The sequence below is a fragment of the Gossypium arboreum genome, chromosome 1 (assembly GCF_025698485.1).
Source record: "Gossypium arboreum isolate Shixiya-1 chromosome 1, ASM2569848v2, whole genome shotgun sequence".
In the NCBI taxonomy this organism is placed as follows: Eukaryota; Viridiplantae; Streptophyta; class Magnoliopsida; order Malvales; family Malvaceae; genus Gossypium; species Gossypium arboreum.
Window position 1 is genome coordinate 16,847,404 of NC_069070.1, and position 72,089 is coordinate 16,919,492.

At 33.6% G+C, this 72,089-nt stretch overlaps 4 protein-coding genes and 1 non-coding gene across 8 annotated transcripts; all 5 read left to right on the forward strand.

The window, feature by feature from the left end:
* Positions 1-11,616: 11,616 nt before the first annotated feature.
* LOC128282193 (small nucleolar RNA R71) lies at positions 11,617-11,723 on the forward strand. The gene has a single exon (XR_008272420.1). It is a non-coding gene; the product is annotated as a small nucleolar RNA R71 (small nucleolar RNA).
* Positions 11,724-21,390: 9,667 nt separating this feature from the next.
* On the forward strand, positions 21,391-31,320 carry LOC108483083 (uncharacterized). Of its 3 annotated transcripts, none has more exons than XM_053027605.1 (16): positions 21,391-24,270; positions 24,356-24,484; positions 24,599-24,790; positions 24,889-24,941; positions 25,076-25,358; positions 25,498-25,603; positions 25,684-25,884; positions 26,464-26,577; positions 27,346-27,503; positions 27,617-27,832; positions 28,021-28,296; positions 28,387-28,534; positions 28,627-28,760; positions 28,917-29,003; positions 29,082-29,141; positions 31,009-31,320. In XM_053027605.1, exons 1-16 carry the CDS (start codon positions 21,694-21,696, stop codon positions 31,060-31,062), a joined length of 4,788 nt encoding a protein of 1,595 aa, XP_052883565.1. In that variant the 5' UTR covers positions 21,391-21,693; the 3' UTR covers positions 31,063-31,320. The 3 variants fall into 3 exon arrangements, with proteins under 3 accessions (XP_052883565.1, XP_052883566.1, XP_017641775.1); XM_053027606.1 differs by lacking the exon at positions 31,009-31,320 and adding an exon at positions 30,554-30,871; XM_017786286.2 differs by lacking the exon at positions 31,009-31,320 and having other exon boundaries at positions 21,392-24,270; positions 29,082-30,196.
* Positions 31,321-32,066: 746 nt separating this feature from the next.
* On the forward strand, positions 32,067-42,365 carry LOC108483180 (uncharacterized). 2 transcript variants are annotated; one of them, XM_017786440.2, is made up of 4 exons: positions 32,067-32,492; positions 39,944-40,268; positions 40,364-40,530; positions 41,331-42,365. In XM_017786440.2, exons 2-4 carry the CDS (start codon positions 40,233-40,235, stop codon positions 41,653-41,655), a joined length of 528 nt encoding a protein of 175 aa, XP_017641929.1. In that variant the 5' UTR covers positions 32,067-32,492; positions 39,944-40,232; the 3' UTR covers positions 41,656-42,365. The 2 variants fall into 2 exon arrangements, with proteins under 2 accessions (XP_017641929.1, XP_017641930.1); XM_017786441.2 differs by having other exon boundaries at positions 32,073-32,492; positions 40,014-40,268.
* Positions 42,366-44,491: 2,126 nt separating this feature from the next.
* Positions 44,492-45,616, forward strand: LOC108482860 (LOB domain-containing protein 27-like). Its single transcript, XM_017785946.2, has 2 exons — positions 44,492-45,408; positions 45,511-45,616. The coding sequence occupies exons 1-2, from the start codon at positions 44,630-44,632 to the stop codon at positions 45,614-45,616; spliced, it is 885 nt and encodes a 294-aa protein (XP_017641435.1). The 5' UTR covers positions 44,492-44,629.
* Positions 45,617-68,719: 23,103 nt separating this feature from the next.
* LOC108482843 (protein NUCLEAR FUSION DEFECTIVE 4) lies at positions 68,720-71,598 on the forward strand. Its single transcript, XM_017785928.2, has 2 exons — positions 68,720-69,354; positions 70,298-71,598. Exons 1-2 carry the CDS (start codon positions 68,842-68,844, stop codon positions 71,420-71,422), a joined length of 1,638 nt encoding a protein of 545 aa, XP_017641417.1. The 5' UTR covers positions 68,720-68,841; the 3' UTR covers positions 71,423-71,598.
* The last annotated feature ends 491 nt before the right edge of the window (positions 71,599-72,089 follow it).

The following is a 72,089-nucleotide window of genomic DNA, read 5'->3' on the forward strand; positions in this document are numbered from 1 at the left end:
CCCTGTGTCCACACGGACGTGTGACCCTGTTCATTAAAATTTCTCTAAGTTTTCCCAAAACTTTCTAAAGTTCTAGGTTTAGTCCCAAACCACCCCGATGTATGTTTTAGGCTTCGAAGGCTTGTATAAGGGACAAAATGCATGTGTTTGAAAAGTTTTAATTTTGTACGAAATTTTGTGACTCAGTTTTGCATGTTTGTGAATGTTAAGTTCGGTAATGCCTCGAACCCTGTCCTAACGTCAAATACGGGTAAGGGATGTTACATTTAGTGGTATCAGAGTTATGGTTGAATCGGTTCTCGGACTAACCTAGGTTGAATGAGAGTCTAGCTATACATGCCACCAAACTATGATAGTGTGATGTCTCCCGACGCGAATGAGAACCATCTTGTTTAGACAAAGGTATTCTCGAACTGAGCTACACCGACCATGTAAATGTGATGCAAAAGTATTTGAGTAAATTACAGTTATGATGAGCCTAAACTCAGAAAAGTATGAATAAAAGTTCATGATATGTACATGATAACATGTGAGATGAAAGTTCATATTGTGATGAGTACCTATGCTTGTTTGATATTCATATGATGTTGTGCACTTGATTTACTTGATTAAGAGAATGTGACAAATAGAAATTCATGAAGGTATGAATAAAACGTTCACAATAACATGATACGGATAAAATGTCATTGTCCCGATTGAACATTGAATGTTAATGGATTGCAATGATATCTTTAAATGAGATAAAGGAATACATTATGATAAGCTTATCTATGTTCAGTTGATAGTTCTATGATATATATGATCGATTTGCTCTAGCGAATGTATGTATTTAGGTAACTGACCAACCTTATTGATGGAACAAATGTTCATGTATACTTGTTTGGATAATTATAATGGGCAAACTCGTATAGTTTAAGTAAATGTGCTAAATTCATTGAATTGAGTCACATTATTGTAATGATATGTATATAATGATGTACAAGATGAAAGTTTAGATTGTGATATGCTTATTCATGTTTGTTTGGCACCCATGTGATGTCATGTGTATGACTTTTTTGAGTAAATGAAGATGATAAGTAAAGTTATTCAAAATCCATAGAATGCATGCATAAATGCACTGGTTTAAATAAGATAATTGGAAGGTTCGTGCCATACAGGTGTGAATAATAATTTGCCATAAGTGGATGATATGTTTGTGAAAATGTTACTATGATGATGAAATAGTGTTATATGTATATGTGTATGAGAGACAAGTTAGGGACCTTACGACCCCACCTCCTTTACCAGAGTGGTGTTTTGTAAAGGATTTTTTAAGATCAGTGTTGAATAAGCTCACAAGTATGAGACCAAAGAGTTCAGCTGTAGAGTGATTATAAATATGATCAGAGATTCAATTGGATTGATAAGTAAAGACAGAACTAGTAAAGTGCGATGTCGAGAAATCATTAACTGAATCTTCTTCAATGAGAATCATAATATGGGAGTTGTGATGGCAGAAATAGTTGGAGGAATAAATTTTGAAATGCAAGATATCTGAATATGGTAATTTTAGTGAGCAGGTTATGATTGTCTCTTTTCGGGTGCTCTATGAGTTTATTTGTTCTCAGAAGTGTTACTAAGGCTATCTATCTTCGGATAAATTATTACTACACGAGGATATTTTCTAATCTTGAAATTAGACGAAAGCATTGATAACCCAATTGGTTTATAATCGGTACTTCTCTATTTCTCTCTGGTATTCTGTTATATTCTGTCTGTTGGGATTTTATAAGAGTTATAATTCTATTTCTTCTAATTGGTGTTCTGTTTGATACATATATGGGAAGGTATATTATCCTTGTTGCATTTAATTTCATAAGTTTGAATGATGTATTCTTCTGAACTTCTTTTTCTGAGGAATTATCGAGATCTTTCATATTTTCTTAGAGTTCTGCTTTCGATCTATTGGTAGGTATTGCATATTGGATTTCTATATCTTGGATTTCTTCATCTTGGATTTTTCTGTCTTGGATTTCTTTATTTTGGTCTTCTTGTCATCTTTATTCATAAAATTATTAATCATGACTTGTATCTAAAGTGTATACTTTGGCCTATGATGACTATGTCAATTATGATTATGCCTCTGGGTTGATAGTAGTAACGTGATGATTCTAGTATTCAGATTTCTTTAAACTTTGTGTAAGGTTTTGACATCGGCAAAGGCATAAGTGGTGAAATTGCTAGTTACAATTTGCATGGTGGATTTCTTTTCTTAAGTAAGTTAATCGAAGTTGATGCCTTCAATTGAGATATCTTTGTTACTTGAGTTAATACATTTGAAAATGGTTTTTGATTAGCATGATAAATGAACTTTGAATGATTACATGTTCAATCATTCTATCGACTGGAAGAGAGGATTTCTTGAAATGTCATTTATTGATGATTGAGACCGACTTGGTTGTTCAATCGGTGTTAGTTATTATTTGAAAGATTAAATGAGATATTTATGTCTGGGAATAAAATTTCATTTCTTTATGGGTAAAAGACGGATAGTCAGAATGAAAAGTGTATATTTCCTAGCATACTTTGATATGATTTAAAGTTTCTATGAATGATAAAGTTATCGCCTTGTGAAAGTTGAACGGTCCATTGCATGTTAGTAAAGCTTAGAACAGACAAGAACATTGTTAATCAGAACATTAGACTTGGTTTACCCTACATCGGGCAAGAAATTCTTGATTTTTCTGTGATGTGTCGTTAAACGGATTGTGATATGTTTTAGGACAAAAAGGCAATGTGATAGATTAATGTATCTACTTTCATAAAAAGATTTGAGTTTGAGATAGCGTAGATGATCTGAAATTGTTGTTGTATGATCTTTGAGAAAAGGAAAATGTGGTTACAAGTGCTTGGGTAAAAAGTCCAGAGCTTATACAGAGAGTTTGCAAGGAAGCTCACGGAGTAATGTATTGGTGTTCAAGTTTGGAACTCGACATTTCTGATCTTTGTGTTTGATACATAAAATGTTATCAGGGTTAAAGTTGAATATCAGGTGATGTCAGAACGATTTTTTCCAGTGGTGGTAATTAAATGGAAATGAGAATGAGATTACTATAGATTTCATATCAGAATTATTCCTATTTTTGAAAGAGAAAGATGTCATGAGACTTGTTGTTAAGTAATTAATGAATCTATAAATCATGTCGGTAAGTACTGAATTTCCGCTCATCAAACTTATGGGATTAAGTATCTTTGAGGTTGTTGAATTTCTTAAAATGCTAGTTTTTGTTAATCTAATTGAGATCCGGGATTTATATCGTGAATTATTGAAAAAGCTAAATGAGTCTCTGAATTTTAATGACGACCAGAGGTTGAATTAGCAAACTATCAGGCTGTATAAAATGATAGAGAACTTAAGGCCATGATGATCGGGCTGGCTACGCCATTTGAATTTGAGAGGATTCAAGTATGATGTGTATATATGTTCTATGACGGTATGGATTCGACCCTTGTGTACATGAATTCTCTGATGGAGATCAAGATTCAGTTAATGTGTCGTATAGCGAAGAATTACTCATGACTTTAGTATGAGAAATTAAAGAGCTAAGTATTTAGCATAGCCTGAGTAAAATTTCTTTAGCAATGATTAGAGATAATGGAATTTATGTGAAAACCCGAACCACTCTTCTGGTAAGATTTTCGGGGACGAAAATCTCGAAAGGGGGGAAGAGTTGTAACATCCTGAATTAGGGCCTAGTCGGAACAATGGTTTCGGGACCACAAATTTGACACAATAATTTTTTTATTCTATTTTTATGGTCTAAAATTTAACGGGATGATTTCGAGAAAATTTCGTTCGAAAATTTTGACGTTTGGGCACTCAATTTGGTCAAAATGACTAAATTGTAAAAAGTGCAAAAGTTGAGTTCTACATCTTAGAGGTGTCTAATTGTTATGAAATTTTAAATTGGAGGCCCTTAAATTGTAACTAGACCATTGGTTAATTTTTTGGACAAAAATGGACATAAAATAGGTGAAATAGAATATTTTTAAGTTAGGGGCATTTTGGTCATTAGTAATTAAAAAGAATTAAAAATAAAATAAAAATTCAATTTTTGTCCATCTTCTACCCCATGGCCGAAACTTGCATGGAGAAGACATAACTAGGGTTTTTCAAGCTTCCAAGTTCGATTGTAAGTCCATTCTAGCCCTGTTTTTAATGACTTTTACGTTTTTTGAAATCCTCGTAACAAGATCTATCTATTTCTACCATTATTTTGAGCTAGGGTTCATGTTTAAAAATTTACCCATGAGTGATATGCATGTGTTTTGATGGCTAATGGTAGAAAATGAATGTTGGTTGTTAAATAAACGACTTTTGCTAAGTAATTTTCTGTGAAAATGCTTAAAAGGACTAGATTGTAAAAGTTATAAAATTTGTCATAAAAGTGTGTTTTAGTGGAAATTGGGGACTGCTATAGTTATGAAAATGATTTTTCTAGGATTAAAATGTAAGGAAATTGGATAAAAATCATTTTACGAGCCTTGGGGTAAAAGTGAAAATATGTGAAAGTTTAGGGGTCAAAATGCAAATTTATAAAAATATGTTTTTTGGACCCATATGAATAATGTGACTAATTATTAAGCTAAATGTGATATTATAGATCAAGGAAAATGATATTCAGGCATAGATTGGGAATGAATGATATTATGGACTAAATCGGAATAAAAAAGATGGATGGAGCATACATTAATCGAAACCCGTACTATGAGATAATCGATTTTTAGTAAAGAAAGGTCGAAGCTGTCAAGCAGCAGAATAGGGGTAACTTTAAAGAATAAACTGTACTTATTGGCTAGACCAAAAATTCTGGAAATTTTATGGTAAAAATATATATGAGTTTAGTTTTAGGAAAAATTTACAGATCTTAATTTGGAGTTCCGTAGCTCCAGATATAAATAATTTAGTAACTATGACTCAAGAAAACAGTATGACCAGAAAATAAGTAAAAGTGTAATTATGATTATACTTCTATAGAATCATTTGATAATTTGCCTATTATTTTCATATAGACTTACTAATCTTTAAGCTTACTCCTTCCTTTCCATTTCTTTAGTGTTGACAGGTTAGCTCAGGGTTTGAGATTGTCGGAGGCAACCTCACACTATCCAGCTACCTCCTTTGGAGTATTGATGAATCTTAATGTCTTCAAGTGAGTGGCATGTATAGGGACTTAGTTTAATGATAGATGTTGTTATGACTAGCCATATGTATTGGCTTATATTGATTCATTGTATATAGTCATGAGATGTGGCTTATAATGATTGTGGCTTGTAAGCCTAATTATCCATGATGAGTTCTAATGCTTGTGATACGATGATATGTTTATGCTTGTGGGATGTATATGGTTGGTATTATGACATATATGTACGATGGGTGCTTCTTGACCGATCGAAATAGTCATAGCCACGTGGTAAATGTATAATATGGAAATAAGTTGATAATGTTTGAACATGAATACTTGATGTTGATTGAAGCTACTTGATAAATTGATGGTTATGAGCGTTTGGTAAAAGTGGTCATCAAATGATAAGGTCAATGAATATAGAATTGTTGTGACTAGGTTTGATATTATATGAATACGTGTAATAAGTGAATGATAGCATGTTATAGTTAAGAATAAACCTTAGTGAAGTATGTTAAATCATTAAAATGATGCCATGATGTATATCATTGATATGTGTAAAGATGTAAGGGATGAATGGTAATAAAATGGGCTTGGAAAATAACTTAAGGACTAGCCACATGGGCAAAGACACGACCATGTGTCTCAACCGTGTGAGGACACAGCCTAGCACACGGGTGTATGGCCTGGCCATGTGGTTAAATTTGTTTTGTTGACGTCATAAACAGAGAGTTACACGGCTTGAGGACACGAGCGTGTTGGAGACACACGGGCGTGTCCCTGTGTCCACACAAGCATGTGACCCTATTTCATGAAAATTTCTCTAAGTGTTCCCAAAACTTTCTAAAGTTCTCGGTTTAGTTCCGAACCACCCCAATGCATGTTTTAGGCTTCGAAGGCCTGTATAAGGGAAAAAATGCATGTGTGAAAAGTTTTAATTTTGGACGAAATTTTGTGACTCGGTTTTGCATGTTTGTAAATGTTAAGTCCGGTAATACCTCGAACCCTATCCTGGCATCGGATACGAGTAAGGGGTGTTACAGTACTTAACAATTCGTTGTATGCTCCATCGTGAATATCAAGTCAAAGAATTTTGTGACATGCTAAATCCCTTAATAATAATAAAAATAATAATAATGGACTTTACTGTTTAAAAAAAATAGAAGAATTAATATATTAAAAATAACATATTTTGATATAGACTTAAAGCCAATGACTTCTATTTAGGTAACTGTAACACCCCTAACCTGAATCCAACACCGGACAGGGCTTAAGGCATTACCGAAACTTTACACTTTCAGTGTACTAACTCGGGTCACAAAATTTCATTTGAATTTAAAACCTTTCAATCATGAACATCTCGTCCCTTGTATAGGCCTTCGAGACCTATAACATATCGAAAGGCAATGCGGGACAAATTCGGACACGTTTGATAAACATTGGGCTTCTCGGAAGATTTTCTTTATCATGAAGTGTCACACGCCTGTGTAGGTGGGCCATGTAGACTCACAAGCCCGTGTATCTTGGGGCACGCCAATGCCCTTCAACCGTGGGCAACACTGACTTATCAACACGGCCATGGAACACACCCGTGCTGCTTGCCCGTGGACAACACTGTCATTTTAACACAGCCATGGCGCACGCCTGTATGGCTTACCCGTGTACGACTTTAAGCTAAAATTTTGAGTGCAGGAGACACACGACCATAGCACATGCCCATGGAAGAAAACCGTGTGTCACACACGGCCTAGACACACGCCCGTGTGTCCAACCATGTGGACTCTAATAGGCTATTTTCCAAGCCTTTAGTCACCCCTTTCTACTACTTGTGCCTAGTGGTTACCAAGTTTGAGAGAAAACATAATTTTACGCTTGTAAATAATCTTAATGAAGATAGTTGTTTGAAAACCTTATATCATTGGTTTTATACATAAATGGTTATTTCCTCTTTAGTGTCATGGGTTCCCATGTTACATTAATCCATCCGAAATTGGCTTATTCATGTAACTCATTGTCAATTGATAGCAACCCATCATTAGTAATTAAAACAATGCATAAAATTGTAGGTCATAGCCTACTTAAATTAAGCCAATTTTCATGGCCATATACAAAGAGATAAACATATTTCTACATGCCTTAACTTGGCAAATCAAATGACACGTATAAAAAATACTCAAAAATACTATACATGCCATTTAACAAAATAAACAGAGTCTTTATACCAAAGCTTGTTTAGTTGATAGTGTGTTGACTCTCCAATTTTCCTCCAATCCTTTTGAGTCCTCGAGCTCTATGAGACAGGGAAAAAGAGAGGGGTAACCATTTACATGCTTAGTAAGCTCGAATAACCAGAAACTTACCGAGTAATCAGCATACATCCATATCTAAATCATGAAATCATCCATTATGAAATGATTTCCTATCACAAGCACTCAATCAATGAGTTAGTCACATAACAAAGCATCATGTAATTTATATAGATGAGCTCATCATTCATCATCTTGTTAACATACCTCATATTATCCCGTTGAGTTTCTAGGAAATCTCGATGGAGTACCCATTATCCGTCAATTCTTATGAATGATCATTTCACATTTATGCACTCCCACGAACCTCACATCATATGGCGGGATTACCAGTCCAGGCTAAATCCCCCATTATATGAACTCGTAAGGTGATGTCAGGATTACCAGTCTAGGCTAAATCCTTTATAGCGACAAACACCCTTAATGAGTTCGGATCTAAATTACCAGTCCAGGCTAAATTCAGACCCAATTCAGATTACCCATCCGGGCTAAATCCAATGCACATATATTCTTCAGGAGGCTCGATCATTTAAGGAACACCCATCCGGGCTAGATTGCTTTCCATATTTGAGATCACGGATTACCCATCCAGGCTAAATCCTTATTGCAACACATGCAGGATCTCAATTCACATGTAAAACATGGTTTATCCATCGAATTCCCTTTTAAACCTCAATTGAGACAATTATCAACAAGTCATTACCAAATGTGCATTTCATGCATTTTCGTACCATCAATAAATGCAAATATCATGCATTCATAAATCATACAATTATGTATATTAGGGGTTTACTTTAAGTTATCCGAACTTACCTGGTATTTTTTTCGGAATTGTGTTTCGGTTATTCCAAAACCTTGCGTTTACCACGATTGACCTCCAAAATTTGTTCCTCGGGGTCTATAACAGCAAAATTAACTCATTAATACACTACATTATGCATTTCAAGTTTAATATCTACCCCTGGTCCAAATGACCGTTTTGCCCCTAACCTTTCACATTTTTATGATTTAGTCCCTAGGCTCGGATAATGAAACACATACACTTTCTATCTTAGCCAAGCCTAGCTGAACACTTTTCCTTCTTATGGTAGCCCACATTATCCATTATTTTCTCATTTCTACCACACATTTACATCTTTTGCAAAATGGTCCTTATAAGGGTTTCTCATGAAAATCAACTAGAAAAAGATGTTTAACGCACATTAATATTTCATATTCCTCCATAGTCCATCAAAAAACAATCAAATCATGCATGGATAAATTTTTAAGCATGAACCCTAGCATGAAATATGGGTAGAAATGGAGAGATCAAGCTACCGGGATTTCAAAAATACAAAGAACATGAAAAATGGGGCTTGGGAAAACTTACTATTGAGCTTGAAAATTGAAGAAACCCTAGGTATGGTGTCCTCCAAATTTCAACAGCTATGGGAAGAAGATGAGCATATTTTTGCTCCATTTTTCTCTTTTTATTTCATTAAAATGCTTAATGACCAAAATGCCTTTATCTTTAAAATTTCATCCATGCAAGCCTATTTTTGTCCAAAAATTTAGAATTTGGGAAAATTGCTCTCCAAGACCTTCTAATTCATAATCTAAAGTAATTTCATACAAATTTCTTCTAGAAACCAAGTTTTGCAATTTATTCAATTTAGTCCCTAATTTCCAATTAGACATCATATACTTAGAATTTCTTCATGAAACTTTAACAAATGCATATACTCATATTTTAGGCCTCATAATAACCATAAAATAAATATTTTGATGTCAGATTTGTGGTCCCAAAACCACTATTTTGACTAGGCCCTATTTCGGGATGTTACAGTAACAAATGAACTAAGTAAATAAAAAAGATATTTGCTATAGGACGAAAGAGAGAATGCCTGGGTACTTAGGAAATTTTGTTTTTAGAGAGAAATCTTTATACTACCTTTGCTAAACAAACCTTCGACAATTGAATCAATTTTAGGAAAGAGAATATGGCTGAAAATAGAGGTATAAATTGTTTTTCGAATAGCTAGGCAGTATAAGAAAGTATATTTTGCCAAGGTAAGATGGGTGCTTTCATGCATTTAGATGTGTTTTACTTTAGGAGAAGTAATAACTCAGGTTTAGGGGTGTGATAACATTTGAAAAGAGTTATATTTCATGCCTTTAGGCCTAGGTAATTGCTTGTACTTAAGCACATTTTGTTGCATTTTTTGGACATTTTAGTTAGCATTTTTAATATGGCATTAAGACTTGGACTGTGGTGGAATTAGGTGCTTTTAATCACTTGTGGTGGAGTTTTTTGTGTTGATGTGGCAGGAACATGTTTTGGAACGAGGAAATAAATGAGTGAAGTTTTTTTAGGGCAAAGTGCAGATAGTTTGCCAGCACGGATGTCGTCGCAATGCCGGGAAGACCAAATCAACATTTTTCGCACAACAGTCCCAATTTAGATTCAAATTCAAATTTGTACCAGATAAACCCCATAAAAGAGGAGAAAATAATCATGAGCTGTTAGTCAACCCTAGCCTAATCTATCTATAAAAACCAATTAAAGGGACCTCATAAATGACGAAGAAAAAGAGAGAGAGATCTTTAAGCGTGAATAAGGGTTCAACTGTGCAAAGGATAAGAAGTCTAAGGCAGTCCTTCTTAGCCATCATAGGATGCTGTGCTGTCGAAGTATGGACTGGGCAAGCGAAAGTTGCTTCCCAAAGTTCTTTTATTATTTCCATTAGTGTTCTTTTGAAAGATTGAATTGAAGTAGTTGAACGCAATGTCAGATAATATTTTGGTTTGGAATTTTATTTCCCAACCCATGAGCCAAATCTCTTAAGGTTGTGATTACTTTCTATGAAACCTTAATTTTTTTATAGATGTCGTATATATCTAATTTACTTTACTATTTCATTTGATTGTTCTTATTTCTTAAATAAAATGCAATGATCTCTACACATAGAAGGATATTCACATGCTATAATCTGATCCTAATTCTGAAACAGTTGGGTTGGTTGGATTAAAATTAAATGGAATGTGCAAGTATTCGATCGACACTTGTAGTCGACTTTAGACATAGAGTCACGATCATATAGGAGGAACCCATGCAAGATATCTAAAAAGCATCTAGACACAGGCAAGGTAACTTTAGGTTTTGTCCTCGTAAGAGGCAAACCATTTTAGATCTCTTATATGCAGTAAAGTAGATATTATTTTGCCAAGGCATTATTGAAAGTCGGGGTCGATTCTGGGTAATCCCAACCTTCCGAATCAACATCACTCTATCCTTAATCTTTGTTGTAGTATCTTTATCCCAACATATTTAGTTGTTTGTTTCTTTATTTACATTTTATTTGGATAATCACTCTCATTATTGCCATTACATTTATGCTTTCACTTTTGCCATAGCATTTTCAGTTATTCATTAATTCCACGTATTTCTTACATCATTACTCCACTAATTGCCACTACATATTTATCATTGATTTTTCCATAGCATTAATCGCATTTTATTATAATAACCTAACCACTTTTATGCCTCAATCTAATCCTCATGAGAATGATTCTCACTCATCACTTTATTACTTGAACTAACATGTATACTTGTACAAATCGTATATCATTTTACACGCAATAGTTGGGTTGGTCTAGGTTGTGCATTAGTGTTACTAGGTCCAGCCCCTTGGTTACTCCAACAAAAATTAGGGTGGTTTCGCCAAGATGGGTTATAAAAATTGGATTGCGATCACTGCCTACCCCAGTTTTGGTTATGGTTCTGGTTACCCATACAATAAACAGATTATGGGTTTAATGGACATTCTTCAAACAAGTGCCCTTCCCCACAATAAACATAGGCTACATTTTCAAATTGATTCGATGGCTAAGCTGTAAAATTATTAAACTCATTAGTGTAAAGTTTTTAAGCATTGAGGGTATTGAGGATACCTGAGATGCAAGTGAAGTGAGAGCATCCATTTCATGTACTCCAGCGGCTCATCTTCCTCGCACTGCTCAATTGGTTGGCCATTGATAATTATTGTTGGCAATCCTTTCGATGATTTCATAAGCCTTGTTATAAGACTTAGAAAGGAGTTCTACTACCATTCTCGTATGAGCATTGAAACCATTATAGAATGTCTCTAGTTGGGATGCAATGTAAGATTCCATGATGAGGGCACTTTCATAACAATTCTTTAAACCTTTCTCATGCTTCACACAAGGACTAGTCATCCATCTGTTGGAAGGTAGTGACCTCATTCCACAACTTAGCATTCTTTCTAGGTGGGAAATACTTTATAAGGAATCTTTCTTCTAACTCTTTTCATGTGGTAATGGAATCTAGTGACAATGAGTTCAATCAGGCTCGAGCTCTGTCTCTTAGTGAATATGGGAACAACTTTAATCGTAATGCATCTTTGGTTACCCCGGCTAACTTGAAGGAATCACTCACATCCATGAACAATCTTAGATGAAGGTGAGGATCTTCAGTAGGCATTCCACTGAATTGACCCACTGTTTGAAGCATATGGAACATGACTACCTTCAACTTGAATTGTTGTGCCTCGATTTTGGGTTATGTAATACTAAGATTAAGCTCATGAAACAATGGCACGACATACTGTCTTAAAGCTTTATCTCTATCATCAACAATAAGGATAGGATTTTGAGCATGATTTGCTTCGTTTCCTTGATTCTGATTTTCAAAGTTCATCTCTTTGGTCCTTCTCTAAACTGTTTCTCTTCTTCTTAGTCGAAATGTCCTTTCAATTTCATGATCTATAGGGAGTAAGTCGATAATTCGATCAATGCTCATAAACACCTTAAATAATCACAAAAAAAAATTAGATTAGAATTGAACAGAAAAATAAACCAAAATGCAAAATTAACAATTTCACAAATAGTGTTTTTTTAAAACAATCCCCAGCAACGCCACCAAAAACTTGGAACAACGGAAATGTGCAAGTGTACACAATCATATCAAGTAATAAAATGACAAGTAAATGTTGAGTTATTATACCCACAAGCATTGTGAAAGAAAAAAATATTTATGAAATGTAAATCAAACACTTTGGTGATTAAAAATATTTTGATTTTGAGGAAGTGATTAAAAACTAAAATTTAACTAAGTAAAATAAAATAAAAATAAAAATTTCAATGCACGATTTCAAAAGATGGTTTTAATTAAGATGACATAATTGTGTTAGATCAATTACATTCTTTAACATAGAATTACTAAACTCATGTTCATGTTGTTACGAATATTTTCACGACAACTTGGTAATTTGCTAACTATTGCTCATACGTACTTACTAAATTAACAAATCTCTAGAACATTTTTCAATGCTAATTCAAACAATTAATCAATTTCATAAGCAAGTATAAGATTAAGTGAAGTAACAACATAATCCTATATTAAAACAATTTAATCACAATAATCTTGCAAGTTATGCAAGGCTAATGTACCGTTTAATACCATCGCTAATTTAACCTTTAGCTACCTTAGAATATTAAACACGCATCAATTAAATACTTTGTCAATTAATTACAATTTCAATATGATTAATAATTAATTCATTTGTTACCTTACAATTATAATGCAAGTATAACATAGGCATGATTTTATTTAATTGAACAAACTACCAAGGCCTAATAACAACACAAACACAATTATAATAATTTAAGTGGACAAAATATAATCAATCTAAATTTAAGTCATTTTAATTAAATCAAGAATAACAACACAACAAATATCCATGTCCATGGTCACAACATAAACAAGAAAATTAAAGAGAAGGGAACTAGAAAGCAAATCTAGTATTTCTATGAAGCTAGACTAGTGCTCTCCTCTCCTTCTCTGCTTGTTCTATCGATTCAAGGTATTCACAAAAACTTGAATATTGCTACTCCAAGGTGGATGAAAGATATTTTTCAAGAGAGAAATTGGCAAGGGAATGAAACAAGAAAAATGGGAAAACAAATAAGGGAAAGGAAGAGAGAAAGTGAATGAGACAGAGAGATGTGTGGAAAGTTGTGGTGTGTGAAATGAGGTAGGGAAGAGGGGTATTTATAGATGGGAATTGCTGCTAAAAATAGCAAATAAATATCAACCACTCCCTCTCCCTTGGTCGGCCATGCATTGAGCAAGTTTGAGTGATTCAAACTTGCTATTTTTAGCTTGGGGTAAAAAGTAAAATGCATGAAAAGTGGAGGGGGTTGAATGGCATTTAAGAGAAGTTCGAGGGTTGTTTGGAAAGTGTAAAAATCAGCTAAAATCAACTGATTGGGTTAGCTATATGGACGATTTTGGACTGCCAATTTTGTTTGGTGGATCAATCTTCTTTACTTAGCACAATTAGGTCTCCTTTCTCCTTCAGACTTTATATTAATTTTTAACCCAGTTAATGTTGGATCAAAATTAAATATAAAGTATGTTTAATAAATATTTTTGGACCATCCGTTTCTGGTAAATTAATTATTCTTGCTCTTGATTCACTTGATGCATAAAATTACCCCCAACGGTTTAAGCCTTTAGAGGTGACTGCCGAGCCAATTTTCACTTTTTGTGCAAAACTGTCGAAAATAAACCAAATTTTTGAAATTTTACTATAAAAATAATTAAAATTAAATATGTTAATAATTTAAGTGCAAATTAATTATTTTATAATTAAAGTATGAATTTAGACAAAAATTACTACGAAATTGCATGAATTAGAGCTCAAAATGTGCTGAAAGTCTATATAATTTTGTGTTTCTAGTAAGTTACACAGCCATGCAGTTAAGTAGATTTTTAAATATTTACGGGTTAATTCTAACATGTGCTTAGAGTTAGGAAGAACTCAAAAGGGTTTAATCGAATATGTTGATTCTGATTATGCAAGAGACCTGGGTCGATGAAGGTCTCTCACAAGTTACTTTTTTGCTTTTGGGAATTGTGCCATTAGTTGGAAAGCAACAATTCAAGTTATAATGGCTTTGTAGACTACTGAAGTAGAACACATGGCAATTATAAAAGTAGTAAAATAACCAATTTGGTTAAAGGGGCAACTATCATATATTATGATAGTCAAAGTGCCATACATCTCACTAAAGATCAAATGCATCACGAGAGAACGAAGCATATAGACATTCGTTATCTTTTTTGTTTGAGAGGTGATCATTCAAGGGAATCTTCAAATTCCTAAAGTTGGCACAAAACACAATCCGACCGACATGTTGATAAAGAGCCTTCCAGTTTCAAAGTTTGAGGGTTGTTTAAAATTGGTAAGTATCCAACGAAGAATCAGTTAAGCCCGTAACAGGGCTCGACAAGGGAGTTGGTTCAAATACGAGTCAAGGTGGTGATTTGTGGGAGAATGTCTCTTATTTTGACTAAAGTTTATTTTGGCTTTTCTTCTCCCAATTAAACTCTATTTCTAGTTTTCCACTTAAACTTTGATTAACTAGAGTTTTTATAGTCATATATTCTATGAATTTCAGCCTGTAAATACGCATTAGTTACTTTTTGTAACACCTCTAACCCGTATCCATCGTCGGACTAGGGTTAAAGTCGTTACCGGAAAAATCAAAACATTTCACAAATAATTCACAAACACCATTCACACATAATCATAAATCATTACAGAGTCCCTTACATAGGTTAACGAGACCTTAAACATGCTTTAAAAAGGGGTCGGGACTAAACCGAACACATAAAAAATTTTTGAAACTTAAACAAACTTTCTAAGTTACAGAGGTCACATGCCTGTGTGAACAGGCCGTATGCCTCACACGGTATTAGACACGCCCGTGTATCTAGACCGTGTCAAATCAGGGCATACTGATAAACGGTAATTTATACATATTTTTATCCCATGCTTAGCACATTTATGGATTGTTTCTCCTTAGAATTGGTAAATTCGATGCTCCTAATCCTTTAATTTCATGTTTTATACTTAGGTGAGCATAGGAGAGTAAAAAGAGCGAGAAACGGGCCAAAAACGGAGAAAATAGACCCATATGGGAAATCAACACGGCCTAGACTTTCTCACACGGGCGTGTCACACTACGTGTCCCTTTGGCAGGATTGAAGCACGACTTACACGGGTATACTACACGCCCGTGCCTGTTCAACAGCCTTGACCACGGGCTGGAGTAATCGCACGCGGGCGTGTCACACGGGTGTGTCCCTACCGAGCCCAAGTATAACCGTATTCGGAAAAGGCCAATTTTGGGCACTCTTAGGCATTCTAAAGCCTATTTAAACACCGAAGAAGGCACTTAAGAGGGGGACGCAGAGTAGGAAGCAAGGAATTACTCAAGGAAAGCCGATTGATCCATCTCAGAAGCCGGATTCATCATCAAGACTAAAGATCTCCCTTCAAGTTCCTTCAGGAGTTTTAGGTTTTCTTATGTTTTGTTATCTTTATGCTTTTGAGATGTTTTCCTTCATAAGTATGAACTAAAACCCCTAAATACCTAAGGGGAATGAAACCTAAGATGGATCTTGTTATTATTATTTGAATTGTATGATAAATATTTGATTTGTTCTTAATTATGTGCTCTTAATTCTTGTTTTAATATTCCAGGATATTGATTCAAGTTAACGCTCTTATTCAGAGGAGGAATAGACCCTGTCTAAGAGTAAATTTTTCGTAATTAAGCAGAGTTGATTGCGCGCCTAAAGATAGGGTGACAAGATTTTGCCGGATTAGGGTGAACCTAATAAGGGAATCCATAGATCGAGTTAATGCAATTCTAGGGTGTTAATTAGAAAGAGATTTCAATTATTTAACCTAGAGTTAGACGTTATTAGTCTCGAGAGAGATAATAATATAACTTATGGATTTCTATGGATCAAGTCAAATGAATAAATCGCCTGATTCAGAGTCAAATAACAAGTGAAGTCTAGGTGGATTTTTCCTTAGGTATTGTCTTAATCAATCGAATTTTCTAAAAAGTATTTTTCCCAAATTTTCTTTCTGTGCATTCTTAGTTTAGTAATTGTTTAGATAACCAAACCTCTTGATTTTTAGGCTAGATAATAAAAAGGAAGTAAATACTAGTACTCGTGGTTCCTTTGGGTTCGACAATCCGGTCTTGCTGAACTATACTACTGTTCGATAGGTACACTTGCCTTAATCGTGATAATAAGTTAGTCTCAAGAACGATTCATTTATAAATTTTTAAAACCTTTCACGAATATCACGCATCACATACATACTGACTTAATCACACAACCACAAGAGTGCCTTGGCCATGGTCAAAACTGACTTGGGTCACACGGCTAGCCACATGCCCGTGAGCCTTGGTCGTGTTCAAGACTGACTTAAAATCATAGGGTACCCCAAGGGACACACGGACGTGTAACATGACCGTATGTCACACACGGCTGAGACATACGCCCGTGTCTTTGCTGTGTGGACAAAAATAGGCCATCTGAAAAGCCAATTTGCCACCCAATTTGGGTCAAACCTACAAGCATCAAACCAAACACATTTGCACTATAATTTTAGCCAATTTCAATACCAAAACATAAATCATTCATGCCATATTATTATCAACCAAATTCAAGCTTATAAACTATACTCAATCATATCAAATCATAAGCCAAAGTCATATTAAATCATATGTTTCATAACTTCAATTCACCTCATTCATTCACATGCCAAAACCTTACCAAATTGACCATTTCACTAGGCCATTAAAACACATCAAAACATACCATTTATGAACACAAGCATATACCAAATTCATTCATAATCTCATCCATAACCAAGCCATATTACATGGCTAGATATACACATCACAAAACATAATCAAAATCCTCTAGCCTATACATGTCATACTTCAATATATACATTTTCAAAAGATACCAAAATAGAGTTCGATAGTGTGGCGATGGTCATTGACAATCCCCGAGTTCTTAGTAGCTTCCATATCTATAAAACAGTTGAAAAACACATAAAGTAAGCTTTCAAAAGCTTAGTAAGCCATATACAAATAAACTTAACAAATAACATCAATTCATTCATATAATTTAAGGCAAAAATACATTCACTTAGCCATATATCTCTTTATTTCATTTGAACATAATTCACATATACATATCATAACTCATTCTCATAGCAACTCATACTTATATCATATATTCACCAAGGTACAGATACTTACTTCTCATTCTCAAACATGGTATACAATTCAAACATACCTGAGTCAGATACAAATTCACATAGTCATCTATTTTCTTGGAATACCCGTTGAATCGTTCAGAATTATAAGGATACGCGGATAGCTCGGAAAGCTCATACAATGCCAATGTCCCAGACATGGTCTTACATATAATCAAATATCGATGCCACTGTCCCAGACAGGGTCTTACACGAAATCAAATACAATGCCAATGTTGGTCTTACATGTAAATCATAAGTCGATGCCAACATCCCAGAAGTGGTCTTACACGATAACACATATCAGATCTTATGTCATGACATATGTATCCTAACTATTCCTAAAGTTCGTACTGGGCTTTTCGGACATCGGAACTTTGTCGATACTTTCTCGGATGTCTCATTTTTCTCAACTCATATATTCATTCATCATAGTACAATAGCATATAACCGATAAAAATTCAAATCAAAGCACATTTATTTGTATATAGACTTACCTTGTACGGATTCGGAAAGACGAAATCGGTTACTCGACGACTTTCGACTTTTCCTGATCTAATTCTATCTTCTTCAGTTCTTGATCTATATAAATTCAAATTTAACTCTTTTATTCACCAAATCATTCAAATCAATCGACAAACACATATTTAGGGCAATTTACAAATTAGCCCTCACATTTTTACATTTTTGCACTTTAGTCCCTAATCTCAAAAATCATAAAATATACAAATTTCCAAATACTCATGTTAGGCTGAATTCTCATAGTCTTCATATAAACCCATATGTTTCATTTATTTCACATTTTAGTCCCTCAAAATCTCATATTTACAATTTAGCCCATTTTACTCAAATTCATCAAAAATTCTAAGACAAAATATACTAACCCAACACATCTTTTATTTTCCAACAACTAACATCACAAATCTCACAATTTCATCAATGGCATATTTCAAAATCATCAAAAAAATTAGAAATTGAGACTTGGGCTTGATAGAACACTAAGCAACAATCACAAAAACGTAAAAATTATCAAAAACCGATCAGAAACATACCTTAATCAAAGATTAGAAGTGCTAAACCCTAAACAACTCTTTTTCTTTTCTTTTGTTTGATATAATTGGCCATAAGATGGATAATGAATCAAATTTTAAGCTTTTGTTTTATTTTAATCATCATATTAACTAAATAGTAATTTTACCCTTTGTTATAAAACCATTTAATCAATAAACATAAGGCCATTTATGTCCATCCATTAAGCTAATGGTTAAATAAAAATATAAGGACCCCACATTTAATAAAACATAGCAAATTAGCACTTTTTCAAATAGAAGGCCACTTTTACATTTTACGCGATTTCCTCCTTTTATCAAATTAAGCACACAAACAATTAAATTTTCATACGAAACTTTCACACATGCCAATTCACATATTATAATCACAGAAAATAATATTTAAATATTTTTTTGACTAGGATTTGTGGTCCCAAAACCACTATTCCGACTAGGGTCTAAACTGGACTGTTACACTTTTGGTTTTACACAACAAAAAATATTTAGATTGAGAGAATTTTGTTCTTTGTTTCGAAGGTTTTTTTTTTCTTATGGGGCTTCGAGTTTTTTCTTTTAATTCTCTCCATCTTTTGCACTCTCCTTTATTATAGTGAAATCTTATTTTGCTCGAGGCTTTTTATCATCTCTAGAGGAGTTTGTCCACGTAAAATTTGCATGTTTAATCTTTTCGATTCTTATTTTCTTCACTTTGTTCATTTTTAATCGGGTTTATCACCTACATTATCCAATATTTTAAGTAAAATTATAGTTATTTCATATAAGCAAGCCTATTACTTACAATTTGTTAAATAAAATGATCTTAATTAAAATATTATTTCATTAAAATGATTAAATTTCACATGAAAAAAATCTATTAATAATATTTTATTAAATGAAATAACATTTATTGCTACCTACAATTGATGTTTACTAAATAACACAACAATTAATGGAAGTGTTTGACTATAGTAGTCAATACGGGTTGGCACTACATAAAAATGTGTAAACATAAACACAAAGAAGACCAATGTTTGTTTATGCAGTTCAATTTCCTTGCATTTACGGAGTCTAGCTCAGTGAGTAATTCCACTATATTTAGTCCACAATACAACAAGTGAATCACACTTTATCACTTCTAAGTATAGAGATCTCACATTTGCTCCTAAAGACTAGAACACTCACCTCTAAATTCTCCTATTGAGGATTTAGGTAATAAACACTAAAAGTTTACAATTCGGTTTGCACTCTTACACAAAACAGTTCCTCAATGAACAAAATCAAGTGCTCTCAATATGCTCTCTTATATAACCTAGACAAACCTCTCTAACATATATCAATCTCAACTTGTTAACATAGAAACTAAATGAATAAACAATAATTCCTTAAAAAAATCTAGTACAATATAACCAATAAAAGCATAATCTGATGAAGATATGACCTTCCAAAATCAGCATCACAATCCCGACCGATTGTCTACAAAACAAGGGTTGTCTTAAATTCATTTGAATCCAATCTAATCTTCACTAGCCATGGATTGGTTCCTATAGATGTACCATAGTATCTTCAAAATATCATCACAATAACTCGTCCAAAGATTTAGTTTCATTATATTGCCAACTTAAATATGACAACTAACTCCACTATCTCAGTAGTAGACTATAGTGGGCACTGTCGAGTGCTAGTTAACTCAATACAACACACCTTGCCTCAATAATCTTCAATGAGTGGAGTTAAAGATATCAATTCAATATACTATTAAGTTCCATAATTGAATATTCTATTATGAATTTGGAATAACACAACCTTATAAATTGATTACTTGAATTAACAAATCATGATAAATTAATCAATTTGATTTGATAACTTATGTTGATTAATTGAACATGTTAGATATATGAACTTCATAATTAGTTATGTGAAAGAATGTAAACTAAAAGATGCATAAAAATAATAATGCATGCATCTGTTATACATCTTTTTAATTTTGTTGATTTGATTCTCACTTTGTTTCTTTTTTGAACATAATTCTCAATTTATTCAGTGGATGGGAATTCATAATATCAAACTTATGGTAGACTTATAACACTTCTTTATGTAACAGCATGATATTATAGGTGTATAACAACCATCTCTCTATAACAGATAAAATTTTGATAGACAAACAAGGCTGATACAACGAGGGTTGACTGTATATATAATAAGAAAGAAAGAAAGAAAAAACAAATATGTAAGAAAAAATAGTCAAATAATTACACTAGCATCGATAGAGTAAAGCCAAACTCGACATTCATAGATGTCGAGGTCCCTAAGTCAAACTTACCAAACTTGATACTCATCGGTATTGAGATACTCTAAAAAAAATTATTATGATCAAGGTTCGAGATTCGTAGTTTCCAACATAGTTTTTAAAGTTTAAATTTATTGTCTTTCTTTAAGAATGCAATGTATCTTATTATAGAATCCAACTTTGTGAAATTAAAATAATTGAACCTTAACAATGAGATGTGATGTGGTGGTTGTTAATCTCGTCCTTTAATTATGAGCTCAAAATTTTTATCTCCGCTAATGCAAATGGAACATATTTCATGAAAAATTATTTAATTTTTTTGAAAAATATAAATAATAATTGATATTCACCTATTCTATGAATACCCTCGACTCGAAACATAGTTATAAATAATAATAATAAAAATAATAAGGAATAGCAACAATCAAACACAAATGCACGTCCTAAATACCCCCAGCTATATAAGTACATCTAACTTTTAGATCCAAATTAAATTTCTCAAAAAAAAAAAAAAAAACCGAAAGAAAAAAAGCCTCAGCCTCTATTATTTATTTCACAAGCACCAAAGCAACAAGGAGCAGCAGAAGAAGACGAAGCGATTCTATTTTTCCCTTTAGTCCGTCATCAGAGTCTGATCGACGCTGGGATTTCGGCCGATCTTCTTCCCGTTTCTCCTCCATCACTCTATTCAAATCTCCAATTAATTTGCTGAAAAACAGAGATTTATGCATGTTAATGTGATTGAGATTAGAGTAGATGGGGCACAGGAAGAAAAACGTTGCTCCAAGATCAAAACAAGCGCCCGAGCTGACTCCCAATAATGCGAAGATCGATGTATTGGCGCTTCCACTTGAATCCGATTATGGTTCTCCCTCTTCCTCGCAGTCGTCCTATGCGGCGGTTAAGGGGGAGTGTGAACGAGCCCTAACGGCACTCCGACGTGGCAATCATACCAAAGCGCTTCGGTTGATGAAAGATTCGTGTACTCGTCATGAGAACTCGGTTCATGCGGCGCTAATCCACCGCGTTCAAGGCAGGGTCTGCGTGAAAGTGGCATCCATCATCGATGACTCTAACGCCAAGCAGCGGCATTTGAAGAACGCTATCGATTCGGCCAAAAAAGCTGTGGAATTGTCTCCGAACTCGATCGAATTTGCTCATTTTTATGCTAATTTACTGTACGAATTAGCCAACGATGCGAAAGAGTATGAAGTGGTGATTCAAGAATGTGAACGCGCATTGGCCATTGAGAATCCGGTGGATCCCGCCAAAGAAAGCTTGCAAGAAGAGAGTCAACAGAAAATATCAACCGCGGAGGCAAGAATTTTGCACGTGCAGAGTGAGCTGAAGTCATTGATACAGAAATCGAATATCGCTTCAATTTCTAATTGGATGAAGAATTTAGGGAGTGGAGAAGAGAAGTATAGGGTCATTCCGCTTAGGAGACTACCCGAGGATCCTATGGAGGTTAGGTTAGTACAAGCGAGAAGACCTAACGAGATTAAGAAAGCTACAAAGACGCCAGAAGAAAGAAGGAAAGAGATTGAGGTTAGAGTTGCTGCTGCTAGATTGTTGCAGCAGCAGAAATCTGACGCAGCCTCTTCTTCTCCAGTGTTGCAGGGTGAGGGAGAGAGGAACGGACTGGATTTTACTTCCGGAGGTGGACAAAGGGGAGGAGCAGATAGGAGGAGGAAGAATAGTTCTACAGCTGAAAGGAGAGATTGGGTTCGATCGTTTTGGAATTCAATGAGTGTTGATTCGAAGAAAGATTTGCTTAAGATTAGGGTTAGTGATCTCAAAGCATATTTTGGTTTGTTGAAAGATGGGTTGGCGAGCGAGGTCTTATCAGAGGCTTTAGCATTTGCTGAGGTTAATAAGACTTTTAAGTTTTGGGTTTGTTGTAGATGTAGTGAGAAGTTTGCGGATTCAGAGTCTCACATGCAGCATGTTGTTCAGGAACATATGGGGAACCTCATCCCTAAAATGCAGACTGTTCTGCCACAAAGTGTTGATAAAGAGTGGATAGAGATGCTCCTTAACTGTTCTTGGGATCCCCTGGATATTTCTGCTGCAGTTAAAATGATTGACAACCAGCCTAAATTTGGTGAGCCGGAGTTTTCTCATGATTTTTACTCACGGAACCGTAATGAAGATAGTGATGATTGCCTCAAAGATGTGAGTGATAAGGAAAATTTTAGGGATCCCTACAATTGTGGTAGTTTTAAGGGCAATGATTGTGACAAAGTTCATAACATTGAATGCAAAGAATGTGATGGAAACCAGGGTTCTGTAGCATATCCCCTTATGAATAGTTGGCCGACAGTGGATGATGCTGAGCGTGCCAAGCTGCTTGAAAGAATCCGTGCTACTTTTGAACTGCTTATTAGACATAACTACCTTGCTGCTGGCCATCTTAACAAGGTGATACAGTTCACAATGGATGAGTTGCAGAGTATGGTTTCTGGTTCTCAGCTTCTGAATTACGGTGTAGATCAGAGTCCCATGTGCATTCGTTTTTTAGGAGCTACACAACTTAGAAAAATCCTCAAATTATTGCAGGATATATCTCATTCTTGTGGTCTGGCTAGATATTCTGAGAAGACTGCTACTATGGATGATGTGAATGGTGCTGCTGAGGTTCTTGAGGTTAAAGAGAAGATTATTCTTAGTGCAGATGCTTCCTGTCTACTCCTGGATGAACATTTATTGCCTGATGCAGCAATAGAAGATGCTACTCAAGGCAATGTTAATGGTAGCAATGGAAATGGGGTTTTACAGGATGCTGATGCTCTGCTGTCCTGGATATTTGCAGGCCCCTCAAGTGGGGATCAATTGGCATCATGGATGCGCATGAAAGAAGAGAAAACGCAGCAAGGACTTGAAATGCTTCAGATGCTGGAGAAGGAATTTTATCACCTACAGAGCCTTTGTGAGAGAAAATGTGATCATATAAGCTATGAGGAAGCACTGCAGGCTGTGGAGGATCTCTGTCTTGAAGAAGGTAAGAAGAGAGAGACTTCCACTGAATTTATTCATAGAAGCTATGAATCTGTCCTTAGGAAGCGAAGAGAAGAACTTGTTGAGAATGAAAGTGATGTTATGTTCCTCAGCGGCAGATTTGAGTTGGATGCTATATCAAATATTTTAAAAGAAGCAGAAGCACTGAATGTCAATCAATTTGGCTACGGGGATACTTATGCTGGTTTGACTTCTCAGTTATGTGACTTGGAATCTGGTGAAGATGATGACTGGGGAGCTAAGGATTATCTGCATCAAGTGGACACCTGCATAGAGGTTGCCATTCAGAGACAGAAGGAACAATTATCAGTTGAGGTCGGTCTTTTACTTTATGTGCAACTTTCAATATAAAGAATTGATTCTTAAATTGCCATTCTTAACTGTTCCATTTTTTTTGCAGCTTAGCAAAATTGATGCACGAATTATGCGAAATGTTACTGGGATGCAGCAGTTGGAAGTCAAACTTGAGCCTGTGTCTGCGCATGATTACCAATCAGTGTTGTTGCCTTTAGTGAAATCATACTTGAGGGTATGTAATAAACCAGTAAAAGTTTTCATTTGATGTTCTGTCTCTTCTAGACAAAATGTATATATCTTGATATTGCTTTTACTTTATATGTTTTATTAATTATTTTTATATTAGGTACACTTGGAGGATCTGGCCGAGAAAGATGCCATTGAGAAGTCTGATGCTGCAAGAGAAGCTTTTTTAGCAGAGCTTGCGCGTGACTCTAAGAAGAGTATTCGAGGGGGAAATGATAATTCCAGACATTCACAGGATAAAAGCAAGGATAAGAAAAAGAACAAGGAGTTCCGAAAATCCAAGGACTCAAAGGTTACTTGTTTTTCCTTTTTTTGTTTTTGATAGTTCATCTGGTAGTTACCTAAGGTAATATTCTATTGTGCAGGTCTAATGTTTTCTTACTGTTTCAGGTTTCTGGTGGAAATGAGCTGCATATACTTACTGATGAGACTGCTGAGCAAGTGTATGTTTTCCTTCTGTTTGAATTTAGAGATTCTTGTTTATGACTTTGAAGTTTTCTGCCTTCACATAACTGTTATTAATACTTTTTGGCGTAGTCTACTACTAATGTGCATTTTCATGTGTGTTTTCTTGCAGTTCTTTGGCAGTTGCTTCTGATGGTGATCATCTAGATTCTGAAGTTGTTTCTGTGAATAGTGATGACTTGAAACAACAAGAAGAGGAATTGAGACGAAAAATTGAGCTTGAAGCAGAGGAAAGAAAGCTTGAAGAGACTTTGGAGTATCAAAGACGGATTGAGAATGAGGCTAAACAGAAGCACCTTGCCGAGCAAAATAAAAAAACCAATCAAGCATATGCAAAGAATGCACCAGATAGTTTGCGTGATGCTTACTTGGAAGTAGGTGATCTAGATATTCAGGTAAACACTCTTCCTTTAACATGATGAGATGGAAGTTGGTCAATGCTGTTATGTTGAGACGTGCTTTATGCTTTTCTTTTTAGAGGAACCATAATGAGAATATGAGATATTTAGAAAACCATATAAACTTTCTTTTCAGGAACATTTGGCACCAAGGAACGGGGTTGTAAACAATTGGAATAGCATACCAGTGAGCAATGCCAATGGTTCAGTTGTGCCAGTAACTCATAATAAATTTAAACAAGGTTGGCGATATAGTAAAGTTTGTGAATAGGCTAATTATCACCATCAAACCTGGGAGATCTCATCTTTTCATATTATGCAGGACTATCTAATGGTTCAGTCTCAGAGGATGGTCTTTTGCCTAGTGAAAGACGGACAGGAAGAAAGGGTAGACGACATAAGAGTTCCAACAAATTTCTTGATGGAAAGTCTCCAGTAGCATCTTCTGAAAAGGAAAGTATTCAAGTTGGAAGTTCTCATGTCCATGTAGAAGAGCAAGTTAGATATGTCGATGGTGTCCCCGGTAAAATTTACTTTGTGTTTTGTTGTGCTAGAATGTCATATTTTACATTGCTTAACTCTGTGCTGATGTTTACGCAGTTCCAAGTACTAGAATATTAAATTTACTTTGTGCTTTGTTGTGCTAGAAGAATGATGTTATATTTTACTTGTTAGAACTTGGGATGTATTAGACAAATGGTTCTATGATAATTGAAAGATGGTTTAGATTTAAACTGTGGCGGTGGTCAGTTGTGCTTCCTTTCTCACATCATTTATAGTGACAGGAAAAGGAGAGATTAATTGACTTCCTCCTATTTTACTGCCACATGGGTGTCTTCAAAATGGAAGCAGAACTGGATTTTCATGATATTTGTCTCGATGTTGATCTGCTCATGTTATTTAATGTGTTTATGTGTGCAATGCAATTCTATCTTTCAATAACATGACACTTTGAGTCTTGTCTAAATTAATGCTCATGAAAATTTTATTGGATATCACTATCGGGTCTTTCAATAGCATTATGTCCTTGTTATGGTAGGTTGTTTTTCAGATTTTGTCATATTATAGGAACTAAATTGACATTGGTACTTTGTGAAACCAGTTGTTTCCATCTCTGGAGAAGGCAATACAAAGACTTTAGGACAACTGCAAGCTCAGGAAGATGATGAAGAAAGGTTCCAAGCTGACCTTAAGAAGGCAGTTCGCCAAAGCCTTGGTAATGTTCTTACTGGGTTTACTTATACATGCTTCTTATGGTTGTGCTACACTTCCTAGCATTATGTGTGGCATTGGGTGTCTTGAAACAAGTCAGTTTTACTTCTTGAACATAAAAGAACTATTGTAGTGTATATCTGGATTTTTCTTGGGCAACCATCTTCTCGGTAGCATCTTATAAACAAACTTAAAATGATTTCACCTATGAATTTTTTAGCGGCAAAAAGAGATTTTGGCTTTATCTATTTAAGGAACATTTTGCGTCATTATGTATTGCTTTTCTGCAGTTTATGTTGTGACTGACTTGGGTGAGTTCTTTTTTCTGGGTATTTGTACGAAGGGTTAAGTATTGGAGTCCTCTATCTGATTGTCTAATGCACTATAACTTTTTACGATGAGTTCTGTTTAGTTATGCATCAGTATTTAACTAGGTTGTTTTGGCTCAACCCTTGTGAGTAATGTATAAATGTGTTTTCGGTAGTCTATCATGTAGTTGCCCATATATTTTCACATTGATGCTTCAGTACATATTGAAATAAGTTCCATTTATATGAATTGGACTTGTATTAGTTTTGCCTAAAGTTGCAATTTTGTTGCATATTGATTTCTGTAATTTCTATTCAGTTCTATAACGTTGTTCTTTATTTATTGCAGCTGGGCTGGGAAACTGGCAAACTGTTACTTGGTGTCAAGTTCCTAGTTTTCAGTTTCATTGAATATCTTGGCTAGTTCAGCAGCTTTATAACCTTGTATTTATCTTATTTTTCAGACACATACCAAGCGCAAAGAGTACCTTTGCAAGTAAACAATCATATTGTCTCACCAAATGATGTCTCCAATGAAGCTTTGAATGAAACTGTTGTGTTTGGTACTGGCCTCCAGAATGAAGTTGGTGAATATAATTGTTTTCTGAATGTTATAATACAGGTTGGTTTTTTCTCGTATGAGTGAAATGGTCTTTTTTGCCATACTGTTCTGAACTTCACTTTATATATAATCTTCTCTTGTTAAATTGCTTTCTGCCTTTTGCATAACATCAGTCTTTATGGCACTTGAGACGGTTTCGTGATGAATTCTTGCGGAGATCGACATCAGATCATGTTCATGTGGGAGATCCATGTGTTGTCTGTTCACTATATGAAATTTTCATTGCCCTGAACATTGCATCTACTGATGCACGGAAAGAACCTGTTGCCCCTACATCACTTAGAATAGCTCTTAGCAACTTGTATCCAGATAGTAACTTTTTCCAAGAGGTAGGTTCAGTTTTTTATCTTACGACTTGGCTTTCTGAATGAGGATATTCTTGAAACTCACACAGAAAAAGGGAAATGAGTTGGACAAAAAGTGAAGCTACTTAATTGTTATATATCTCTTACCGATAGTTATGATTTTAGATGGATCCCATGTTGGAAAGTTTTGACATGAATAGTAGCAATTACAGGCTCAGATGAATGATGCTTCTGAAGTATTGGCTGTAATATTTGATTGCCTTCATCGCTCTTTTACTTCTGGTTCGAGCGATTGTGATGCTGACTCTGGGGACAGCCACTGCACTGGCTCCTGGGATTGTGCAAACAATGATTGTATAGTGCATTCCCTTTTCGGGATGGATATATTTGAGCGAATGAACTGCTACAGTTGTGGTCTGGAGTCCAGACATTTGAAATACACTACTTTCTTTCATAATATAAATGCCAGTGCACTGCGAACAATGAAGGTATCATCCTTTAGAAAATAATTTAGTTCACAAATTCCTGAACAAGTTTATTTTTCTTGGTTCTTTGTAACAAGTTTTGGTTTCATTCAGGTTATGTGTGCAGAAAGTTCCTTTGATGAGCTTTTAAATCTTGTGGAGATGAACCATCAGTTAGCATGTGATGCAGAGGCTGGTGGCTGTGGGAAGCTCAACTATATCCACCACATTCTCTCAAATTCACCATCTGTTTTCGCGACAGGTTGTGCTTAGAGGTCTTAAGTGGATTTATACTTAGCCACTCATACTCGCTGATTTATACTTACAAAACCATTGTCATTTTTGTTCTTGCAGTTCTTGGATGGCAGAATACCTGTGAAAGTGCTGATGACATAGCAGCAACACTTGCTGCCTTAAACACTGAAATAGATATTAGTGTCCTTTATCGCGGTCTTGATCCGAAAAACAAGCATAATCTAGTCTCAGTGGTATGTTTGTGTATTCCCCCAACCCACCCAAAAAAAAAAAAAATCTATTTGAGTTTTACATTTAGTACAAATTTAATATGCAGAAAGAGGTGACCTTTGAACATTGTTTGTTAGGTCTGTTTGTTGCGTTTTTCATATATCTTCTGAAATTGTCAGGTTTGCTATTACGGGCAACACTATCACTGTTTTGCCTATAGTCATGATCGTGAAAGATGGATTATGTACGATGACAAAATTGTCAAGGTAATATTGTGGTATTTTATGATGTCATCCAGTGTATCCTGTTGTTTGTGGTGTTACAATCTGATATTTGATGTCCAGGTAATTGGTAGCTGGGCTGATGTCATTACAATGTGTGAGCGGGGGCACTTGCAACCTCAGGTTCTATTCTTTGAAGCTGTAAATTAAAAAAATGGTTGGATCTTGTTACGACATTTGATACACCAGATAGCCTTGAACTTCTTAACGAGGGTTTGGCATCTGATTGCTTTTGGTGGTAAGATGTTCATAGTCACATTGCAGCTTACACCAATGCTGTTTATACCGTATAAACATGCAAAATTGATATCAAAGAAAGTTTGAGAAGTTTTGGTTTGTTAAGAAAATCTTGAGATGTGATATAAAAGGAAGAGTTTCAGGATAAAATGTGTTTTTGTAGGAGAAAGTGGTGTTTTTGAGGGAAGAAATGATGTAACAAGTAGATATTCTTGGAAATTGAGGAAATTGGACAAACGGAAGAGCATGAAGTTAGTCTTGTCTTTTTTAGGTACTTATGCCCTTATGCCTCCAAATTCATTTTCTTTCCCAATAAGGTGGCTTTGGGTTCGGTTCAGTTAATACAATTGGGTGACGATGAATGGCATTGAAGGAGCAAATAGCATATAATAGTGCAAAGAGGAATGCCCAGTTTTTAGGAGGATACGTGAATTGTTGGGGGGGGGGGGTGAGTGGAAGTTATTAGATTCAAAAAAGAAAAGTGGTAGATTTAGATGGGTGGTTTGGGTTCCTTCCAAAGATTGTTTCCCCCAATAGTTGAAAGATGGTTTTGTATAGATCAGCATCAGGGCAATTAGGGTCTTTCATTCAACTATTGATGATATAGTCAAATTTTATTTTCATCCTGATGTTGATGAGGTTACATTACATTACATGGTGATTTTTATGAATTTTTGTTTTAATTACCCAATTAGTAGCTACCATCCCCTCCCTCTCAAATTCCGAATATATTTCGTGCTGTAGTCATTTTGCATTTATGTCTAAGCAGATTTATGTTAGTATTTGAAATATAAATCTGCAGTAATGGGTACAAATATATGGTGCATCAGAAATTACACTTGGACTTGTGTTGTGCTCATGTATTTCCATGTGTTATAATCATGTTTAAAGTTTTATATGCGTAATGCAAATATTGATATGTTAATAACTTGTTATATAAATTGACACATGCGTATTATATTTGTTTATGTTAGATATTTTTTCATGTCAAGTTTCGTGTCGTGTTCTGTATCATGTTTTAGTTATTATCTTTTGCTCTCATGTTCAACAAAGTTCCCAGCTTTAATTAGTAGAAAGTGTAGTCACATGACCCATTTGTCTATCAAATAAAAATGGTTGATTGATCTTGGGGTATGTTTGTTTGTTTGTGTATATGTTCATTTCAGAATTTTGATTATTTCATCGTTAGATGATGATACGAAATTTTATCAATTGTTTTAGGATTAAAACTTAGTTTTAGAATATCATACCAATATAATTGTGTTGTATGAGATTTGATAAACAATGATTGCCCCTAGGTAGAACTTTCCAGGTTCGACTTCGGCTCCTAGAATTTCGATATTTGTCCCCAACTGCTCGTATGCTTTGGAATCGGAAGATACCTCTAAAAACATCCTGTTTTCTATACGACCTCGCACTTACTTTACGCTAGATTTTCACAAATGCACCATATTCAAGAAAAAAATATATATATATTTTTTTTGTACTTAAAGTTTAGTAACAAGTGGTACTTAAATTATTTTTTTTCCCAAACCGTTATGCTTATTTTAAAAAGTACAATTCACAAATTAATACTTAAATTATATTAATTATTCTTTTGTTGCCCATTTTACATTAAAATGTTATATTTGTTAAAAGATTTTAGATGATAATAAATTGTTATAATGTTTGACAATGACCGAAATTTGTACTCTTGAGGTCAAGGTGTTGGCGATTGATTTTGTTTTCAAATGTTGCTTGTTTGACTTGACAGGATCGAAAAAGTTACTTTATCAATCAAAAATCAGTATTTTCAAAATTGGTTTAGTCGGTTGGACCTATTGGTTTGGGAATCAAGGTACTAATATGAAGATAGGGGTTGAATTGGTTGGCTCATACAGACCAATTGAACTAAGGTGAGGTAAAAAATTGATTGAATTGGTTTTATTTATTTTTAAAATATATATTTTTAATTTTTATGGATTTTTTATAGTGTATTTAATTGAATCAGACAAATAGGCCAAATATATAATTGGTGGCGTAATCGATTTGACCATCTATTCAATTTTACAAACTTTAATTAAAACATGAAGTTCAAATGCTTACATGTAGAAGAAACTCAATATGAAAGGAAGAAGAAAGAAAGAAAATATAAAAATAAAAAGATATATATAACATGAAATTTTTAATTGGTAAATTTTTTTAAAATATATAAACTTAATAATTTGAATAACTATTGAACTAATAGAGGTACCAACTAAAGATAAAAATAGTTTAGGTATTATTTGTGATAAAAAAATATAGATACTAAAATGAGAAAAAGAGCATAGTTTAGATACCAAGATTAAGATAACTATATTGACGAGTTTTCAAGAGTTAAATTGTTTTTTTTTCATGTATTATAAAATTAAAGAAAATACAAACACCTTTATACTTGTATGATAAATTGATCTGATTTGGTTTTGTTTTGGATAACACCAACCAAAATGCATCTAAGCTATGGATACCAATTATTAAGGTTATAAAACATGTTTAGTTCAAAGAATATCACAAGATTCTTGAATGACATTTTCATGTTTCGATTTCAAAAGTGTTAAAAATTCAAAATATGAGATGAAATTCTAATACCAAATCATCTTTAGATAAGGTAAAATTTCTGTAGAACATTATTTTTTGCATCAGTTTAACCCTTCAATTTTTATCCTTTTACCCTTAAACTATAGGATTTTCCCTGAATTAATCACTCTAAAATTGAATTTATCTTATTTTAATCACTTTAATATTTTTTTCTCAATTTAATCATAATTGTTAATATAATTACTCCAACTGATCACTCCTTTGTTTTCTCACTAATGGATTGTTAACTATGTAATACAAGTAATTAATTTTTTTCCACATAATTAAAGAATTACAAACTCAGTGTGTAATAACAATGCTTTAACAACCCCTAAAGATTAAACGGTAAAGCCAAATGAAGAAAGCGACAAAACCTATAAAATTAAACCCCCACTGCTATTGGGATCGAAATAATTTTTTTAATTTTATTGAATTGGTGAAAAAAATTACCCTAAACATTTCAATTTGGGAGAAGAGAAATTAGTTGCAAAAATAGTGATTTGGGAGGAAATTTTGAAGCGGAAAAGGAACTTTGGTGAAAACGAATTGAGAGAATAGTAAACAAAGATGTGGTGAGGGATACAACAAAGCATTATGGCGAGGAGACAGCTTCGTTTAAAGGTGCATAGGCTGTGAAATACGGTAATGGTGGTGTATTGCGTTGTTTATTTAATTTATTGATGAAATTTTCCTAAATTTATTTTGGGTTTTGTTCAAATGTCGGTTGTAACTAGTCTTGACCCATGCTTCGTGTGTTTTTTGTTTAGATTCTACTATTTTTGGGGTAACACGTTTTCAGTTTATGATTGTAAAATATGTTGGATTGTTGGGTTTGTGTTGTTGATTTATTCTATTCTATTGAGCCTTCATAACTGTTTGCATTGTTTGATTGAATTTTTTAGGGCTGATTATTTAAAGTATCTATGAAATAATTGTGGCACTGGTATTTGATGCATTGAAATTTAAAATGATATCTATAGATAGAACATAAGAGGACCTGAAAGTGTTGACTTTCTTATTGATGTCATTTTATGGTTAGCATGTTGGATTCTTTGTGCTTTTATCCATGATGAAAGATGGGAAATGTTAACTTTGTATAGCAGTATTGTTGAATAGAAAATTGTTAGGAATGTGGAGTATGTGTTGTCTGCTGGTGAAGCAAAAAAAGGGATAGCTGGAAAAGTTAATTCAATGTTTGCTCGTATGTTCGATGGTCATTGTGGGTCATAAGTTGGGATTCAAACAATTTTACTGGACCATGTGTTTGTAAATATGCCAAAGGTGTATCTGAATATTGATGCTTCCTGCAAGTTGATAATAATAAAATAAGGTGTAAACATGTGTCTGGTCACTAATGCTATGGTATGACTAGTGTATCTAAATATTTGGAGTACAAGGAAATTTAGATTTGTTACTGTTTCATGCATTTAAATTAAAAGAAAATTGTCAGATTTCAGTTTCCTAATTAAGGAATATTTGAGTGTATCAAATAGGATTCTGTAAATATTTTATCCCTAACTTTAAGGCTGTTTTTAGGTACAGCATCCCTGGAATTAGTATGTTTCCTAGTGTAAAGTTTCCTAAGTTAGGCTCACTATGTCTATAAATATTTTTGTAATTTCTTGTGAAAAATATAATTAAAATAGCCTGTTTTTAACATGGTATCGAGCTTTTTTAGCCCAATTTTTGGGATTTTTTTTTCTCTGTGTGGCGATTTTTTTCCTGATTCCAACCAGCCTTCAAGCCTGTAAAATTTGTTCAAATGAAACATGACTGAAATGTCAAGATCAAGAACACTGGGATGTCTCGAAGTTTCATGAACAACTCAAACCCAACAAGTGAGTTTCGAACATCCAAGTAGCCTCAGAGCTAAATGGGAAAAATTACTTGAAGTGGTCTCAACTGGTTCGTGACGTTCTTGAAGGGAAGAGGAAAACCGAGTCACTTACTCTGAATCGGACCTAAAGAAGGAGATCCTAAGTTTGATGCTTGGGATGAACAAGACTCTATGGTAATGTCTTGGTTATGGAACTCTATGATGCCGTAAATCGTTGATACATGCATGTTTCTTAACACATCCAAAGAAATATGGGAAGCGTGAAACAGACTTATTCTAAAGTTTGAGATGTCTGCTCAAATCTATGAAATCAAGACTAAGATTTCATCTACCAAGCAAGGAAGTCGATTAATCACGGAGTATTCCAATCTGTTGCAAAGTTTATGGCAAGAGATGGATCATTACCAAGGCATTCAGATGAAGTGCAAGTGAAGATGCAAAGACTCTGAAAAGGTTCGTTGAAAAGGATCGAATTTATGATTTTCTTGCTTGTACTAAATGTTGAGTTTGATGCAAGAAGAGTTCAATTACTTGGAAAAAGGAACTACCACCACTAAATGAGACAATTGCAATTGTTCGTCTTTGAGAAAGGAAGAAGAGGAGTTATGGTTGAGAACAGGTCAAGTGGATAGTTCAGCCTTGGTTACAAAAGCTGTAAGTGAGAGGAGATTTGGCTTGGAGCACCAAATAGTGAAGATAATAGACGAAAGAACGTACAAAGCCTATTAACAGGATTACAGATGGTGCATCTATTGTAAAAAGGCCCGTCACACTAAAGAAAGATGCTGGAAACTCCATGGGAAGCCGCAAACAACAAATAAAAATTTTTCGAAAAAGGTGGACAACCAAAGGGACAAGGATGAGCATATACTGAGCAGACAGTTGGATGGAAAAATAATTCTCGTGAATCACTGTTGAATTCAATAAAGAAGAAATTGAGAAGTTAAAAATTTCTTTGGGATCATTGGAACAAAATTCTTCAACAGTACTTGTAGTTTGGCTTTTTAGGTATATCCTCTTCTCAAGATTCTAAAGTCTCGATCAAATCACCAAAAGTTCTTGGGTCATTGACTCAGAGCTACGGACCACATGACCCATTCCTCACAAAAATTTGTTTCATATACACCTTGCCCTAGTAGTAGAAAAATAACAGATTGCCGATGGTTCTGTGATCACAGTGGTCTGGTCGTGGTGATATTGTTATAAACAAAACCCTTACTCTTAAAAATGTCCTTCATGTTCCAAAACTATTTATCAATCTTTTATCCATTCAATGAATTACCAAAGACTCTAACTGTAAAGTGGTTTTTATCACAATCGATGTCTTTTTCAGAATGAATACGAGGAGGATGATTGGACATGCTAAGGAAGTAAATGGCCTATACTATCTTGAAGAATCCAAAGGAGAAGTTAGTGCTCAATTCCTCACCTTCATCTTTCATATCCGAATCTATTAAAACCAATCAAGACCAAATTTGGCTCTATCACCTTCGCCTTGGTCATCCATCGTTTAGAGTCTTTAAAATTATGTTTCCTTCATTGTTCAAAGGATTGGCTGTTGAAAAATTTCATTGTGATATTTGTGAACTTGCAAAACATAAACGTACCTCTTTTCCAGTAAGAAATAAAAGAACTTTCACTCTTTTTACTCTTATTCATAGTGATGTTTGAGGGCCATCCACTATTTCAAATATTTCTCAGGCTCGGTGGTTTGTATCCTTTATTGATGATTGTACTCGTGTGTCTTGGATATTTCTTTTAAAACAAAAATCTGATGTAAGGTCTGTCTTTCCAACCTTTTACAACATGATCAAAACACAATTTGGAGTGAAATAAAAGGTTTAGGTCGACAATGCCAAGGATTATTTCAATCAATTTCTCTCAACATATTTCCGGAAAGAGACATTATACATGAGTCATCTTGTGTTAGTACACCCTAACAAAATGGTGTTCTTTGAAAGAAAAATAGTCACATTTTAGCTATTACAAGAGCCCTTTTGTTCCAAAAAATGTCCCTAAACAATATTGGGGAGGTCATTTCACTGCTACTCATTTGATAAATAGATTGCCTACAAAAGTCCTTAAATCTCAAAGTCCTATGCATGTTTTAGCAAAATTCTTTCCTGATTTCAATACTTCAAGTAACCTTACTCCCAAAATATTTGGCTGTGTTGCTTTTGTACATGTTCATTCTCAAAATAGAGGAAAATTTGATCCACAAGCTATCAAGTGTGTCTTTCTTGGTTATTCTTTCACTCAAAAGGGTACAAATGCTATTATCCACCACAAAAATTTTTTTGTAACAAAGAGATGTTACTTTTGCGAACAAGAGAATTTTTTACTCGTCCTTATCTTCAGGGGGAGATCTTATTCACAGAAGATAAGGAAAAAGAATTCCTTCTTCTTGACATTTCAGCTCCTGTCCAGCAACAAAACACCCACATTCCAGCTCCTGTCTAGCAGCAAAACACTCAAATTCCAGCTCTTGTCCAGCAACCAAACACTCCCACTCAATCCTTGCCTACTAACCAACCTGCCCGACTTGAAACAATGACCCCTGTACAACCTGAAACAGAGCCTAATACACCCAAATCACCAAGAGGAGTTCAGGACACTACTCGTCCTTTACTGGTTTACTCAAGGAAGAAGGCACCGGTGCAAGTTCAATCATCTTCTTCTTCTATACGATCCGAGGTAATTCTTGAACCTACTTTGAATTCTAAGACGCAAATTTAGATGATTTTCCCATTGTTATTAGAAAGGGACTAGAACTTGTACAAAACATCCCTTGTACCTATTCATGTCTTACAAAAACTTGTCCCATAACCACAAAACCTTTCTTACCAAATTAAATTCTATCTCCATTCCCAAAACTATATCCGAGGCATTAGAAGATGAGAATTGGAAAAATGACATGAAAGTTGAAATGGAAGCTCTTGAAAAAATAAGACATGGGACTTAGTGCAATTACTGAGAGGAAAGAAACCAAATGGGATGTCATTGGGTGTACATAGTGAAATATAAGTCGATGGTTCTTTGGAGAGGTACAAAGCAAGATTGGTTGCTAAAGGGTACACTCAAATGTATGGAATAGACTACCTTGAGACATTTGCCCTCAGAGCAAAGATGAACATCTGTAAGAATGTTGTTGTCACTAGCTGCCAACCGAGGCTGGAATTACAGCAATTTGACATCAAAAATGCCTTTTTACACAGTGATCTTGAGGAGGAAGTCTATATGGATGTTTCTCTAGGATTCGGTCCAAATACAGGACAGGTAGTTTGCAGACTAAAAATGGCTTTTTACGGACTAAAACAGTCCCCGAGGGTTTGGTTTGGAAGATTTACCAAAGTAATGCTCAAGTTGGGGTATAAACAGAGTTGAGGAGATCACACTCTATTTGTAAAACACTCATCTTCAGGGGGAGTGACTATTTTATTAGTCTATGTTGATGACATTATAGTGACTGGTGATGATCTAGAAGGAATGGAGAATTTAAAGAAATGCCTAGTAAAAGAATTTGAAGTCAAAGAGCTCGGTAAGTTAAAATATTTCCTTGGTATTGAAGTGGCACACTCTCGGGAAAAAATATTCATATCTCAGCAAAAATACATAGTTGATTTGTTGACAGAAACGGGCAAGTTGGGCTGTAAACCAGCAGAGACACCCATAGAGGTGAACCACAAACTTGGAAATGCACTAGAAGATGCAGAGATTGATAAAAGGTCATATCAAAGACTTGTGGGAAGCTCATTTACTTGTCTCATACTGACGGATATTGCCTATGCAAGAGGTGTTGTAAGTCGGTTTATGCACAATCCCAAAGAATCACATCTTAGAGCCAGATATCGATTCTACGGTGCTTAAAAGGGCACACCAGCAAAGGAATCCTATTTAAAAAGGGGCAGAATTTAACCCTTGAAGCCTATACTGATGCAGATTATGCAGGATCTATGGTTGATAGAAGATCAACCTCGGGCTATTGTACTTTCCTAGGAGGCAACCTTGTGACTTGGAGGAGTAAAAAACAAAATGTTGTGGCTAGATCTAGTGCAGAAGCTGAATTTAGGGCGATGGCTCTTGGAGTTCGTGAGTTGTTATGGCTAAAACTTATTTTGGAAGATTTGAAGATCGAGTGGGAAGGTCCAATGAAGTTGTATTGCGATAATAAGTCTGCTATCAATATTGCACATAATCCAGTTCAACATGATCGAACGAAGCATTGAGGTTGACAGACATTTTATAAAGGAAAAAACTGGACAGTGGCTTAATTTGCACTCCATTTGTGTCCACTGATGGTCAACTAGCAGACATACTTACCAAAGGATTGTCTGGGAAGTTGTTTCAGAAATTAGTAAGCAAGTTGACAATGGATGATATCCACTTCCCAGCTTGAAGGGGAATGTCAGATTTCAGTTTCCTAATTAAGGAATATTTGAGTGTATCAAATAGGATTCTGTAAATTTTTTATCCCTAACTTTAAGGCTGTTTTTAGGTACAGCATCCCTAGAATTAGTATGTTTCCTAGTGTAAAGTTTCCTAAGTTAGGCTCACTATGTCTATAAATATTTATATAATTCCTTGTGAAAAATATAATTGAAATAGCCTGTTTTTAAAAAAAATGTTACTGTTTTGGAGTACAAGAAGCAGTTTTATGCTTAATATTAGGGGTTTTTGAGAAATAGATTAGAAGTTAATGCTTTTTATAGAATCCAAATCGGACTATTTTACAATTTGTCGTGAATCATGATGGGCGCCTATTGAACTCTCTAACCATGAATTACAGAGGAATATCAATTGATTACTTTGACTATTGGCATGTAGAGGCTATGTCCATGATTGAAATGCATGGCATGATGTCTCGAATAAGCCTGAAGGAGGATATGGTTCATTTTTCTTGGTAAGAAGAAGGTGGTAAATGTTAGGCCACTGAAAATTGATAGTGATACAGTTAATACGGTACCTTGTATGCCTAGAAATCATTATCTCCATGTATATGTTGAAGATAAAACATATGCTAGTGTTGAAAGTCAATGAAAGACAGTAGGTGATGAAGGTAGGGAAGGTAAGGTAGCAAGTGAGGGTAGGGAAACAAAGAGTACAAAGTCTGATTCAAAAGATTCCAACTACCATGCTTATAAAACTAAAATAGATTTTTGTCTCTGACTTTGAAGATAATAACAATATTATCGTGAAGTTAATGAGAAGGTTTGTGAAGTTCATGTTGTTCAGGTTGTAGAAATGAACCTAATGGATTTATGAGGTGATGATAGGGGAAAATCAAGGATTAATGGTTGAGAGTGACACTAAAAGCGGGCAGTTAGAGTCATTATACAATGTTCACTCTTTTGACTCAGAGGGAAACAATTCCCCTAAATTCAACACTAGGAGAGATATGGGAAACCCTGACTTGAAGACTGGGATGGTATTTGCTAATAGGGAGATTCTGAAGGAAGCTATTGGGCAATATGGTAGCTTGAACAGATACAAAAGTGAGGTTTGACAAGAATGGCAAGAAGAGGGTAAAGGCAGTGTCTAGGTCAGCCTGTCCATGGTTTTTATGGGGTTTAAAGATGAATACAAAAGATCCCCAAGATAATACTTGGCAGATAAAGACAATGACATAGTTGCTTGAAAGTGACCAAGAATAGGAATATTTCTAGCTAACGGTTGGTACAACATTACCTGGAAAAGTTTCAGACTGATCCTACATATTCCATTCGTAACCTACAACTAGATGTGAAGAAAGACTTCCTAATTCATGTGCCCCATAGAAAATGTGGTAGGGCCAAGATTACGACACTAGAGATGGTTATAGGAAGCCACAACAAACAATATGGGTTGATATTAGTACCTAGGGGAACTTAGATACACAAACCCTAGGACCACAACCATATATGTAAGCTAGACAATAGGTTGTTCCAACGAATGTGCATCTGTTTAGCTGCTTGTAAGGAAGGGTTAAGAGATGGGTACAAGCCAATTACCAGCCTTGATGGCTGTTTCTTAAAGGGTTACTATGGAGGCCATCTGTTGTCTGCAGGTGGGATTGATGCAAATGATTGCATTTATCCCACCCCATTGCATATGCAGCAGTAGAGAGTGAAAACCAGTCATCATGGTTCTTGTTCCTTGAACTATTTGCAAATAACTTGGACATTCAGAACAACCATTAGACATTTATGACTGACAGACAAAAGATATTTGTATTACTTTACTATTAACTATTTTTTATTTGTTTATTCCTAACTGATAGTGGAAATGACATGTCTAAACACGTCCTTGTGGAATCCATTGCTGGGCTATTCCCTAATGCAAATCACAAGACATGTGTTAGACAATTGTACACTAACTTCAAGAATAGCCACAAGGGTAAGGCATTAAAAGATACCTTATAAAAAGCTACCAGATCAACATATGGAACAGAGCTTGTTGAAGTAATGATAGAAATGAAGAATTTGTTAAATGCAACATATCAATGGTTGGCTCAGAAACACCCAGCTTAGTGGTCAAACGCTCATTTCTCCACCAGATCTAAATCTAACATGTTGTCAAACAATCTATCAGAGTATTTTAGTAAGGTAAGTTGACTCCTAACCCCATTTTTTATGTCTTTTAAATTTATTTCTTCACTAATTTGCATACCACTAACAATTTTATTGTTTATGTCTACAAGTTTATTCTAGGTGCTAAGGATAAGCTCATCCTAACTTGCGTGGATACCATTATGACCAAAATTATACAAAGGATTGCTCAAAAGAAAGAAGAAGCTGAGAAAGTCATTGAACCATTGTGTCCAAAGATTCAGAAGAAGTTGGACACCATGACTGTGCTGTGCAATAGGTGAATCGTTCCAACTCATTTTAAGTTCTTAAATAAATACTGTTTGGCTAGTATTTTATAAGTGTTGTTTTGGTTAAGTTTTGGTTTGCGATATGTTCTTACTTATATAATGATTTGCTACTGTTTTTCATATGTTCTTAAATATCTAATGTTTTACTACTATTTTTAAGTGTAGTTTTGGTTATATGTTGGTTTTCCATATGCCCTTACTTATATAATGATTTGCTACCATTTTAAATATGTTTTAAAGTGTAACATATGCCAAAATTTTCACATGTTCTTAAATATCTAATATTTTGCTATTGTTTTTAAGTCTTGTTTTGATTAAGTGTTAGTTTGTCATATGTTCTTAAATATCTACTTTTTGGCTACTGTTTGTAAACTGTTGTTTTGGGTAAGTGTTGGTTTGCTATATGTTCTTACTTATATAATGATTTGCTACTGTTTTTAATATGTTTTAAAGTGTAACATATGTCAAAATTTTCTTATGTTCTCAAATATCTAATGTTTTGCTACTGTTTTTAAGTCTTGTTTTAGTTAAGTGTTGGTTTGCCATATGTTCTTAAATATCTAAGATTTTGCTACTGTTTTTAGGTGTAACATACTTTTGTTAATAGGTGTTGGCCAATGCATTTTGGTGGGCTTATGTACCATGTTGCATGTGGTCCATTCCACAACATGTGGTTAACTTGGATGACCGTACTTGTAAATAAATAAAATAGGATCTAACCAGTAATTTATGATGTTGAAACACATGTGGATAAACCATAATTTCTAACTAATTTTTTTTTCCTTGAAAGGAATTCCATTAATGTATTAACTATCATGATGATGTTGCAAGAGAGGCTAGAAAGTTGTGCGGACCCTCGTTACCCCAAGACCACATACATTTCAATTTACTCACATTTGATCAAACCAATCAGAGGTGCAAAACAGTGGAGTCAAGTTCAAAGTATAGAGCGAATACAACCTCTAGTGCTTAGAAGGCCACCAGGCAAACCCCGTAAAGCAAGGAAAAAGGCAGTAGATGAAGCTCAACTACTGGTGAAAGATGGTCGAGGAGGGCATGCAAATGAACAGCATGAAATGTGGTGGTCAATCAGGCCACAATGTCAGAACATGTAAGGGAAGGTTTGAGGTAACAACATGAAGAAAAAAAACTACGCATAAATCTCAGAGAAAGAAAAAAGTCAATTGGATTTCAAGCTGCAGGTGCTACACCTCAACCAGCAACTTCAACACCGCCAACTTACACTAAAACCTACAACCCGAGGACCTGTAACTGCACGTAATACTGCAAGGTTTAAGGAAAAACTTATTGTGTCCATTCAAACTAAATTGTCTAATTTCAATAACTCCAACTATCTACCAAGCTTATTTAATAATTAAAAAAATCATTGTTACTCGTATAGTTTAAGAGAGCTCCTACAAGAACTCTACAACACCCTCCAATCAACCAAATTCCAATTGTCACCGTTGTGAGAAGGGTGCCAAGGATAACTAATTCAGGAATAATGTTAATTTAGCTAACTCAAGAAAATGAAGAAAGCATTGTGGTCGATTTTTGTACAAAGGAGAAAGAGCCAACAAAAGGGCGAAGACTTTTGGAATATTGTTTTTTAATCAATGTTTGAATGTTTGGTTAATTACTTTTTTGGCAGATTACTAGAAGGTTTTATTTGGAGCCTATTTGACTTTGTTAACATTGTCTAGTCTCACCTAATTTTGTTGTTCATTTGGGTACATGGGTGAGTCACGGCTCGCAAATTAGACTAATGCACAGAACATTTTATGGAGGTTAATTGATTAGATGATGCTTATTCGATTCACTTGAATTGACTTGATTTGTGGAATATATGTAAAAATTTATTTACTTGCAGTTTTGGTGGCCTAGTGAAGCAATTTAAGGTTGACAAATATCATATACGGATATACTAAAGTATTTCAAAAAAATTATCATGTGTTATATTTTATTCCACAAACAACTTTAAAAAATTTCATGCATCTTTTTTTAAAATATTTATTACCCCATAAAACATTTGTCAACTTCTTCACTTTGCTTGTAGAGTTTAAAAACTCCCATTATAATTAAAAAAAAGAGTATTTACTATTTATTTTATTTATATTTTTGAAAAATAATTACCCACTAAAATAACGTTGCCACTTAAGAACTTAGGGCTAAACAGGGTTTGTTTAGCTTCAGGAAATAAGAGTCTGTTTTCATTTTCATTTATTAGAAAATGAAAATAATGAACTATTTGGTTAAAAATTTTGAAAATATTTTTGAAAAATGAAATGAAAATTTTAAAAGCGGAGCATAACAAAAAAAATGTTTTGTTTTTAATAATAATGTTTTTGAAAAATGAAAAGTTGAAAACAATGAATTTTTAAAGTTTCATTTTATGCTTTAAATTTACTTTATATGAAGTCCTTTTAGAAGTTACTTTTTATTTTTATAACCTTTAAACTTTTTTTTAATTTAATTGCATTTTATTTCACTATTGGAATAAGGATATTATTAGTTAAGTAAAAGTAAAAAATACTCTGTAAGCGGGCATGGGTTGATATAATTTATTTTAGGTATAAAATAATAATTAAACATTAGTTCAGAATTTGGTACATTTATAGTTTCCTTTTCTTTTCTTTATTTATTCCACAAGAAGACATGAAAATTTGACAAGTGTCACTTATTATTATTTTATTGTATCTTATAGGACACTTGTTAATCCCTAATTATATTTGTAGAGTCTAAAACTCTATTGATAGTACACCAAATAATTTTCAATAGATAATTAAAAAGATACTTGAAGTTATCTTAGACTCGTTTGTAGAATTTTTTTTATTTCACTGGCTATGGACAAAATAATTACCCTTTTAATAAGTTATACTTTAATTTAAGAGAAATTATTTGGTACACTACCAAGAAAGTTTTAAACTCCACAAAATTACCTCATAAGGATATAATGAAATATTAAAAAAAATTTAAAAAAAAAGAGACGAATGTGTTGTGGAATAAAAAAGTGAATCATCAATTTATTAAACACTCACTCTTAATCTAATTATTTACTTATTTTTCATTTGGAGTTTGAAAAATATATACCAAACACGTTTTACTATTTTCATTATTGAAATAAATTTCTATTTTATTTACGAAACATATTTTTCAATTTTAAAAGAATAAAAATAAGATGTTCTCGGAAATCAAAAGCACCCATACTTTCCTATTTTTAAATTTCAAAATATTTTTATTTGAAAACATAAATTTTTGAAAATTAAATTAATCAAATTTAAAAATTTGTCATCATCTATATTAATCCTTATTTGTATAAAGTCTTTAAATTAACTCTAACACCATTAATATATATATATATATATATATATATATATTGTGATTTAAATTTGTTACACACTTATAAGAATATTAATTCAACTAAATATTCAAAATAACTTCTCATCGTTTAAAAGAATTTCTGAATTACTTTTCAAAATCTAATATAAAGAAAATATTCTTATCACCCAAATTTTTTTCAAAACTTACAGTGTAAGCTTTTTTTTTTTGGTTAAAAATTAAAATTAAGTTATCCTATTTTTTTATTTAAAAATTTCAATCTAATTATTAAAATAGTCGATATTATAGATCGAAATTTATCAATTTTAAATTTATAATTAACAAAAAAAACATAATTTTGAAAGAAATATTAAAATGAAAAAGTGAAGGATTGAAATATAAAATTGCAAGGAGAAGAAATCAGAATTAAATAGAGTGAAGGGAGTAAGAGCAAATTTTAAGGCATTTGATTATGAAATGTAATTTCAGGCGTCTTGAAAATCTAAGTATATATTTGTACATATTTACTTAGCATTCTCCATCTTTTACTGAGTCCTTTTTTTAGCAATCCAACAAATCCGCTGATATCAGACCTGTTCAGCTCAATTTGCTACCCTTTTCAGTTTCATCTTTCAACAATAATCTCTCTCTCTAATCCCCTTTTCTTCTTCTTCTTCATTCTTTTTTTCTGTTTTTGTTCTTCCTTTCATCATCAATTTATCTGACCATTTCATTGATTCCTCAACACACACACACACTTGAAATGCAACCATGACCCTCAAGGGTGGCGCCACCAGTGCCTGCGCCGCATGCAAGTACCAACGCCGTAAGTGCATCCCTGAATGTCTTCTTGCCCCTTATTTCCCCGCCGATCAAACCAAAGTCTTTCAAAACGCTCATAAATTGTTCGGCGTTAGCAATATTGTTAAGATACTAAGAAGCTTAGATCCTTCCCAACATGCCGAAGCAATGCGTTCCATCAAATATCAAGCCAATGTCCGTGATCGCTTCCCGGTTTACGGTTGTTTAGGTGTCATTCGTCAGCTTTATTATCAAATTCAGATGTTGGAAGAGGAAATGCATACCGTACTTACACAACTCGAGATGTATAGACAACACCATCATCACCAACAACAACAACATCAGCACCAGCACCAAATTTCATCAATGGCGGACGATGTCATTTCTCAGTTAGAACTCGGCATGGCACCGTCTAACAATGCTCTTCCTCTCTTTAATCAAGTTACTCATCAACCCTACACTATGCAAAACACTTACTCCTCCTCAGACATCGATTCTCCTCCTAAAGACAATGTAGAAAACAATTCTTTGTGGATCCAACATCTTTTTCTCGACACTAATAATCACGGTACTAGCAACAATGATAGTCCCATTGCCATTCAATCTCAGTTATTGGTCCCTAACTCCGAACCCTTAGCCGATACTCAACACCAAGTGGTTCAAGATTACGATGAAATTCATCCCTTTTTCGATTCCATCGACGACAGACAATCTTATATTGATACCAAAGATGCCGAAGACTCCAGCAGGTAACAACAACCACCACCTAATTTCCTTAAACATTCAAACAAAACCGATATTTTTTTATTCATAATTTATGATTGGAGAAATGAATATAGAGCAAAATGCAGTTCCGAAGAATCACTCAAAGAGACAACGCAATTAATGGTGGGGAATGTTGGAAGCAAAGATTTGAAAAATGCAGCTGCTTGTTTCAGTCTCACCAGTGTCAACTGATCAGCTGCTACCCAAAAAAACTAGTACTGCAACTCCCATTCCTTTCTTCTGTTTCTTTTTTTCTTAATCAGATCTTATATAGTGCACATCCCACAATTTTGAGTTTTTTTTTTTTTTTTTTTTATTGTAAAGTTTTAATATATATTATTTACATATATATATATATATATATATATATATATTTGGTAATTTTGGTAAATGATTTTACATTCAGTATTCACACTGCTGAAATAAGTGTTAATTCTTTTTCACTAGATAATAATAAACTTCCTTTTCCCAAGTTTAGATGATTATAGCCATTTACATCATCCTTTTTTTAAGTATTTGTGTTGCATATTGGATAGGGATACTTTGATATTGGGTTAAATTTAATTCATTAATTTTATTTTATCCATTACTTTTTAATTTATGAATCATCACTATTCATAGCTTGGTTCATGAATAAAATTCTCCAAAAACTCTCTAAATAAATAATTATAATAATTTTTATTAAGTTCTTGCAGATTCATATATATTATTATTTTGGATATTTTATCACTTGAATCTAATTTAATTTGGTGTGAATAGTATTGCATATTTGAATTCAGATATCTGAATATGATATTTCTTTTGTGGAATTCTTGCTTAATTTTAGTTTTATCTTTAAATAAATTTGATTTAACAAATTTCATTCTTTAAAAGATTTGAATCTTCACTAAAATATTATGCATATTTATTGAAAAAATTATAAAATCAATTTGACATGTTATTTAAATTTTAAATACTAAATATAATTAATTTGTTTGAAAAATATAAATTTTAAATTATAAAATTTATATTTTATATTTCTCATTTTCAAAGTTTCAAATATGTTTGGATATAAATTTGCTTTTGAATAATCATTGAGTACTGTCTAATGTCTAATTGTGTTCACCATATGTGTGCAATGTCAAAATTTGTGTGATGAGATTTAAGATAAAATTAAAAATTTTGTACTAAAATTATTACTTTTGGGAGAAAATTTATTGAATAAAAATTGATTAAATAGATATGTAATTAGATTTAATTATGGATTGAATTAATCGTCCAAGCTAGAGATAATTGATATTGTTCTTTATCTTCATTTTCTTCAGAAATTTTTCTTGTATAGCTTTGTGAAGAGTGAGAACTCCATTTCAGTTTCATCTAATTTTCATGCTATTTCAGTATCTGGTGATAGTTTTGGCGCTAGTTCAATAATTGCTGATATGTTGGTATTGGCTTATGTGAACAATATGGAAAGTCATTTAGCATTTGAAGCTTTTAAGAGAGCTGGTGACTATGGCTTTAAGTTATCAGCTGTATCTTGTAATCCTCTATTGAGAGCTTTGGTAAAGGAGGATAAGATTGTAGATGTGGAGTATGTGTATAAAGAGATTATTAGAATTAGGAGAATTAAAGTTAATGCAATAACTTTTAATACTGTGAACAGTAGACTGTGTAAAGTTGCGAAATTGAATAAGGCTAGTGATGTTTATTCAGGACATGAAAGCATGGGGGGTCTTGCCAGATGTAATTACCTATAATGCTCTTTATCTCTGGTTATTGCAAGAAAGGTAGGATTGGGAAAATGTATAAAGCTGATGCGATTTTGAAGCGCCTAAAGCCTTTCTTTGTAAAGGAATTTTCTTTTTGTTTACTCTTTTTGTTGTTGAGGATGAAGACAGTGTTGAGATCCTATACTTTAATGGCGTATAATCTTAGCAAAAACTTGATATTTGTTAGCAATCTGAAAATATATTTTCATTAATAATTAATTCATGAACACCAACTTCTTTTTCCCTCAATTCTAGCATTGCTATTATAAACTTACCATTTTCCGAGACTTCATTATTTCATAGTTGTTTTGTTGCAATTTTACCGTTATTTGTCTATTATAATGTTACTTGGAATATTTACAATCTCTATTTATAGGCATAAGAACTATAAATGAAGTAGAAATTTACTTCTAATGACTATTAGAATTTAAAATATATCAAAACTTATCTAGATCTTGATGGATATCCACTTAGTAAGATATTCATAACACTCTCCATTAGATGTCTATTGATAGATATGTATAATATCTTGTCTCATTAAAAATCTTACCAAGAAAACCCATTGGGGCAAAACCCATCATGAAAATATCACATACTTTCTCATATTCTACGTATTCAATCTTGAATACTAGTTTTCAAATGATTATTTGAATGTATTTGCTAAGCATTTATATCACCATTATTTTGAAAGCCATGAGTGAGGGAAACTTTCAGGAAATATATTTTGATCTCATCGAAGTTTCAACAATAATAATAACAATATTTAATCATGATTTTCTATAAAAACACAAATAATTATTTTTATCATTTTATAATCCTCTTTCAACTACTATTCACTATGTCAAATTTATCACGTATGTTCAAATTATTTCAATTTATATAAATGAACATTTTCTTAAGAATTTCAATATGCTTCTAGCATTCTAAATCCTTTAAGGATTTTAATATAAACTTTACTATATAGTGATTCATAAAAGGTTGTAACAACAACCATTAGACGCAAGTTAAATCTTTTATGAATTGTCAATTTAATAATATATCTAAAAGTTATTGGATCTACCATAAAAGAATATTATATCTTTCATAATCAATGCTAGGACTTAGCAAAAAATTCATATTTTTATGCCGTTTTGTAAAAATACTTCATTTGGACCCTCAACGGCTTTATACATTTAGATATTTGGACTGCTAGTCCAAAAACTCCACAATTTGAGTTGCATCTTTCTATTTTGACCAATCTATTCCATATCTACATTTCTCAATAAATTTATTCAAGATCTTCCTTTTATTTCATTATTTCAACGACAATATTGCATGCAAAACAATTATCGACCACTTTTATTATTCGGTTCCACATTTTCTTGAATTGATATAATTTGTCGAGATCTCTTATTTTCACTACTTTAATCTTCAATTTCAAGTACCTGAATCTCTATTGGAGTTTTAGTTATGTCTTAGGTCTCTTCTGGAGTACCTGCCTCCACTATATAACCATCTAGAAGAAATATTTCTCAAACCATTATGCGCATAAATAATAAACTTTTACAAAAGTTTTTCAAACTCAATCAATAAAAAACTAAGATATAAACTTATTAGTATTAGCAAAATGAATTGTCTTAATTGCATGATCTGAAATTAATTATTTAAACAAGTAATCTTGCAAACGACAGGTTGTAAGTCGGTAACACATATGTGATTAGTTTGTAGATGCATCTACCAAAGTCATATAATATCAAAACCATCCACATGGTGTATGAATGGGCCTATATTCATTTCAGAAAGGCAAGACATTAAATCTCAACTTTAGCTTGTGAGTTTCTAACAATCAATTTTCATGGAAAACAAACAACAAATGAGAATTCTTTAAATTAAAGAATCTTCTTGTTCTTTAATGAATGTCTATATGAATTCTCAATTAATTTTCACATCATATATGATCCAGGATGGTCTAACTGGTTACGTCAAGTAGTAAATGTATTTGTATCGGTAAACTTCTGGTTTACTTTACCATGCATTTCAATTGTCCTAATAATGTCAATATAAGTTGTGACAAATTGATAATTTTACTATCATTCCTTTTACTTTGTTTCTGCATATAAGTATTATGTGACATTTACTTTTGGAAATGTCTAAATTAATGTGAAGTCTAAATCACTATTTTCCAGGTGTACAACTGATACATAACCAATGACTTTTCATGCATAAGTTTTCTCTTTTACAAGTTCTCAACATTAATATTTTTCCATGTAATTTTAATAGAGAACTTATTCTGAATACTGTAGAGTTATACTCATTGGTTTTTTTTTTAAAAAAACTTACAACTTCAGGTACATCCAACCATAATGAGCTTTAGATAGAATTACCATATTCTATTGCTCAAAAGTAGATCTTTCACAATAAAATATTTTGCTTTTAATCCCTTTATGGGGATAATGACAAAATAAGATCACAAAGATAGTCATAGTCAATTCAATTTAATAACAAGAGTAATCAATAACTCAATCCTTCTTCTTCTTCTTTTTCATCCTTTTAGAATAAATATTTATAGCAATAGTGATTCATATGAAACATAATCTTTTCTTCATTCATAATCTCAATATGAGATCCATAAGGAATTTTCTTTTGTTTACTCTTTTTGTTGTTGAGGATGAAGACAGTGTTGAGATCCTATACTTTAATGGCGTATAATCTTAGCAAAAACTTGATATTTGTTAGCAATCTGAAAATATATTTTCATTAATAATTAATTCATGAACACCAACTTCTTTTCCCTCAATTCTAGCATTGCTATTATAAACTTACCATTTTCCGAGACTTCATTATTTCATAGTTGTTTTGTTGCAATTTTACCGTTATTTGTCTATTATAATGTTACTTGGAATATTTACAATCTCTATTTATAGGCATAAGAACTATAAATGAAGTAGAAATTTACTTCTAATGACTATTAGAATTTAAAATATATCAAAACTTATCTAGATCTTGATGGATATCCACTTAGTAAGATATTCATAACACTCTCCATTAGATGTCTATTGATAGATATGTATAATATACTGTCTCATTAAAAATCTTACCAAGAAAACCCATTGGGGCAAAACCCATCATGAAAATATCACATACTTTCTCATATTCTACGTATTCAATCTTGAATACTAGTTTTTCAAATGATTATTTGAATGTATTTGCTAAGCATTTATATCACCATTATTTTGAAAGCCATGAGTGAGGGAAACTTTCAGGAAATATATTTTGATCTCATCGAAGTTTCAACAATAATAATAACAATATTTAATCATGATTTTCTATAAAAACACAAATAATTATTTTTATCATTTTATAATCCTCTTTCAACTACTATTCACTATGTCAAATTTATCACGTATGTTCAAATTATTTCAATTTATATAAATGAACATTTTCTTAAGAATTTCAATATGCTTCTAGCATTCTAAATCCTTTAAGGATTTTAATATAAACTTTACTATATAGTGATTCATAAAAGGTTGTAACAACAACCATTAGACGCAAGTTAAATCTTTTATGAATTGTCAATTTAATAATATATCTAAAAGTTATTGGATCTACCATAAAAGAATATTATATCTTTCATAATCAATGCTAGGACTTAGCAAAAAAATTCATATTTTTATGCCGTTTTTGTAAAAATACTTCATTTGGACCCTCACTGGCTTTATACATTTAGATATTTGGACTGCTAGTCCAAAAACTCCACGAATTTGAGTTGCATCTTTCTATTTTGACCAATCTATTCCATATCTACATTTCTCAATAAATTTATTCAAGATCTTCCTTTTATTTCATTATTTCAACGACAATATTGCATGCAAAACAATTATCGACCACTTTTATTATTCGGTTCCACATTTTCTTGAATTGATATAATTTGTCGAGATCTCTTATTTTCACTACTTTAATCTTCAATTTCAAGTACCGAATCTCTATTGGAGTTTTAGTTATGTCTTAGGTCTCTTCCGAGTACCGCCTCCACTATATAACCATCTAGAAGAAATATTTCTCAAACCATTATGCGATAAATAATAAACTTTTACAAAAGTTTTTCAAACTCAATCAATAAAAACTAAGATATAAACTTATTAGTATTAGCAAAATGAATTGTCTTAATTGCATGATCTGAAATTAATTATTTAAACAAGTAATCTTGCAAACGACAGGTTGTAAGTCGGTAACACATATGTGATTAGTTTGTAGATGCATCTACCAAAGTCATATAATATCAAAACCATCCACATGGTGTATGAATGGGCCTATATTCATTTCAGAAAGGCAAGACATTAAATCTCAACTTTAGCTTGTGAGTTTCTAACAATCAATTTTCATGGAAAACAAACAACAAATGAGAATTCTTTAAATTAAAGAATCTTCTTGTTCTTTAATGAATGTCTATATGAATTCTCAATTAATTTTCACATCATATATGATCCAGGATGGTCTAACTGGTTACGTCAAGTAGTAAATGTATTTGTATCGGTAAACTTCTGGTTTACTTTACCATGCATTTCAATTGTCCTAATAATGTCAATATAAGTTGTGACAAATTGATAATTTTACTATCATTCCTTTTACTTTGTTTCGCATATAAGTATTATGTGACATTTACTTTTGGAAATGTCTAAATTAATGTGAAGTCTAAATCACTATTTTCCGGTGTACAACCGATACATAACCAATGACTTTTCATGCATAAGTTTTCTTTTACAAGTTCTCAACATTAATATTTTTCCATGTAATTTTAATAGAGAACTTATTCGAATAATCGTAGAGTTATACTCATTGGTTTTTTTTAAAAAACTTACAACTTCAGGTACATCCAACCATAATGAGCTTTAGATAGAATTACCATATTCTATTGCTCAAAAGTAGATCTTTCACAATAAAATATTTTGCTTTTAATCCTTTATGGGGATAATGACAAAATAAGATCACAAAGATAGTCATAGTCAATTCAATTTAATAACAAGAGTAATCAATAACTCAATCCTTCTTCTTCTTCTTTTTTCATCCTTTTAGAATAAATATTTATAGCAATAGTGATTCATATGAAACATAATCTTTTCTTCATTCATAATCTCAATATGAGATCCATTATAAATATATTTTAAAACCAATGGATTAACCATCACAAGATATTAATATAATAGCTCTTCTGGAGCTTTCGACTAGTTTTGTACTACCAAATATTGGAGTAATATTGGTTTATATTTTCTTTTGTGTTCACATCAGGGAATGCAATAGTTTTACTAGGATGAACTTAAAAACGTCCCAAAAAAATTCTTTATTTTATAATCGCCATCGTAAACATGCTTGAATTTCAAATAAAAATCTATCTATTCATGTTGTCATAATTAGTCTCCAATTATAATAAACATTATATAATAAATAAATCATAGTAAAATATACATGAGATTCTTTAATATCATTGTTATCACCACAGTTAAGTGGTTAAAGGCTCTAATGATTACCCATAATGCGCATGCCTCAATTGAAATAGCAGCAACTCTAGGAAGCAATCGACAATAACAAAATTTGAAAAAAATTTTGACTTATAGAGAAAAATAATTTCATTACAACCTGACCTAGCCCAATCTATAATTAAGTTTATATGTAATAAATGTAAAATTTAAGACAATATAATCTTAAAAAGCAAAAATTCCTTTAATGATGTAACTCATCGTTTACTTATTATATTTATTTAAAAAATTATCCCATAATTTTCATTACATATTATCAATCATATTTAAAAAAATTAAATTAATTAAAATATTAAGTTTCACTTGTTGAATTTGTTCAAATGTCCATGGATCTATATATTGGATGCAAATTCAATTAGTAACATATTTAATATCATATAAATTATGTTTAATTGTAAATTTTATCTTTTATTTTACAAAGCTAAAAAGTTAATCCATTTCATTTGCTAGAATTTAACCATTGTACCTACTAAAACAAGGAAATTAGTCCAATTAAATAATTTTGTTAAACTTTATCATTAAATCATTAACATAAAGTTAAATAATTCCATAATTTATGTGCAAGAAATTGCAAAACTTAGAACAAGTCATCAAAAACTAAGGTTTAAAGTTAATGTGTTTACTAAACATTGGATGAAATTTTTATTTTTCATAAACTACAAACACCAAATTATAATAAATTCAATCATGATATTTTAAGAATTATGAATATTCTACATGTTTTCATCTTTATATACAGGCCACATCTCAACATTTTTGGACCTTCCTTTTTCACATGCAATGATGCTCTCTTTCTTTTTACATTTTAGAAAAACGATTAATTTTAGTTTTAATATTTTTATTATAGATATTTAAGTTTTATATTTTAATTTTAATATAATTTTATCTCTATAATTTATAATTCTATTAATTGATCTAAATAGTTAATATTATTAACTTTTCAATTAAAATATTGTGTTATATATAATTTGAATGCTTAAGAGTTTTAGAAACCCACACACAACTTTCCATTTCTTTTAGGTTTACATTACTTTTATTTACATTATAAGACAATTGTCAAATTTCAATTTTGAGCCCTATACTGGGACTTAAGATTTAATTTATATACTTTAATTTTTTTACATAATTTAGTCCTCTACTTTTATAATGTCATTTGTTAGTTTAAATAGTTAATATTGTTAATATTTCAATAAAAACACTGACATCAATTTTTTTAAAAATACTACTCCAACAAAAAATTTACTTTATCATGATCAATTTGAATGAGTGTTTTAAGAAATATTATAATCAGTATTTTCAATATTATTTTTATTATTAAAGACTTCCAAGTAAATATTTTTAATTTCAAAATGTTAAACTAGATAATTTAATGGAAGAATTTTAATGGTGGTAACAACTAGATCTAAAATTTTAAAGCTAAAAATGTAAAAGGACTAATTTCTAAAAATAAAACTAGAGGATTAAATTTCAAATGTATAAATTGTATATGAACTTAAAGCATATTTTAACTTTCAAATTTTTACTCTATAATTTGACACAAACAAATTATAATTAACTCATGGTTTAAGATGACAACTACAGTAAAAACTCTTAAAATGAGAACCATGATAACCAAATTAGTTTTAGCCCTTAGATCAAAATGAATAAATCTAAATGAATAAATCCAACTCTTCTATTTAAGACTTAATCTATCTCACTAAAATAAAGAGCACAACACCTACACCATGTCTGGTTGGGGGGTATTACTGTCCAATTCAACGAGTCTACTACCAAACCATTGTTTGGTTGGGGGGGAATACGCTATTACGACCCGTGTTGAATATGAGCTTATTCTAGGTAAACGGCGACACATCATTCGGTGCTCTCCCAACTGAATCCCCTTTTCTCACCATTCCCCTTTTTCTCACGTCTAAAATCCTTGATTGGATCTTTCCCTTTTTTCCATGCTTCTTGCCTCCATTGTAATCATCAACAAATCCCCAACTTCATCTATTCTTCATTTAACCCTAAAATAAAATACCTGAGCTTATTTGTGGTATCGATTTGATCTCTTTATTCAATCAGACGGCCCTCAGTCCCTTGGCTTGCTTGGTCCACCCACAGTTGAGCCACTGATGTCGATTTAACTACAAGTTCTTCTCTCTCTCTCTCTCTCTCTCTCTCTCTCTCTCTCTCTCTCTCTCTCTCTCTCTCTCTCTCTTTTGGTTTTTTTTTCATTTTTCAAAAAATTTTTGAGTTGGTTTTCTGCGATTTCTAGGTTTTGAATCGGTTTTCTGCCAATATATATATATTACAATTTTTTTATTATTTGTAATGTGCTAAACTACTAATTAAATTTATTAACTTCAGGGTTCATTTGGAGTACTATGCTGTATCTGATTTTGGTCATCATAACTACTGTTGAAACCTTTTTTTGAAATCAACTTATATTTTAAAAATGAAAATGAGAGTCGCCACCAATCTTTTTTTATGAGATGTGATCGGATCACCTCATAATTTGATTGTTTAATAAAAGGCTTGATTTACTAAAACAATGATTTTTGGTCTTCAAAATCCAGAAAATGGGTTCGGGAGTCGGTTACGCATGAGGAAGGATTAGCACCCTCGTCACGCCCAAAATTTGTACCTAATTGATTACTCGATATCTTAGAATCAAAAATTAAAAATTTGAAGAGAATTTAAAATGCGATCCCACTTTGCATAATGTTATTTTAAATTAAAATCACTTGAATAAATCAAAATGTATGTAAAAGGCTCCCTTATCTCGAGGTAACAAAAGGCCATATCTCGTAAGTTAGGACACGACATCTCAAATCCTCGAGAATAAGATTACTCTTTATTTTAATTACTATTTAAATCTCATGTGTTTTAATTTTAAAAGGAATGTTCGGTTATCTAGGTTCAAAAAGAAAGTCAACCTTGTAAGTTAGGGCACGACTTTTCGAATCTCCAAATACGAAACATTGCCTTAATTTTAAAAATTTTCTTTTTATGCATGGAGTAAAAAATTTATGTAACACTTAAAATGGTATATATATTTAGTTTATTCGGGCATCATATGAAAACGGACAAATGTATTTAAACATAGCTTATAATACAATGATAATGAAATAATGTGAAGTGACTATATGGGTAGAATACTAAAATAATAAATAATAAATAAAGGAATAATATAATATTAAAATTATAATAATAGTAAAATACCAAATAATAACAATGGCAATAAGCCTATTAATTACTATTCTAATACTAATTAAATAATAAAAGAAAGATAAACAATAGTAATAATAATAATAATAATAATAATAATAATAATAATAATAATAATAATAATAATAATAATATATGCAGATAAAGGAATAAATGACAATACAAATTTTAAATACAAAAAAAGTAAAGAAATAAATAAATGAATAAATATATAAATAAATGAATAAATATATAAATAAATAATTAAAACAAAACATAACAATACATATAAAAACTATAAAAGGTTGAAATTAAATGAATAAAGGATTAAATTGAAATATAAAATGAAATTTAGAGCCTAAATTGTAATAAAATAAATGAATAAATGGAATTTAGGGGCCTAAATTGTAAAAAACTAATAAAACATAATAAATGACCAAAATGAAATGTGCAAAATGAAATAAGGACTAAATGGGAAAATGTCCCAAAACTATTAAACGCATCGTTTTTTTTGGCAAATCAGTGGACTAAATTGAAAACAAAATAAAATTAAATGGTGCAATCTAAAAGAAAAAAAATTAAAGGAATTAGGACCAAATTGAAAAATAAGAAAAAAGCAGAAAGGCCAAAGTGGCAATTAGACCCCCTTTTAAAAAACACCCAGATCCTGCTAGGTTATTGGGTCAGATCGGGTTTGGGTCCCAAACGACATCGTTTTGGTGTCTGAAGCATAAGCCTAAAATGACGCCATTTTGGGGCTTATATAAGTGAAAAAAAAGTTTCAAAAAATCATTTTAAACTTTTTTTTAAAAAAAAAAGAACTTTCTTTTCTCTCTTCTTTCTATGAAAAGAGGTCCTAGAATCTAGCCAAGGGAGCCACCGTGCTTCGCCGAAAACCACCGGTCGCCGGGCAGAAATCGCTAAAATTTTCTAAGGAGTCCATTTTTTTCGCGTAAAACTCCGATCTGGAGTCAGAATCACCGAAAGTCTTGCCGAAAATCTCCAAAAGGGAGAAGAATCTTTCAACTTCTACCCCTTCAACGACAGCGCAACAAGTAAAAAAACTTCTTTTTTTATTTTCTATTTATTTCGAAAAGTAAACAAACAAATAAATAAATAAATAAAATCACCTCTTATATTTGATTTTTTTGTATTTCTGATTGCCCTTTTTGTGTTTTTTTTTAATTTATTTTCAAAAAAAATCAATCCCCTTTATAACCTATTCTTTTAGGCTTTTTATAGCCGAATGTTACACTGTCCTTTTGCTATTCATTTCTACTATTTCTTACTATTGTTTCTTTGCTGTTGCATGTTCATATTTACTGTCTTTTTTCTTTGTCCTTTCTTGCAAGCATTGGTGCATGGTCAATGGTAGTGGTAGAGGGGTGTTAGACGGTATGGGCGGCACACATGAGATTAGGGTTTCAATTTTTACTAAATTTGAGTTTAGTTTTTGGGCCAATGGGCCGTCTAGGGTTTTTAGTTTTTGGGTTTGTAAATTGGGCTTTTTGGGTTTAATGCATATTGGGCTACATTTGTCGTAAATGGACTGTGAATTATTATTTTTATATTTTTATTTTGTTTGTTTTGGTTTTTTTGGTTGGGCTCGGGCAAAATTGGGCTTCTACAACTACATTCAGGTTAGTTGACTATCATGAAGTCTGTTAAGTTAGCTCCCCATACATTTTTATGTGTTGCAATTCTTTTCTTTGTTTCAAGGAATTATATTCAGCTAAGCTATAGATATTTATTTTTTGACTTTTCTAATTAGCAATAAATATAAATTTTCTTGATTTTAAATTGAGTTGAAACAAATTGTGCATATTTACTATTGAACTATGTTGTGTTACTTGATTTTGCACTTATATTGCAGCATACTGGCATGGTCTCTTTCTTATTTTTGTTTATAATACAAGGATTACAAGTTTGCCTCTTCATGCATGGATGTTAATTTCGTGGTTTGAGTTAGTGTTTCAACTCCAACATATATTGTAGCTCAAAATGAGATTAACTTGTCATGATGTTAATATATATATTTCAAATGCCTTTTCCTACCTGGATTTTTATTTGCATATACGATTATGCTTACCTATCAGTGTTTTTAACTTTTCAGTCACTGCTCAGAGGTAGACTCTTACGAAATGAAAAACCTATTAAACGTACCGTCTAATTCCTACCTAGGAGAAAATGTAATGAACGTAGCTCAGCCATCGAACTGTTAATAGTCCACCTGTCAACAGAGATTCCACTAGAAGAGCATTGTCTCATTTCAACTTAACCTTTTTTAATGTTTTTTCTCATACTAAGTGAAAACCCTCTAAAACAGCTCTAAGGTGTCTCCTTATCCACTGCCATAAAAAAACCACATACCTAATTAACATTAGCATCTTGTTTCTCGTGTCACTTATCCTATCGACGTAGACATACCATTCCTCAACAAAACTGCATTGGTGTTAAGTTTCATCCATCCTCTCTCCAGTAACAACCAATGGGACTTCATAACTGATGGATTCAGAGCAACCAATTCTGAACCAATTTGATTATAACTTCTTGCCCAAGTAAACCTTGTATCCACTAGTGTCATGGGCCAGAGTTCAAAGCCCGTGACCATCGAACCAAATGCATCCGATGGAGGTCTATTACTTAGATGGAGATTATTTGGCCCACGAGAGTTGGCTCGATTCAAGGAACTATTGGAGAAGCCTATCAGATTGAAGCCTGGTTGGCCCGATAGCGAAGATATGGCAACTTAGGCAACAATGGTAACTAATCTTAAAGATAGAGGGAATCATATCTTGTAAGATTAGATAGGATTTGATATGGCAATATCTTGTAAATCCCTTAAATCATGGGATATGGTTAATCTCGTCCGTCGATGTAAATGTATCTTGACCGTCGGTTTTAGGGGAGCTCAAGTATAAATAGAGAGCCTCCCCCTCATTTGTACTCACTCCATTCATTGTTTCATTATTCTTTGTGAATAAGAGAATAGAGAGCATTTACTCAAACACTTTGCGAGCGTCCTTTTCTGTTGTTCTTTATAAGCTTATTTTGGCATAAGTTTGCTTCCGCTGTACGAGTTGGTGCCTTGGAGGAGTTCTTAAGGAATCCTCATTCGAGTAAAGGCTGATTTAGGCGGGTTTGGACGAGCGAATCACCGAAGTTCACATGGATTGCGAGACGAAAGGTCTAGCCCCGTGATAAATGGTATTCGAGCTGTTGGTTCGAAGGCACTGTTGGGATGTCGAAAGAAGAGTTTGAACAAAGGTGGGCAAGAAAAGGTTTGAGGGAGATGCTGTCGGCAGTAGAAGAACGTGTGGGTAAACTCAAAGGATCCATAGAGGATGTAAATGAGGCACTCGATGGGTTCGAGGGTCACATAGACAACTGGAAGGAACAGTCTAGAGACTATGTAAAGATGTCTCTTAATTCGACCATGGATAAGATAAACGAGTTGTTTGATTCACATAAAGATAAACTGTTGACAAGAACGATACTCTTGAGGCCATGTTGATGGCTTTGAAGGAGGAAACAATAACCACGACACTGGCTTTAAGCATAAGAATAGAGGAACTCGAGGGAGAGCTAGCCTTGTGTCGAGTAGCGGTGGGGGAAGGAGTGTCAAGTGCAGCACTCAGTAACGAGTATGTCTCGAAGCCGAAAGAGTTTGTGGGGACAAGGTTTGCATGTGATATGGATAATTTCTTATGGAGGATGGAAAACTACTTCTGTGCCAAAGGCATCATGGATTATGCGGATAAGGTAAATATTGCTTCATTATTTCTTACTGATATTGCGCTTTTATGGTGACGAGGTAGGACCGTGGATAAAAGGCAAGGTAAGATTGGAATGTGGCAAGAGTTCCAATGTGAGTTGAAGGGACAGTTTTACCCGGAGTTTGCCGAGGAAGAAGTTCGGGCAAAGTTGCAAGGGATAACGCAACGGGGCACAGTGGGGGAGTATGTTCGTGACTTCAAGGAACTCATGCTCCAAGTTTCAGATATGACCGAGAGATAAGCAATGCTTGCTTTTCAAGAGGGATTGAAGCCATGGGTTAGACAGGAGGTGGAACAAAGAGGTGTCCAAAATCTGTTGGAAGCCATGACGGTGGTAAAATCCGTGGTTAAGTTTCGTCTAGGGAAAGACAAGCTTGGATCTTCCAAGTCCGAGGAAAGGGGCATATGTAAAGGGAATCACAAGGAAGATACGGATGAGTATGGCAATGGCAATGGCGACAATAGTGGTAATGGAAAACCACAAGTTGGGAAGAAGAAACCCAATAGGAAAAGGGACAAGCTGAAATGCTTTCTCTGCGACGGTCCACATATGTTAAAGAAATGTCTGATGAAATCCGCGCTTAAGAAGAAGTCGGTGGATAAGGCCTTGGGACTTGGTTCGAGCGCAAGGGGTGTCGAAGCCAAGGAGGCCGAAAGTGAGAAGAAGCCAGTAGAGTGCTTCTTGTATCATGGTCCGCATCAGTTGCGAAAGTGTCCAAGGAAGTCTGTCATCGATGGGAACGATGGAGTAGACACGGAGCCCAAGAAGCTTGGTTCGAGCAAGGGAAAAGCCGAAGCCAAGAGGGTAAAGAGGAGCAAGTTTATCATCGAAGGGAACGATAGAGCAGACAAGGAGCCCAAGAAGCTTGGTTCGAGCAAGAGAAAAGCCGAAGCCAAGAGGGCTAAGAGGAGCAAGAAGAAGTGAGTAAAGTACTTCTTGTGCCGTGGTCCGCATGAGTTGCGGAACTATCCAAAGCAAGCGTAGTCAAAGGAAAGGCAACGTCCGAGTATGGTGAGTCGTCGGAGGGGCTTCCACCCAAGGAAGATGTGAGTTTGTCATCGGACTTAGAGGAAGAAGTTGCGATGAAAACAGTGAAGCTGGGACCAATGAGGCCCAAATCGAGTGAAGTGTCAGAGTTGGCCGAGTCATCGACAAGGCTTCCACCTATAGGAGAGGTGGGTAGCGCATCGGACTTCAAGAAAAAAGAAGTGATGCATGTGGGACAGTTGACTCGAGTAAATGTAAAGGTACATTCGGAACACTCTGATAGTATGTTGCATTCTAACTTTTGTACTTATCGAGAACGTAGGGGCCCTTTCGAAATTCTTGAGCAAGGAGGCCGAAAGACTCCGGGTAAAGTGAAGTCAAGTGTTGTGAATCAAGAAGATTCTGTTCGAGGGAAGTTGGAATGTGGGCAAGGGAGTGACATAACTCCTTGTCGTCGAGATGTACAAATGAGTAGGACGGCTCAAGTTAAGAAGCGACGGAAGCCGAAGCAGAAGTCCCGAAAGAAGGGAAGGGCCAAGGCAACGAGTGGGATCCGAGGTGAATCAAGTCAGTGCCATTTGGGAGTCGCAACGAGGACGTCGCGAGAATGGGTGGGGGAGAATGTCACGGGCCAGAGTTTAAAGCCCGTGCCCATCGAACCAAATGCATCCGATGGAGGTCTATTACTTAGATGGGGATCATTTGGCCCATGAGAGTTGGCCTGATTCAAGGAACTATTGGAGAAGCCTATTAGATTGAAGCCTGGTTGGCCCGATAGCGAAGATATGGCAACTTAGGCAACAATGGTAACTAATCTTAAAGATAGAGGGAATCATATCTTATCTTGTAAGATTAGATAGGATTTGATATAGCAATATCTTGTAAATCCCTTAAATCATGGGATATTGTTAATCTCGTCCGTCGATGTAAATGTATCTTGACCGTCGGTTTTAGGGGATCTCAAGTATAAATAGAGAGCCTCCCCCTTATTTGTACTCACTCCATTAATTGTTTCATTATTCTTTGTGAATAAGAGAATAGAGAGCATTTACTCAAACCCTTTGTGAGCGTCCCTTTCTGTTGTTCTTTATAAGCTTATTTTGGCATAAGTTTGCTTCCGCTGTACGAGCTGGTGCCTTGGAGAAGTTCTTAAGGAATCCTCATTCGAGTAAAGGCTGACTTAGGCGGGTTTGGACGAGCGAATCGCCTAAAACCGCACGGATTGCTAGACGAAAGGTCTAGCCCCATGACACTAGGTCTTGCATATAGTTATTACTATTACAAAATACAAAGAGGTTACAATTTTTCCATAGTAACTAATAAAAAATGGAGAACAAAGTTTGCCGAGTAAGATCATTTCTACCACATTTCCCCTCATCTTGCATATTCCAAACCAACCATTCTTGAAGTGACATAGAGAAAAACAAACCACGCGCATAGTATAGGAGTACTTTTTGCTAAACAAATTTGGACAAAGAACAATCCTGAATGGCATGCAAACTCGATTCCAAAACATTATGCACCTCATGCAATGTCTCTCGTTAGATATATTCTTCATTTCCCTCTTCTTTTTTGCCATTAATCTGTTCTGCTATAGAAGCCATATAAGGACCTACACCTTTTGAGAAGCTTTAGACTTCCAAATCAAGTTCTAAATTTTAGAATATTCATTTCCCTCAAATTGATGAAGATTCTTGTAAGTCTCAAAACTAGAAAAATTATCTTTTGTTGTCCATTTCCAAGCTAATTGATCTGATCCGGCTTCAGCAGATAATGGTAAGATAGATGCAATATGTGCGAGGTACCATTGAAACACCACTTATCTGTCCCAATTTTTAGCCCCATAATCCTATTTTGTTTCGTTCTTGCCATCGTACAACTGTAGAATATTTAATATTCCAATCCCCATTACAAAACCACTAAGACCTAAATTTCTGGAACCATAATAGTTTCTCATACTTAAGAACCTCATCTATATCTTGACGTAATTCCAACTCCCGCTTACGCAGTTTCAAAAAGGGCCTTAAGTCTAATTTTTTTTTTTTTGCACAAGAGCTAACTCAAAGATTAAATATCATTTGTGCACAAAAATGTTTCTATATACCCTTTTGTTCCAGTTAATAACTATCTCTTCAAATTTCTCCAATTCATTCTCACCTCCACCTCATTATTCCAATTCTCACCAACAAGAGCTTTGAATTCAGCATAAAGTAACCACCTTAAAATAAAATGAAAAGGTCTTATGCCTCTTTGATTCTCTGGATTAAGGGGTACCAATAATGGTTTATTATCTGACTTAAGCAGGTGAAGATTAAGAACCGAACAATGAGGCACAAATGAATCCTAAGCTGAATTGCTAATTGCCCTATCTAATCTTTGAGATAAATTGCCTCTACTCCATGTAAATTTTGGGCTGCAAACACCCAAATCACGTAACTCACCATTAAAAAAAAGGATTGAGATGATTTGAAACCATGACATATAGAAATCGTCCTCCCCAATCCTCTTTGAACCATCTAAAATGGAGTTAAAGTCACCAGCCACAATCCATGGCTCAGAGATCGACTCTGCAAGAGAATTCAAAACATGCCAAAGTTCCCATCACGCTACTACTTGTAGGCTAGCATAAACAAACGAGCACAAGAAACTGGCCAAGCCTTGCCCATTATTGGCTTTGAAATGCACCAACTGCAAATGACACTTCAAAATATCAACCAAAATCGAGTCACTCCAGAGCACCCAGGGACTCCTAGAAAAACCATTAGCCTTTATCGGGAAAGAGTTAGGGAACCCGAGCTTCGAAATGATTCCATCTACTCTAGAGCCACTTACACGAGTTTCACAAAAATAAAAAATATCAAGTCTGAATTCTTTCCAATACTCAGCTACGATTTTATGAAACCGAGGATGTTCGGTTCCTTGACAATTCCACAGAAATAAATTTATGTCTATAAGTAAATGAGAAAAAACCAACAGTCCTCGCATGATACACTAATCTAACAACTTATCGTAGTATTATCATCAATTATGGCACTCATCGCCTCCTCTTAAACCAGGACATCATCCTCCATGAGAGCTATATCCAGATGTCCCCAATCTAACTCCCTGACAATACTTTGAACCGCCTTCACCAATTCCATTGATTGAGATAATTCTTCCATTAAACCATCCAGAGGCTTTTTCTTCCGAATAATTCCCTTTGAAATTTTTTGAAGCCCTTGCTCGACAACATTTTCGCTCCTTTCCCCCCAAAAGAAAAATATTTTTCTCCTTACCCAAAACTAACCTATTCTAACAACCCGTATTGCAACATGTTTTTCTTTATTTATTTCAGTTGAGACCATAACGGGCTGCGCACCTACCTTATTTCCTTCTACTACACCAAATTTACCACCTATTTTAGACACATCTTCAAATCCATCAGGCCTTATATTAGCTGATGGCCTAACACTTGAATTAATAGGCCTTAAAATTTTCACATTATTTCTCAGCCCAGCTACAAACATTTTCTTCTTCCCTTTACTTTTTTATACCGATTACTTGCTACATTTATCATCATTTGTAGCCACCTTCCCCTACCTTTATCATCATTTGCTTGCTTAATTGTTGTCAATCATGACCCATCTCTGAACCGTATCCATAGCCCCATTAATCACAGTAAGAACGGCATCCTGACACCTGTTAAGAGCCACAAATCGTGAGCCACCTAATTTCACGTCATGATTTTTGCCCTTGCCAATCCCTCACTCCTACATCGCCCTCACTGCTGCCGCTCCACCAGCATGCAAAGGCTGAAATCCTCCTCTTCTGTAGGCTTTGAAATCACCAATTTATCCACCACTTTTCTGTCAACCACCAGTTTCCCCTCAAACAATGGAGCTTTTTTCCCCAAACAGAAGTCCGTGTTATGTCCATACATGCCACACTGAAAAACAAACGATAGGCAAATATTTATATTTTATCCTTTGTATCCTCCCATTTATTTTGATTTTTGACACCAGAGGTGTAACGCCCCGTACCCGAGACCGTCGCCGGAGTCGAACACGAGGTGTTAACAGACTTAATTCATTACTTAAACAGCTCAAACAATTTATTTTTAAAATTTCCAGTCAAGATAGCAATCTGCGTCACAGTCGCTTAAAAATTCATATCTCGATTTTCGAAATTCGAAATCCAATTCTGTAAATTTTTCCTGAAACTAGACTCATATATCTATTTAATAATTTTTTTCTAGAATTTTTGGTCAATTAAATTAGTACAGTTTATTAGTTAAAGTCTCCCCTGTTTCAGGGTTTGACTGCTCTGACCTCTGTATGTTACGAATAAGATATCTCTCTGTACAGAATTTCAATGACTATGAAGTTTGTTTCTATTAAACCTAGACTCAATAAGGAATTGTACATATAAAGAATGACTTATCATTATTTTTTTACAATTTATGATGAATTTTTAAAGTCATAACAGGGGATCCAGAAATCACTCTGGCCCTGTTTCACAAAAATTCAAATATCTCATAAAATATAATTTATATACCTGTTTTGTTCAATCCATATAAAAATAGACTAAGTAAGCTTCAATTTCATAACTTACTAATCATTTAATTCCATTTCTACTATTTTTAGTGATTTTTCAAATTTACATCACTACTGCTGTCAGATTCTGTTTTATGGCAAATTTCACTTTACTAAGGATTTTCATGGACTACATAGCATTTTAAACATACATAACATCAAATATGACTTAGATTGGCCATTCCAATGGCTAATCATTTACAAACCCTTTTTTTACCAAACCATAGCCATATCATAAGATCAATTACACAAAGTGAGTGTTTTGCCATACATGCCACATTCAAAATACACAAGCCATTTTACCAATTTAAGCCTTCGGATAGTGTGAACGAGTCTTTGACCTATCCCGATTCTCAAGCCGGCTTGTCAAAACTACAATGAAAGAAAAGGAGGGAGTAAGCACAAATGCTTAGTAAGTTCACATGCAAATAGCAAGTAACATAATCACACAATCTTACATAAAACATCATTTGCATAAACAACACCAAGACATTCATGTTTCATTTACATTTAATATCTTTCTACGATTTCATCATACCAATTTTTCAACCCGAGGATTTAAGCACATACTTGTTAAATTTTCTCATTTACCACACTTACCAACATGTCACCTTCGTTTTAGGCCTTCTTCTTATTCACTTAATATTCACCCGTTGAACACATCGGAATATAATTCGAATACACGAATTTCATGAACATAAGAGCCATATCCGCAGCTAGACAAACTCAATAGCCTGCGGAACTTATGTAGCCAAGCTACCATGTAACCCGCCCATAAGTGAACTCGGACTCAACTCAACGAGCTCGGGCGTTCGCATCCATAAGTGAACTCGGACTCAACTCAACGAGCTCGGATGCCTAGTTACATCTCAAGAACTCGAACTCAACTCAACGAGTTCAGAACTCAACCATCCTAGAGACATGTCACTTGTATTCTAATCTATTCCCAAGGTTCAAACGGGAGTTTTCCTCCATCACACATCTTTGCCGTCTTCCACGGAATATCGAAATCGATACTTCGGTGATAGTTCATACTCATCAAGTAATTCACATAATTACATATTATTCAACAATAACCACAAAGCATAATATTTCATGATAATAATCAGCATCATATCATATAAACAACATTAAATTGCTTAAAATGACAATTATGTTACTACATTTACACATGAACTTACCTCGATACAAAATTATTAGCAATCGAGCCTATTCTTCGTAAACTTTGTTTTTCCCTCGATCGCGACTTGAATCTCGTTTCTCTTGATCTATAATGCCAAATTAATCTTATTTAATACATACATTCATCAAAACAGCATTTAATACGAACTTTGGAAAAATTACATTTTTACCCCTAAACTTTTGCATAATTACACTTTTGCCCCTAGGCTCGGGAATTAAACTTCATCCCTTATTCTTATGTTTTATGACATCTGATCATTTTTCCCTTCTATGGCAACATCAAATTCACACTCTAACATGTACTTATGACTATTAGGTATTTTTACCGATTAAGCCCTTTTACTCGTTTTCGCTTAAAACCGAGTAGTACAAGTTGTCTAACATAATTTAAAACCTCATATTCTATCATAAAACACCAAAATACACAAATTTCACCTATGGGTATTTTTCCAAATATGAACCCTAGGTTGAATTATTGCTAGCATAAGCTTAATCGAGCTACCGGGATTCCAAAAACGTAAAGAACATTAAAAACGAGGCTTGGAATCACTTACTATAGAGCTTGGAAGCTTGAAACAAACTTAATTATGGAGAACCCTTGAAATTTTGGCCTAATGAAGAAGACGGACAAAAATTGGCTTTTAAATTTGTTTTTAATTCATTTTAATAACTAAATGACCAAAATGCCCTTACTACTAAACTTTCCAAAAATTCCATCCATGTCCAATTTTTGTCCATAGACTTAGAAATTGGTCAAATTGCTATTTAAGACCTCCTTATTAATATTCCAAAACAATTTCATACTAAAAACTCCTAGAATGCAAGTTTTACAAATTATTCGATTTAGTCCCTAATTTCAATTTAAGCACTTTAGGCATAGGATTTCATCACGAAATTTTCACACAATCATGCAATCATATCATAAACATCAAAATAATTATAAAATAATTATTTCTATCTCGAATTTGTGGTCACGAAACCACTATTCCGATTAGGCCCTAATTCGGGATATTACAAGAGGTTTTTTCAAATCTATAAGCACTACTAGCTTCGAAAATCTCCCTCTTCGCGCATTATTTGTGTAAGCATCTAGTTTCACCACCGGTCCAAGCAGTTGGCCAATGGCCCAGATAAGGAAATTAGAATAAAAGCCCTCAGGTAATCCAGGTAATCTCACCCAAACTAATTGAGTATCAACTTATGATTGATTGGTTGAAAAATCTGTTGACCACAGAGAGACAGTCAAATATTGTCCAAAAATTACCCATGGACTGCCGAATACAACTTTATTGTAGTCATTTTCACTATTGAACCTGATTAAGTAGTAGTCATTCTCAAGATCCATGAGTTGAATAGGGCTTCTAGGACACCATAGAGAAGTAATCTTCTTGAGCAAAACATTAAACCCTATACTTCTCCCCAACAGTTTCATAATAATCGTTTTCGCCATCCTGCGTTCAATATACTTATGCACTTGATAAAAAAATATAGTTGTTGGAATACCATGAACCACTTCCGTAACCACATCACTGTCCTTCAGTTCAAATTCCTCCTCCATGTTCACATATTGCATAGGACTCATAGACAACCTAATAAATTAGACTTATAAGAAGCCTTCATTATGCCTGGATTTGGAACTAGCTAACCATATCTATCTACCGTTGGACCCTCCGACTCTGGTATAATGTTAGGCCACTTTCGTACTTTCTTTATCACACGACTCACACCATTGTTGGGTCCGGACAAATTTGGCCCAACCACAAACTCCATCGTAGGAAGAGAGTCGCTCATATTAAAAGTCACTGATACACTTTTATCTAATTATCATATATATACCTCCATGCAAATCCTTAATATTTGATTAATTCAAAATAGTAATTTTAAAATCAATATATCTCTAATGATATAATTATAATAGATGCCTTCCTTGTGTGACCATTTCTTTCACACGGATAATGACGTATTAGTTGTTCGCATCCGATTTTATTTTATTCAAGCTATGACAGTTAGGTATAGATTTAATCTTTGATTTTAAATTTTAAATGTATATTATTTTGATATTATTTTTAATTTTAAATAAAATCGAGAATAAATTCATCAAAAGCTTTGTAGTGGTATACACATCCAGGTATAAAATTTCTGATTGAATTTGATCTCATTCAATCAATTAATATATATTTGAGATTTTACTAAATCCCGTTCTTTCATAAATAAATAATGTAAATTTTTTCTAATATGTAAAGAATCACCTTGTTAAAAAGTCATTTTTAAAGGAAAAAAGTACTATTCCTCTACAAGGAACTAAATCCATTTAAATTACATACTATGATTTTACATGTCTTTTTTTCCGATTTTGGTGCGTTGTAATATATTTCCCTACTACAACAAACAGTCAAGCACAAGAACATTTCTCTTACAAAAACACAACTTACCATATACATAAATTATCTATGCCCCCCACACGATCAAATCTCTCATCTCCCTCAAATTTGGTAGTTATGGAGAGTTTACTGAACACCAAATGGGTATCCACAACGGCGAGTATATGGATCCAGTGCACCAGCGGTGCGTCGTACACGTTCGGCATCTACTCTTCCGTTCTCAAATCATCCCAATCCTACGACCAATCAACTCTCGACACCGTTTCCGTCTTCAAAGACATTGGCGCCAACGTCGGCGTCCTCTCTGGCCTCCTCTACTCCACCGTCACCACCAGTAACCGCCGTCGCGGTGTCAATAGTAGACCCTGGGTGGTTCATGTGGCTGGGGCCATACAGTGCTTTTTTGGGTATTTCCTCATGTGGGCGTCGGTGTTGGGGTTGATCAGCCGGCCGCCGGTGCCTTTGATGTGCTTGTTCATGCTAGTGGCAGCTCACGCGCAAACGTTTTTCAATACGGCCAACGTGGTAAGCGGTGTCGAAAATTTTCTGGACTTCGGTGGGACCATCGTTGGGATAATGAAGGTAACGCTAGCAATTTTGGTTTAGACCTAGAGTGACAGTGAACTTGTTTCTCTTTACGTGTAGATTAAGCCGGATTTGGAGAATTTTGCTGTCTTTGCTCTATTGGCAAAAAAAAAGCTCCAAATTCGACTGTGTCAACTCGACTCCATCCATTAAGGTTCAAGTTTTTTTTAACAATGGATTTGAAGTGGATCGGGCGAAATTAAAAAAAAATTCATGACAGGTGGATATCGAGTTTGAGGTAAATTTATTTTGAGATATTTATAAAAATGTCTCTAATATATATTAAGTATCGAAAAAAGTTATTTGCTTTAAAATAAAAAAAAAATTAAAAAAAATGTAATTTTATTTATTTCAAAACAAAACCATTAAATAAATTCGAGACGGGATGATGCAGGGCGACATTGAGCTTTCTATTAAATTTTGAGTTAAAGTTGGGGACGAAGTCGAGCCTTCTATTAATTTCAAGTTCGTGTTTAAGGCAATTTTTTTTTCTTAAGAGTCAGGATTGAAAATAGAAACTTTTGTTACAATACATAGAATAAAAATATCCATTATAGTTTTACATTGATATTTATGTTTTTATAGTTGAATATTAATATATTTTAAATAATAATTCAGGCTCACACTGCCAAGACAATAATTTTTGTTTTGTATAATTAAGAAAATACAATTTAAAAAAAAAAACCCCGTAGATGAGGTTTTTCCTTTTTCTTTTTAATTACAAGTATGTCTTTTGATAAATTATTACATCTAAGTGGTTAAACAGTTGATTTCCACAAATTTCTTACATATAAAAATTTAATTACTGATTTTGAAGTGAACAATTTAAGTGGAAGGTTTAACCATGTTTACCTAATGCATTATTCTTTACATTAAAACTAATGCGTTATTTATATCTTGATGTTGCTGTTTACCTAAACTAAACTGCGTTGCTGGACAGGGTTTTCTTGGTTTGAGTGGAGCAATACTAATTCAAGTGTATAACGCCTTATGTCAGGGTGATCCAACCACTTTCATTTTGATCCTTGCCATCGTACCCACTCTTGTCTCCCTTACCCTTATGCCTTGTGTCAAAATATATAAAACCACCACATTTGACGACAAGAATCACTTGAATGCCTTCTCTGCCATCGCATTGATTGTTGCTGCTTATCTTATGCTCGCTATAATATTGGAAAACATCTTCTCATTTCCAGTATGGGGTCGAACCATTACTTTCGTCATTCTACTGGTTTTACTTGCTTCACCTGCTGGAATTGCAGCCAAAGCTTTAAAGGAAGAAAAAGACCCTTTGGAGCGCTACCACCAGATACCTGGTGAACCAGACCAAACCACGGTCGGTTCTTCATCTGGCGTCGATTTATTTCGAGACGATGAAGACGACAAAAAAGACATGAACCTATTCCAAGCAATGGTTACAGTAAACTTTTGGTTGTTGTTCATTGCTATGATATGTGGGATGGGTTCAGGTTTAGCCACAATAAACAACATTAGTCAAATAGGCGAATCTTTAGGCTACTCAACAATGGAGAGAAGTTCATTGGTTGCTTTATGGAGCATATGGAACTTCCTCGGTCGGTTCGGGGGAGGGTTTATATCAGACATATTCCTACACAAAGGTTGGGCGAGGCCATTGTTCATTGTCATTACACTTGCAACATTGACATTCGGTCACTTGATTGTGGCTTCCAGTTTCCCTGGGAATTTATACATTGGGTCAATCGTGGTGGGTATATGTTATGGTTCACAGTGGTCATTGATGCCAGTCATTACTTCTGAGATATTTGGGGTTCGACATATGGGTACCATTTTCAACGCCGTTGCCATTGCTAGCCCTGTCGGATCTTACGTTTTCTCTGTGAGAATCATTGGGTATCTATATGATAAGGTGACGGAGGGTGAAGGCAATTCTTGCTATGGAACTAAGTGTTTCATGTTGTCGTTTATCATCATGGCATCGGTTGCTTTCTTTGGGTTCCTGGTTGCTTTGGCATTGTTCTTTCGGACAAGGTGTTTTTATCGTCAGCTCGTGGTTAGAAGATTAAGGCGTTTATCAATATCTTGAGAAGTAATCCATTTTTATTTAAAAAAAAAAAGATTTGATATGAGAGTTTGTAAAAATTCGGACTTTAGTTTTCTCTGAAGATTTCATAGGACAAAAAGTAGACTAGTTCACTTTCATTTGTCAGTGCTATGGTTGGATTTTGAAAAAATTTCAATCTTCACAGTTTGTTCGAAAAATTCATTTGAGTTAAAGGTGAATTACATAATAGCTTATCTAATTATTATGGTTCTGTTTGTTTTTTTATCACTTAAGTATGAATTTTTTTAATTAGTCATCTAACTAATCAAAATTGTTTGTTTAATTTATTTTCATTAAGTATACCACAAGAAAATAATATAACAACTAAAAATTAATATAATAATAAATTTAAAACTCAAATTTCAAACTTAATTATAATTTTACAAATATTTTAAATTTAAATCTAATTCTAAAAATTTTAAAGAAATACATCACAGGAGATGAGGTGAGGCTGTGAAGAACGTTAAAATCACAGTTATACAAGTAAAGAGAAAAAAAAAAAAAAAAGGAGAAAGGGAGAGTAGGGGCAAAGTCGAAAAACTTTTATAAAGTTAAAATAATTTTATTATTTTTATTAATTTAAATTTTTTAAAATTTTATTTTAGTAGGAGGGACATGCGAGCCCCTAGCAACGGCCTTGAGGGAGAGT

Excerpts from the sequence above, each read along its gene's own strand:
- LOC108483083 (XM_053027605.1), top strand. The coding sequence starts at position 21,694 with ATGGGGCACAGGAAGAAAAACGTTGCTCCAAGATCAAAACAAGCGCCC. Across the intron at positions 25,885-26,463 it reads ATATGTCGATGGTGTCCCCG|TTGTTTCCATCTCTGGAGAA; the intron begins GTAAAATTTACT and ends TTGTGAAACCAG. Across the intron at positions 27,504-27,616 it reads TTCTGAATGTTATAATACAG|TCTTTATGGCACTTGAGACG; the intron begins GTTGGTTTTTTC and ends GCATAACATCAG.
- LOC108483180 (XM_017786440.2), top strand. The coding sequence starts at position 40,233 with ATGTTGTCAAACAATCTATCAGAGTATTTTAGTAAG. Across the intron at positions 40,269-40,363 it reads TATCAGAGTATTTTAGTAAG|TTTATTCTAGGTGCTAAGGA; the intron begins GTAAGTTGACTC and ends TATGTCTACAAG. Across the intron at positions 40,531-41,330 it reads ATGACTGTGCTGTGCAATAG|GAATTCCATTAATGTATTAA; the intron begins GTGAATCGTTCC and ends TTTCCTTGAAAG.
- LOC108482860 (XM_017785946.2), top strand. The coding sequence starts at position 44,630 with ATGACCCTCAAGGGTGGCGCCACCAGTGCCTGCGCCGCATGCAAGTAC. Across the intron at positions 45,409-45,510 it reads GATGCCGAAGACTCCAGCAG|TTCCGAAGAATCACTCAAAG; the intron begins GTAACAACAACC and ends AGCAAAATGCAG.
- LOC108482843 (XM_017785928.2), top strand. The coding sequence starts at position 68,842 with ATGCCCCCCACACGATCAAATCTCTCATCTCCCTCAAATTTGGTAGTT. Across the intron at positions 69,355-70,297 it reads CCATCGTTGGGATAATGAAG|GGTTTTCTTGGTTTGAGTGG; the intron begins GTAACGCTAGCA and ends GTTGCTGGACAG.